Source organism: Anastrepha obliqua, chromosome 1 (assembly GCF_027943255.1).
Source record: "Anastrepha obliqua isolate idAnaObli1 chromosome 1, idAnaObli1_1.0, whole genome shotgun sequence".
Taxonomy (NCBI): domain Eukaryota; kingdom Metazoa; phylum Arthropoda; class Insecta; order Diptera; family Tephritidae; genus Anastrepha; species Anastrepha obliqua.
In genome coordinates, this window is record NC_072892.1 from 90,231,042 (window position 1) to 90,303,130 (window position 72,089).

The window sequence follows — 72,089 nt, forward strand, 5'->3', positions numbered from 1 at the left end:
TATAAAAGGCACCCCTCGTATGTATGTATGAGTACGTTTGCTTTGTTTAGCTCTCTTTCTAATGAGCACAGCATTGTATACATTTGGATTCTCAATAATTGTTTTATTTTGTTCTCTTTACTAATAAATATGTATTCATGAACATAGCCCCAACGGGTGCTGCGAATTTTTTTCAAAATTTTGTTGTGATGGCAATAATCGGTATGAATTGGCAATTGACTTGAAATTTGTCAATTTACTTAAAATAACGGTAACAGTGCAAATTAGAAAGAGTTTTGGACAGACGCAAAATATAATTTATTTTAAGAAAAAAGTGCATGAAATTAAACCAATTCTGTAATCTTACGTTTCGACTGTGGTTAAGTATAAATCGCCTGACATCTACTTTTTCGACTGTGTTCTTTGTTGTTACAGGTGTGGATTTAGTCGATTTTGCGACACGATCTGCTGCTTCGTTGCCCATGATACCAATGTGTCCAGGTATCCATAGAAATTTAATCTTTTCATCGTTTTCGATGAGCATATCTCTAATTGAATTGACTGTAATCGAGGGATGGGTGGGAATTTGGACTGCTTTCAGACATATTGTCGGTACATATGCGACTTTGGAAGCGGTCTGGTAGTATTTGCATTTTTAGGACGTGACCAATTCTTCCGACAACTGCGTAACTGGGGGATGTGTCTTTAGATTTGGAGCTATGTATATACCATAACGCCCATTTTTCCGCTTCATAGCTAGCTTTACGTTCCAGGAATAACTGATGAAAGGCAGCAGCAGAGACATTGGATTTATTGAGTCTTGAAAGACTAAGGTCACATGATGTTTTTTTAATAATCCATGGTGGGTGGGATAAAATTCGGCTTCCCTGGGGTCAGAGTAGATTTAAGTTATTTACGGTGTTAAGGGGGGAGGAGCCTGGTTTATAAGGTCAAAAAAATCAATTTTTTTTTTCGTTTCAAGCGATTCCCAATATATTTCAGAATATTCACACAAAGTTACAGAGCCTAATTCTCAATATTTCCGTAGATACAAAGCCAAAGGTAGGCGAGCGTTAGGTAGTTACGCTGTGACCAGACAGCTATAGTACATACTTTATCTTCTTTTCTCGACTTTTCATTTTTATGATTTCTTTGAATTGGCATACATGAATGAAAAAAAACTAATGAACCTTTTGAAATGAATCATAGCTTGTTCTCTTCAGTATTAAATTCTCTTCTATTTGAACTAACAAAATAGATAAAAAAAAAATTTTCAAAATTTTTATACCAAGTTGAAGTGAATTTTTTTTTTATGGAAAGGCATTTTTTTCTTTAAAACCTCCAAAAAGTTGAAATTTTGGAATTTCTCTCAGTTTTCTTAGTTCATCTAGAATAAAAAATCATGATAATTAGAAATCCATTTGAATTTCTTGCTTTAGATAATAATTACGAGCTGTATCTTGTACGCCAGTTGGAAACTCCAGCGTTGCAGCGCTCTACTAATTTCTATGTTAAACATTTTTTTCAACTTATTTTAACCAGTACAAAAATTTTGTATACTTTTTAAATGTTCATTAAAAGATAGAAAAAACTTTGCAGTGCTAAATTAATTTTCTCCTTAAAAAAAAAAATCGCAAAGAGATGAAATTTTTAGACCTCATAAACCAGGCTCCCGCCTTAAGAACAAGGTGCAAGGTTGATAAAATCCTTTGGCTGGTTTTTGTGAGCCGTATGTGTTTAATATCGTTGTCAATAACTGAGTCTGATGAAAATGTTGTTTTAGGTACTAAGCGAGCGTGATGTAGTGTTGGTAGACCCGCTTCTGCCAAAATGTTTTTAACGGGCTTAATTCTGTTGGCACGTATGTCTACTCTGGCGGCTTGACGGTAAACCGGACTAAATGCTGTTATACTTAACTGTGAGGATTTCCCATAGAAATAAAGTCCATAATCAATTTTACTTAAAATTAACGTCTTAGTTAGATATATTAAAGCAAAATTATAGAAATAGAAATTAATAGCGGTCGCCCCTCTTAATAGAAAATAATAAAAAAAATATCTGCCTTTTGGAGTCGGCTTAAAAACTATAGGCCCCTTCAATTGTGGAACATTTCAGGACGCACACCACAAATAGGAGGAGGAGCTTGGCCAAACACTAAACAAAAGCGTATGCGCCAATTAATTATTCTTATTCGATTTGACTTCCAATTTGAGGCATAGAACATCAATATAACTAAATTTGAGTTCTTTCAGATCAGCTGAGATTGCCGATACTAGATCAATACCACAAAAGCATCCGCGAGGCATTGATGGAAGGTCACTTGCCTTGCAGCAGCTATTCTTAAGATCGTTCAATCAGAACCAGCAATACGACCCGCGCTCGGATGGTATCTTCCCAGTGCAACAAACGGGGGTACTCAAGGAATTACTTTATGTTTTTGTATATCGCAAAGGCTAGCAAAGTGACAAGGGTTGTCTTCATATCAAAATTAAAAATACAGAGGCTCAAATATATAATATTTTAGAGCCATGCCGGCATACACTTTTTTGTTCAGAATACAGAATTTTGTTCAGTGGAATACTTATGTCGCCACAAGAAAAAAGGAAAAATTTAGTTCGTCCTAATGTATATCGTATGTGTTTTATAAACATGAACTAATTGTGACGTAAATATGACTAACACTATGAAACAAATTTCATTGAAAAAAATAATAAATAAAAATAAATACGTAAATTATATTTTTTGTATACTTTTTCTACGAAAATAAACCACTGTGCTAAATCTGAATATTGCATATATGCGCATTAAATGCAGATTTTCCCGAATACGCAAATATAGATGCACCGAGGTGTGTCTGGCATAATGGATTTTTTAGTTATGTGACATCACTTGTAGACACATATGCCATATACTCGTACACAAATATTTCAGAACTAATAAAACATACCTCACACACCGAGTTCGGTTGCAGTTATGTTATCCAAGTGATTGATTAAAGATTGTCTAAATTTAAAGGAGTTTAAATTTGCAGAGTGTTTTTTCTACCGACTACAAAGACTTTAAGGTTACAGTAGTACCAAAGTCACATGGGTGAACGTTTTTGAAAGTACCAGGTGGCGTAAAATAATCACCTTATCGAAAGATCTATAATTTTTGCAATCTGTAAATCGTCGTCTGTCAATCATATTTGACACTTGTGAACTAGACATCTGTAGAGGGTCTGGCACTCGAAATGTAACCAATTAATAACATTATAAATTTAGTTTGGAAAATTGCTTTTATTCAACTCAAAGTAAAAAATCTGTGAAAATAATACAAAAATTAAGAAACAATTTACTTTTGCTCGATATGACCACCTTTTGTCTTGACTATGGTCTTGAGATGGTCCTGAAACGAATAGCAAGCTGCCCGAATGTGACTTGCAGGTATTTTGACCCACTCGCGGACAATGTTAGTTCGGACATTGCTCTCCAAAATGGCTTAAAGAGAATTATTCATCGGTTTCGCGTTTGGAGAATTTGAGAGCCATTGTGTGGACGTTATGAAGTTCGGAATGTTGTTTTTTAGACATTCTTGGTTCACTCGAGCGTTGTGAGACGGTGCCGAGTTCTGTTGAAACGTCCTCCAGAATACTTTCCCGATAATATTTTGCATTTACTTTGACGCCAGGCTCGATCAAAACGATTGGAGAGCGTCAGTCTGCGGTTACTGCGGCGCAAACTATTACTTCTCGTATGTACTGTCGGTCAAATACACTCTATTGTTTTGAGAGTTTACGAATTGCTCAATTTGAAACATTTCTTGTCAGAAAACACAATGTTCGGAAATTGACCGCTTTCGGCCAAGCAAAGCAACTCCTTCGCTTTCTCAAGTTTGACTTGTTGCTGCTTTGATGTGAGATCATGCGCCTTTTGGATATTGTAAAGCTTGACTTTGAGATCATTTTTCAGTATGCGGCGGATGTTACGGATGCTACGGTCAGGTATTTTCAGTTCTTTCGCCATTTGATTGGCACTCATTGCGGATTTCGCTCAAGTTGCTTCTTCACGTTTTGAACCAATTCACGTGACGTTGCAGTCTTTTGATGACAACCTGCGTGACGTTTCGGGATGCTACCAGTATCATTGTAACGAGTAATGGTACGATAAACAAAAATTTTATTACTTTAAGGTGCTCGAGCTCACGAACAATCGCTGGTTGTGATTTTTCAGCTAAATATAATGCGATCACACTATTACGTTTGAAATCCATTACTGATTTTCTTTTTTCGCGTTGACGCTCGGCAAAATGCTTCCGTGCGCAATACTCTGGACTGTCATTTAGCCAACTGACAGACAGCTGATACAGCACGAGCGGTCTGAAGTTGGTTACACTTCGAGTTCCGGACTCGGACGGTATACAAAGAGACAAGCAATGGAGCGCGTAAAGCTCAAAATAAGGATTATCATCTCTCAAATCCATATTTTTATTTAGTAAAAAAAAAGTAGAATGCGAAAAAATTTTTTGCAAGCTTTTGAAATTACAAATAATTAATTTTCAAGGCTAATTTGATTGCCTCGCTTATAGATAAAACAACAAATCTTTAGGAACTTGCAGAACAAGTCCGAGTTCAGGCAACGTTAGCTCTTAAAATAGAGGGGTTTCAAATAAGAGGTGTTATTTTGATATTCAAAGAAAAATGCTATTTTTTAATATAACGGATCCGATGTTTATTTCATTATAAAGAGGAAGCTATGCCGTTAATAGTGCAAAATAACATCAGGCAAATGCCACCACGACCAAGCTTATAGGACAATATCCTTTTCATCAAATTTTCCATAACCGAATTGCAAAGTGGCTGCCCTATGTCCTCGATAGCCTCACGAATTCCATCTTCGAGGTCTTGAATCGACCCTGCGCTGTTGGCGTAGACCTTCTCTTTCACGTGACCCCAAAGAAAACAGTCTCAAGGAGTTAAATTAGAAGATCTGCCCAATTGTGATCACCTCTTAGAGAGATAACACGGTCCGGAAACTTTTCCCGTAAAAGATCAACGGTTTCGTTTTTTGTGTGGCACGCAGCGCCGCCTTGTTGAAGATAAACATTATCCAGATCAATACCATCAAATTCCGGCCATAAAAAATCGTTAATCATCTCTCCATAACTATAGATAACACCTGTTATAGGAAAATCCTTTAGTAAACAAAGAGTTCAAAATTTAATACTGTTTTAGATAAGAGTAGATACTTGTAAGCCTATTCCCTCATGAAATTAACCACAAAAAGTATTTTTAAAGTATTTGTACTCAAATAAGCTATGAATGGTTTTGCTACACGCGATTCATATCAATATGGGCACAAATGCACTACTTTCCGCCATCGAATTTAAGCAGTCAATTGCAAAGATCTCTGTGATATCTTGCGTCATTAAGCATATTTAGTAAGGTGAGGAGAGAAATTTCGCCATTTATAGAAAAAATCAAAGGCATGTCGAACAGATTTAAGCAACAGACTTCGGATGAATATGTCACGTTTTATTATCATTATTTTATAGCACAGTAAACCTTAATTTTTCCCAGCGCTTCTCACAAATTTTTCTATATACATCGTATCCCTAAAAGCTAACAACATTAATTTCGCAATTTAACTAAAGACCACAACACATTTTGCAACAATACCACCCAACAAAGAAAACAAATTGCCACACTTTTCGGTGAAATAGTTTGAATATTAAACACCTACTAGCCTGCACACACAACCAAGTAGATAGCCACTATACATACTTCGACCTACGGTACGTACAGTCAGTGATTTCACGCAATGAACCCCAAAAATGGCCAGCACCAGTAGAGGCAGTTTAAAACAATAGACAATAGGCGGCTTTGTATACGAGTAGTATGCGCGACTAGAGATTGTTAAGAGGCGCACTGTTGACTGAAACAACAAAGTGCTGCCACAGCAAAGTTGAGGAGTGTGATGTAGGCGCGCCGTAGCAAATACACTCATAAAACACTTGTCTGACAGGCCGGCACGCGGTCTAGTTAACTAGTCGGCGTTTGTGGGTTTCGGTATGAGGGGAGAAGTAACGAGAAGAAGCCACCGCAAACGACCCAATCTATCGATGATGAAATTGACGGCTGTACAGCCTGGAAGAAGAGACGCAAACTGGCCTGCCCTAGCTGCTCTTTCACATTCATTGCTGCTTTACTCTACTCTACTCAACAACGCGCACACGCTCACTTGCGCACTTTTGTCTTTTCATTTGTTGCCATCATGTAATCGTTATGTGCGAAATTACGAAATAATGCAACGGAAATGGGTCCGCAGTGTTATCCTTTTTATGCTTGACTTACCTTCATTGCAATGGCCAAACGCCTCTTTGAACAAAAGTTGAAACCCACCCACCATACATACACATTTTGCAAATTGTTCCTGTTCAGTGCACAGAGTTGAATATGTGTACGTTTATGTATGTATTTATATGAAGCCTCATTCCTTCTTTGTCGCGTCAAATTGACTTTGAATAGCAGACAAACTCTTTGTGCATCACCAATACATACAGTCACTCAATGCTGCGCTCACTTATATATTGTTATTGTTGCATTTATTTTGTACACTTCTCCGATTCCCAACTTTGTTGCTGGTGTTATTTTAAATAAATGAAGGAGATAAACTAGACACGACATTGGTACTGACACCCTTGTCAAGTGTCTTAACATTGGCGTTTGGTGGCCGTAGAATGCGACCTGCGAAATACATTTAGATGCATGCGAAACGATAAAATGCTCGCATTGAAATAACGTTTATTTGTCTGGCAGACGGTGGTGATGAAGTGAGTAAAAAAGGTGCATAACTCATCCTTTAATCGGTGAAATACCTGATATATCTTGCAAATTTGTTGCCAACAGAGTTCAAAGTGGCTTTCTAAGGGTGTATAAACATAGTTAGAAAAGCAGTACACTATTTTAAATAACTCAATGAACCTGATTGTTATCTTCTGATCAGTATGGAAGCTTCAATCACTTGTATGCTATCCTTTTAACGTTCCGCTCTCAAATTAAATTCAAATCAATTCACAATCACTGAAATGTCGGAAAATTCCTCAAAATGCAAAATTACAAAAAACAAAAAAAAAACTGATCTGTTCTATAAATTAGCACACTGTCTATAATGAACACAAAACTCGACTTCGGATATGGTCTCTGACTTTTAGAAAAGCTGGCAGATTGCCGAGTCTTTGAGTACTTTTATAAGATCTCTGTTTTTCGGTCATCGAGTGTCGCGCAAAGATAATGCGATACCCTACAGATTATTTAATCTGTTTTAATAGCTCGTTTAGCCTCCATCAATTTGGGAATACAAAAATGCATGTTAATGTTATTTCCAACTTTCTCGCGAACATTTCCACTAAGAAGGCGAACTTTTCAAAGAGCGTGGACAATTTTGTTTCTTAACTTCGCCACCAAGCAAAAATTTCGAGTAAGAAAACTGATGAAATTGATGAGGTAGATAATATTCGTATCTAAACCTGCTAAATAAGCCGCCGTAGGTAGGTTCGAATCTTGGTGAAACAGCAAAATTCAGTTTTTTTCTAATAGCGCTCGCCCCTCGGCAGGCAATGGCAAACCTCCGAGTGCCCTGAAAAAGCTCCTCATAAAAAATCTGCCGTTCGTAGTCGGCTTGAAACTGTAGGTCCCTCCATTTGAGGAACAACATCAAGAGGCACGCCACAAATAGGAGGAGGAGCTCGGCCAAACACCCAAAAAGGGTGTACGCGTCAATTATATATATATATACATATATAAGTCGGCTATAATCGTAGGCGTAACAAAAAGGTGTAGGATAGCTGAAAAGAAGATGAAGAGATAACCCGAGCTTCCAAAAGCTCTAGAACTTCATAAGCAACACGTAGTCAAAGAAACCTCAATTCTTTCATTTCACGCCTAAGCCCCCCTCATTGGCTACCTTGCTAGTTCGTCAGTCTAGAACTTTTCTAGTATACCTCTGCGACCAGATACACATACAAGCTTAATTTCAAAGTATTCGAAAGCGGTTGGAAGGGAAGTCTGGCTTTCCTCGACTAGTTTCGAGTGCACCATCAACGATCACAGGGTCGTAATTGTTGCTTTGTCTAAATCCGCTTAGAACACACTGTAGTTATCCGGTAGCTTGAACCTCAACGCACTCCACCGTCCAACTTTGAGCCATCCGTGAATAGGTTAATCAAATTCCGCCTCCAAATGTACCTTACTTGGATAAGCGAAGGTGGGCATTCATCAGTCTTTATGGGTATGAACTCAAATTACCTAAGGATCCTCCTTGTATAATATCCGTAGCCTGCTTGGATCTAGCGAGGGTGGACATACACCAAGATTGTAACCTTGGGCGCAATCAGATTGAAGGGCTCTACTCCTATATTCTTATTTTACGTTAGGACAGATAGAAGTCGCACGGTGCAAGATCCAGCTCTGCGTCAGGATAGTCTGATATTGAGCAATCTCTTAAACTGAGCAGCGCCTCAGTACCCTGTTTTGAGAACCCGTAACTTTTTCTTACACGATTCGGGTCTGTTTCCCGGCATTCTTTCACTGAGAATAAAACCATAATTATTGCTTTCAATTTGCATTTGCTGATGAAGCTTTTTTAGTTATCGGTGAAGTCGCCATCTCACAATGGGTAGATTGGAGCTTTTTCTCAAAGGAAACAGCTTTCGAAAGAAACAGTTGGGGTATGCTGGCGTCATGAACAACGTCAGTATCGTTATTTCAGGTATCTCGTGTTTAATTTCAGCTCTGAAACTTCTTTTGAATTGTCGGAACTAAATCTATCCAAAATATTTTTCACTGTAGAATATTTTTCGGATCATGCTTCATGTGATACTTCAGTGAAACCTCTATTAAAGAGTATCTTCTTGAGCAATTAGAGAATTTCTTTTGGATCTTTTGAAAGCGGCAATTTGTTAAAAAATTGTTTGATCGTGTGAACGAAAAATCAAGAGTACAACCGAACTTCGGTTTCGGCCTGGTTTAGCCACAAAAATTCTGGTTGGTTTTAGTTCGCGTTTCGCAAAATAAGGCGAATTTTGGCCAAATATTTATTAATATGCATTACTCTTAATGAACATCTGCTACTAAGGCACTGTATGTATTTTAGTATACTCCGAAAAGTTAATGGAATCCGACTATGAAACTTTCAGGAATTACTGAGCACAGCTGTTAATGAAAAATACGAAACAAATCTAAGGATCAAGTTTTTCACAAACGATAAATTACAAAAAAAAAAAACAAATTGAATAATTTCCAAAAAAAAAAAATTTTTTTAAATAAATGTATTTTATCATAAAAATTTAAAAAAATTCAAATTAAAAAAAAAAAAAAATTTAAATAATATCAAAAAAAAATTTTTTTTTAAATAAATGTATTTTATCCTAAAACAAATTATAAAAATGATATTTGACTTAAAAAAATTTCGTTCCAAAATTTTCAAAATTGAATAAATCTCAAAATTAAAAATTTCTTTCACAATTATTTTAGTTTACTTTTTATACTTAAGCCTATAAATAAACGAATTTTCCAAAAAATTTAAGACCATGTCTAAAATTAAGATCACTTAACATGGAATCGCTTAGCTCTATACATACATATGTATATGACCGCTTACTGTGAAGAAATTTCGCAAGATATGTTTACATGAAATATCGCTTAACGAATATCTTGACTTCATTGCTTTTGTTGCTGGCTCAGTACGAAGTACCCCCGTCGAAAAAAACACACGCTCTTTGTGAATATAAATGTTGACATTTAGGTTTTTTAACTCAATTTTAAGTTATTTTCAATAGAAATTCAGTTATTTCTAAGCTTTCGTGTACATAAACGACTTACATGAAAGCTTAGAAGGAGGTTTAAACATAGAATGGAAAAATATTAGACTTCTAATATATGCGGATGATATCATTTTGTCAGCGGATCACCCAGGCAAACTACCAGAGATCATTAATAGCCTTGAAAGTTACTGCAACCTATGGAATTTTGAAGTAAACTGCTCAAAGTCACAAATAATGGTGTTCAGAAAAAGGTGGGAAACTTAGTAAGAAGGAGAAACACAGACGGTGTCTCGATATACTTACTTAGGAGTGGAAATAACACCTCAGATGAATCAAAAAAAAAAAAACATGTTGAAAACAGAACAGCTGCAGCAAAAATGGTATTAATGTTTCGTGGACTTGGAAGGAAGGAAGAAATTTCAATTAAAGGGAAATTTCAATTAAAGGGAAATGGCAGCTTTTTCTTGTAGTTTGTCGCTCAATACAGTCATACACGCAGCTGTGGGGTTTTGGGTGGTTTGAAGAAGTTGATATACTGCAAAAGTACTTTGTAAAACAAATTCTGAAGCTACCATCACATATGCCTACATACATATTTTTTTTTGGAAACCGGCATGCAAGAAAATAATTTGTTCACTTTAGAACTTTTCCTTAAGTATAGTATATGCTTTGTGTACTCACAGAATCGGTTGCCACATTATCTGTCCAAAATTGTTATAAAAAAGGAAGATAAGAGATTTAAAGAACTTGTTTGGTAAAAACAGTGTCATCTGGCGAATAGATAACACACAATGAGATAGCAGGATAGAATGGAAAATGGCTTTTAACAAACCACAACCAGGCAAGGATGAATGTGTACATACAAAAAGTCTTAAGTTCTAGTAGGATATAAAAGGAATTAGATTGGTCAAAATGTCTAGTTTATGTAAATAAAAAAAAAAATAAAAAAAAATATGAATATAAGATAACTAGAAGTGACATGGTAATTTTAAGTAACAGCACATTTGACACAGAAAATAAAACTTGCCCAATGTGTAATTTAGGCGAGCTTGAAAACATAGCATATTTCCTGGCGCGCTGTCCAATTTTAAGAGAATATAGAAAAGTCTTTTTCCCAAAATTTACCTTAAATGAATCACAACTGATAGAGATTCTTAATAGGGAAAATGATCATTGCGATAAACTTTTGCGTTTTATTAAATATTATATGTCCTTATATACAGAGGTTACTTAATAAAAGAGTTTTAAAAAACCGTAAACCGAATAATTGTTTTCCAAATTAATCAAAGTTCTAAACTTTGTGCGAAATAAATTTTTCATCAATGTTTCTAATTTTATAACCAGAAGTTGTAGAAAACTTCTGGGTATGCAGTTTTACAACCAATTCAATTTTAATATAATTAAATAGCTCCAAAATTGTGTTGCAAAATTAAAAATTTATATACTTAAGTTATTTTTGGGGACTCAGTCAAAATGCAAAATATTTGCCACTCCCATACCATCGATAATCATGGAATTCAGTGCCTTTTTAAGAGTTACTCACTTTGTTTTCGGTCTGACCCAGCGTTTCGCAAGAGTTGATTACTGGTGAATAATTCAACTAAAATACTAACCATATTTTTCATTCAAACTCGACCCACAGTTCTTATTAATGATTTACAAATTAAATTTTATCTCAAATCTCAGCGAAAACCTTACTAACACTTTTACAAGTGCAACTCGTCTTGGCATGAAATATTCTCAAACCTATTTGTCTTTTATGCGTTTTAAGCTTATCATTTTTATCTATTGTAACGTCGGCATTTCCGCTTATAGTCGAACGCGATTCATTCTATCCTTTATTTTCACGCCCACACGCATAGACATACACAAATAAGTGTAAACTCGTTTTTCACTATGACCGCAAGCATTTTTTTTACTGATGAGTCGGAGCGAGTAGGAGGGAGTGCGTCTGCTAACGCTACCTAGTCGACCATGCAGAATGTGTTTCATTAAAGAATGACTTAATAGAAAATATGAATCACGTTTAATTTATGTAGGACAAGATAAATCAAAAATATTAGGTTAGGTTATATAGTAGATTTACCCGGAAGAGTGTTCAATTGGACGATAAATTATTTTTCGTCCCTTATGATACCTTTGTGAGTGTAAACGGGACGCAGGAAAAGAGAATAGATAGGAGGGGAAGTAGGTGAAAGACTGAACCCTGACTATTTACAGTCGTGTAAACCTTTTCGTACTATCGACGGAATTTACCATTACTTTATAGGAGGCCATAAAATTGCTAGCCAAAAATTTTCGTTACTAAAATTAGGGCTGTGTCAAGCTGTGACTTTGAAAAATTAACTGAATGAACTATTTTATGCAGAAAATTTCCGAGTCAATACTTTTGTATATCCTAGGTTTTTTGCTTTTTTTCGGTTTATGTATATACATACATACATATGCACTTTCCTTATCCACTATTAACTCGTACCACTACGATTTCTTCTTATAATTATAAATCCACCACTACTTTGTTTTGTTTTTTTATATAATTCATACGGCAACAAAAACCATTCTAAAAATTTTAAAATTTTGTACAAAACTTTTAATAATTTCTCCAAATTTTTCAAAATCTCGAACTTCTCAACAAGAATTTTTAAAATTTTCTTGGAGTGCATTTTCATAGCCCAAAATAGGCGACGAAATGCAAGTATGAAATGATCTCAAAATACCTTTGATTTTTGGCAATTTTGTTTGATGTATGGCTTTTTCTTCCATATACAAATATGTACAAGAAATTCGAGCATTTGTCAAGAGAGCAGATTTAAAATTTCACTGGTATAAGTTATTAAAAACAACTGAATGTGAAAATAAAGAGCGCAAAAATGGTAAAATTTTTTTTTTTTTAGAGAAATTTCAATACTCAAGGCGTTACCCCACGAGATTTCAAAACAGCCATTCCGTGCTTACAGAAATTTGTAATAGAGACCGAAAACTGAAATATACCGAATCGAGTGTGTCTCCTTAGTTGTATTCGAAAATGATTGGACTTTTTATCAGGATAAAAAGAAAGAAAGTGTATAATTGCCTATACAATGCGGCGCAAAATTAACCACCATATCGGAAGGTTTCTAATTTTGTGAATACATTTTTCTTTATTTAGTAAAAAAGTAATTCAAAAGTAATCCGAAACTGAACGATTAAATTTTTACACCTCACCAAAACAAGTTGCAGTTCTCCACAGATATATAAGTTTTTGATTTTTTTAATATTTTAATTCATTATTCCCGCCAATTTTTTCGGAAAACTACTTATATATTTAAGTGAGCTGGGCCGATTTGAAAACACCTTCAAAAAAAGGTTTTTTTCTATAAAAGGTGGTGCAAATTGGCCACCATATCTGAAGATTTCTAATTTTGTCAATATTTTTTTTTATTTAGAAAAAGAGTTATTCAAAACCTTCAAAATTGAATGATTAATTTTTACACCACACCAAAAAAGTGGCAGGTCTTCACCGGATTTATAAGTTCATTATATTTTAAGACTGTAGCCAATTTTTGTCGGAAAATTATTTATATTTAAGTGAGATGGGCCGATTACAAAATACCTCAGATTATGCTTTTGAAGTGAAACATCTTAGGCGTCGATGGACGAGCGAGAATGGAGAGTAAAATTTCAAGGCCATACAACATTTTGGGAATTTTCGTTCCGCGAAAGAGAAAAAAGATATAATGTAGAGGAAAAGGAGAGAGAGAGCTATACCTTCTATATATCTTAGATACACTTTAGGCTATTCACGTTTCCCTTTTGTGCGGTCCTTCGCTTTTCTCCCACTCCTACGCTAAGGTTCTAGTTTAAGTCGTACGACGTTACTCGTATTGTAGGAGCAAAAGAGAACTATGTCTATGCACGTTATAGTGTTAGACGCTATATGTGCGCACGGCTCTAACGCCACGCTAATACATCGGAGCGAGAGAGAGCAACGTATAGTTAGAATACGACAGATCGTATTGTGCGTGCTGTGGTAGTACGCGTTGGCAAGAGACGCTATATATATTTTGTAAATTTTGTCTTTTTGTATTCTCTGCAAATGTTGTGAATTTATTTAGATAAATATTCTTTCTCTCTCTCTCTCTCTCTTATTCTTCCTCGAGTCTCTCCCTCTTTCTTAGTCTGCCTTGAAAATTTCACTTCTGTTATGTATACTACGCTACACGCCCTTTTTTTTTAAAGAACCACCTTAAATGTTAGAAGAGTTTAAGCTTAAAAGGTCTGCATAAAAATGTTAAAAAATTTTATCAACGAAATCAAAATAATAAGATTCTGTGAAGTACTTTCACTTTGGTTGAGTTCACGTAAATCTTAATATTTTCCCGAATTTTTTTGGCATAAATCTTAGAATAAATATGGTATATGTATGTATATTAAATTTTATAATTCCGATGGAAAAACAGTACCGAAATTTTCACCCGATTGCACATTATTTTGGAAAATCGGCATAACAAACTATGTGATTCTTAAATTTTAGATATATGAAGTGTTCACAGTTCTATGTAAAATATTATACAACGGAGAGATTTATGGAAAACTTTAACCCTCTATCTCCTAAATATACGTGTCTTTTTGTCTCTTTGCGGGAAAAGGCCAAAAGTACTCATAACAAAAAGGTATAAGCGGATCAAATACAGCACAAATGTATTTACCGAAAAAATCTGCAATAAGTCTCTTAACACATCAAAGCTCAAACTTTAACTTAAAGGTCAGACACAAGTCAAACCGGAATCTTACAAGTTCTCTCGGTTTCTGTGGATTTTCATTCAGAACAGAACTTGCCTCCCACCAGAATGCCATTTGGCACGCTGATTTCGAAAATGGTAATTAGAAGCGAGCGCGGAGCGTTTTGAAATTTTAAAATGCTCCACCCTTAAGAATCACCCCATCCTAAAATACCTTTTAAAGGGACAGCGTGTGCTGGGTTTCGTTCCTGTATAAAAGAAAATTGAAGATTGCATGTTTTTGCCACTACTTCTGAGTAAGCAACCAAGTCCGCGTGGGTAGTTGAAAATGGTGAGAGAGTTTGTACAATACAAATGAAATAAATTAAAATATATATGTGTGTATGTTTGTGCATGTGTACATATGTATGAATGTTAGCAAATGAAGGTGACTAGAAAATTAATGACAATTTGGAATTTTACTAATCTATAATTACAATCACATCTTGACAGTTGGTGCGCAGACTATAGTAGTCTCCTGTGACCAACACTGGCCGCTAACGCCCACGTTCGTTTCATTACATCAATTCAGCCAAGGTAAAACAATCACAGTGGTGATATTCAAATACAGACCAGCTATGGGCACACAAATATATGTATATAGGTACTAAGGATGTCTATCCCGTTGCCCCGAGATCCCGCTATTTTTTAAGTCGTGAAAATCTCTGGATTACATATATGCTGTGATTTTTAATTTCGCACGAAATACATACATATATGAAATGTAGACTGAAATGAAGAGGAAATTGTAGCGACTTTTGTGGACGCATCAACGATAAGTTAAATCTGCTTTCGGTTCGTTTGGTTTGTTTAAGGGGTGACCCCGCGTCGGAGTGCTACATAGACCGCAAATTGGGTCCGTTGTGTTGCCCTAGAGCTCATTATATTATACTCTTATGATTTCCCAACCTAACCGAAATTTTTATTATAGATTTTGGTCAAAGATAATAATTCGTTTGGAGAGTTTTATTAGAGATTCGATTTTCAGGTCCGAGAGTACTGAAAGATTGTCAATTGTTGGAGAGCCTAGAAGAGCGAGTCGGCTTCTGGCTAGGCTGGGATAACTGCACAGCAAATGCCTGCTGGATACTTCCTCATCTTCGTCCTCGCAGTATCTGCACAGGTCGTTTTGAGGAACCCCGAGCCGACGTGCATGAGTGCCCAAAAGGCTGTGGCCGGTGATAAGAGATATTATATGCCTTAGTTTGTGTTTCGAAAGACTTATAAGGGTTTTTGTCTGTTTCAGATTGTAAGATGGCCAGATTTGTCTGGTCGTAACGCAAGTAGTTTCCACTCGCCACCTCCGATCAGAAATGCTGTGAAATTCTCGATCAATGATCATTTTACATGTTGAGAGTGGAATGTGGATTGTGGGTAAGTTACTAACATTTGATTGCGCAGCTCCAGCTCTTGCGAGCTCATTAGCTTTGTAGTTACCTTCGAATCCACTGTGACCCGGTATCCAGACAACTTGGACAGAATTCTGAACACTTATTTCATTAAAAGATAAGATACAGGTTCGAACCACTTCTGAGTGGGTATAAGAGGAGCTGAGTGCTCGAACGGCCGCTTGACTGTCAGTGAAAAAGCGGATATCCTCTAGTGATATTCTCTTTTCTAAGAGAGTTTTCGCAGCATACCAGATAGCGCATACTTCCGCTTGGAATACACTACAGTAGTCGGGTAATCTAAATGATAGATTACATCAATTGGAAAAGATTCCAAATCCCACTTTACCGTCTTGTTTTGAACCATCTGTATATATAATATAATCAGAGGACCATCGATTTTGGTAAGATTTGCCTTCCATTCTTCCCTAGTTGGGAGTGAACAGGAGAATAGCAAGGGTGGTGATGGAAGACTTACATGATAGTCTATGTCGGAAGAGATAACAGTGTTCCTGTTCAGTATGGCCGAATGGCCAAGATACTTATTCCATTTCGACATAGCATTCATGCGTGTCGCTGCTTTCGCTGCAATCGCTTTGTCAGCCAGATCCATAGGGAACAAGTGAAGCAACGTATTTAAAGCCTTAGTAGGTGTTGTACTTAAGCATCCTGTTATCAGGAGGCAGGCTGTTCTATGGATCAATTGTGGCTACTCTACACCGTTTTTCGAGTGCTGTCCACCATAAAACCACACTGTAGAAGAGTATCGGTTTGATGATCGAGGTATATATCCAATAAATGATCCGAGGTAAAAAACCCCTGGTTTTGCTTATAGCTTTCTTACAAGTATAAAGAGCTATGAAAGCTTTTTTACATCTGTTTTCAATGTTCAATTTCAACTCAACTTCCTATATAGAATTAATCCTAGATATTTAGCTGAATCTGATAGGAGGAATGATTCCCCTTTTAAGGTTATTGTTTGCAGTGGAGGAGATTGTTGTTTCCTATTGAAGAGAACAAGATCTGTCTTTGCTGGATTCGCATTTAGTCCGCATTCGGTGCACCATTTTGATAGAATATTGATTGAGCATTGCATGAGCTCAGTGAGGGTATTCAGGTGTTTGCCTGACACGCAGAGAGCAATATCATCTGCATAGGCTACAACCTTGTAACCTGCTTTTTCGAGATTTCGAAGCAAACTGTTTCCAGCGGGACTCCAGAGAAGGGGTGAAAGTACTCCGCCTTGAGGAGTGCCTTTGACGGCGTACAGTCTCATGCGGCTTAGCCCAAGCTCTGAAGTGATTATTCTATTTTTGAGCATTTGTTCGATCATCTTTCGGATGGAGTAATTAATACCCAATTTTGCAATTTCAGATAAAATAGCTTTGGGTTCAATATTATTAAAAGCACCATAAATGCGACAAGAGAGTACTCCTTATTGTGAAGGAAAGTTTCCACTGTTTGCACCAGTGAATGAAGTGCCGTTTCAGTCGATTTTCTTTTAGTGTAGGCGTGTTGTGCCTCAGAGATAAACTTAGTATCAAGTTGGGTTTTGAATTGCTCATCTAAGACTTTTTCAAAAGCCTTCAAGCAAAAAGAGGTTAGGCTAATGGGCCTCAAATCGTTTGGTTTGCAGGGTGAAGGTTTTCCCGTTTGGGAATGAATACTACCTTCGATTTCTTCCAAATTGTCGGAAGGTAAGAGAGATTTAAACACTTGTTAAAGATCATTGTTAACCAAGGCAGCAATTTCTAGTCCTTCTTGAAGTTCTGCTGGAATGATGTTGTCAGGACCTGGTGATTTAAATTTTTTAAAACTTAGTATTGCTGTAGGTATGCTATTAGAGCTGATTAGATCTGATATATTCCCATAATTACTCTGAAGAGTGCTGGGAAGTGCAGGTAAGTTGGCAACACAGCCTGGAAAGTGAGATTCTAGAAGTATTCGAAGAATGTGGTCAGTTGAAGTAGTTCAAGTTCCATCTTGAGTTATGTTAAAACTGCGTAGTCTGCTTACTTTTGAGGTGTTCTCTAATTCTTGAGTGTATGCTCGCCAGGATGTGCGTTTTGCAATACTGACAGCTTTCTTAAAGTCTTTGAGATATTGTCGATATTCTTCCCATTCGTCTGTTATTTTAGATTGGTTAAAGAGTTTCCGAGTTCAATGGCGAAGTTCGGAGATTTCTGGAGTCCACCAAAAAGGTTTATGCTTACCTCCTGTTTTTGTCAGGGGACAAGATTGTCGTGCTGCGCTTTGACACGTCTTCGTTATCATGTTGACAACGTTTTCGATATCGTTTTTATTTACCATTTCAAACTGTCTGATGTGAGGAAGTCTGTTGGCAAGATGTTCTTTATATTTGGTCCAATTCATACTTTTTTGTTATTGGTGGTCGGAAAAAGAGTGCTGTTTATCAACGCTCCAATCCTGCACCAGTTGTGTACATGATTCGCTAGCAAGAGTACCTCTCTTCTAGACGAATTAAGAAACGTAGGGAGCTCACCTCTATTAGATATATCAAGCGTATTCGCTAAAATATAATCGAAGAGTTGTTCTCCTCGTGTGTTGTTGTTTGTACTACCCCAAACAATATGATGTGCATTAGCGTCTGCTCCAATAATGATGCGTTTCTGGTTCAGATGCGCCGTATTGACGAGCCTTCTCACTGCTTCAGGAGGAGGCGCCTCCGTCGCGTCGTAAGGCATGTAAGCCGACACAATCCAAACCGGCCCGTGGACAGCTTCAGCCTCTATGGCAGTGGTGTCAGCATTGCTAAGGGGAAGAGGAAAAGCATTAATATGTTTTCGAATGAGAATACAAGAGCGCGATCTGATGTTAGCCTCACCTTGAAACAAGGTGTAGTGCCAATCTTTCAGGCCGCATATGATATCCAAGGTTCTTGCATGAGATTGATGTCTTCTATGAGGCCAGAGAGACGAAGAATGAGGGCTGCTGAGGCAGCCTTAGAGTATATTTAATATCTTTTTATTTATTTTTATAATATTATACAATATGAAGCTCCTCTTCCCAAGCAATATTGATAACATTTTTTTTGAGTCAAGTTGTTGTAAAATAATAAATATCTTAATAACGGTACTATTCGTGGAATCCCGGGATTGTAATAACGGGATACCGAAAATTTCGAGTTTGTAAGATTCGAAAAAATGAACATCTTTGATATGTACTTATGTAAGTATGAATACATGCTTACGTGGGCAATATTTTTGTTGCTCATTGAGGTGAGGACATCCATTGAGTTATGATTGTGGTTAAAATGCACTTTGTCTTTTGTAAATATTTATATTTATGTGTCTATGTCTGTAATACTGATTATGACGACAGAGTTGGAAGCGTCATAACACTTTCGAGTAGGACACCAGTACTTACCATTCGCTAAAGAGTTGTGGTAATGCGGTCACGCTCCTGCTGCTGCACGGAATACTGTTGGCGTGTTGGTTATGATTGGTATGGTTGCGGTTACTGTGCGGCTACCAGTTCTAATGGCAATACATGCACTCACATTTAAGAGAGACAAGTGCGTCATTGAATGCTATCATATTTTGCACACATAAGTGCCTTCCTCATATTCATTGGAGTATGTGCATATGTACCTATTAGCGGGCTGTGTTTACTCATTCACTTGTACGTGGCCCATAGCATATTTAGTTTAATAAATGTGGTTAGTTGCGCCCTTGGTACATCTCCTATTTTGCTATGAATTATTTTGTAAATATAAGTAATGTATGCCATGTCATCTTAGATGAGAATGTGTCAGTATTTATTTACCTACTAATGGGCAAACGTTTATCAATTGTAAACATGTTTTAAGTGTAAGGAAAATAATCCGAAATAATCCTTCTTCGAAATGATGTGGTGATGGAAATATTTCATTTCCGGAATCAGCAAGTAAATAATATTGATGCGCTATGATTCATTGTACAAAACAAACCCAACTCGCATTGCTGTGCCACTAAAGCAAAGCTATCTTGTGTATTAAGTGGATAATTTATGCTGACAAAATATTTGGCTGCCTCACTCATTTGCTTTAAAAACGTCATAATTCAAAAAATTAAAAATATAAGAAAAATAGTGTTTGATGACAGAGGGCGTTCCTGAGGGAAGTTGGTGTTAACATCGTGTGCTGCCATTTCTCAAATGACGGCAAAACAAATTTCAGACTGATTGGATTTGGTAAGAAGTTTCGAGTAAGACGTGTTTCGTGATTTTCGCTAAGATGGAAAAAAGCAGTAACGTTCGGTAATTCGCTTTTTGTTTTCGGATGGGAAAAATGCAAGGAGATAAAAGCAAAGTTGGATGCTGTCTATTGGGACGCTCTACCATCTATGAGCACAGTTAAACGTGGGCGAACATCCGTTTTTGATGAGGAGCGACCAGGGCGCCTGGCGTACGTGGTTACCGAGGAAATCATTCAAAAAGTCCACGACACGATACTCGCTGATCGACGAACATGAAGTGCGCGAAGTAACAGAGGCCATAGGTGTGTCGACCGGAGTGGCAATTAATATTTTACATGATAAGTTGGTGATGAAAAAAATTGTCGGCCCGATGCACAGTGCGGCCGATTCCCGAAAAGCTGGCCAAAACTCAAAAAATTAAGTAATTGATTCAAAATTTCTTACTCGGGGGTTGTCGGGGTCGCTGATTACGAATTTGATCTTAAAATTTTGAAAATCCACCCTCTTCCACCCCTATTGGCCACCCCCTCACGTGAAATAGCGTATATTCAAGAACGTAATCAAGATGCAGCTAAAAATTTTGTGTCGAGGTATTGATATCTACTAAAGATTTCTCGTATTTTACTAACCTTCCGAAGATGATTCCATTTGGTTTTGTTCAATTTACTCCATTACAAAATCTTTCAAATGTGTACAACTTTCACTATTCATCGACAGTAATACGATGCTCAAACGAAGGCCACGTTGCGACTGAAAATACAGAGGATACTTAGGGTACAGGACGTTGCTATGAACGGTTTTCACTACTCAAGGCATTACTGTAGCCAACCCAAAGACAAAAAAACTCTATCTAGAAACTTTTTTTTTCGACTTTTGGCCAGCTTTTTCGGAATCGGCCGCACTGTGCGATGGGTGCCGCAATTGCTCACGGTGGACAACAAGCGGATGCCGCTGTCAACTTTGAAGCAGTGTTTGGAGCAATTTACGCGAGATGCGAAGGAGTTTTTGCGTCGAGTTGTCACCGTTGACGAAACCTGGATTCATCATTACACACCAGAAACTAAGCAACAATCAAAACAATGGATTTCTCCTGATGAATCTGCTCCAAAGAATGAAAAGACAGTTCCTTCGGCCGAAAAGGCCATGGCAACGATTTTTTGGGATTTGAACGGTGTCATACTCATGGATTTTTTAGAAAAAGGAAGAACGATCTCTCAATGTTCCAACACGTTAACGCATTAGCACATTCATCCGCAGTTGTCGCCGCCTAACTGCATGAATTGCGTTATGAATTCCTGTGGCTCCCCTCGTATTCACCCGATCTGGTGCCATGCGACTTTTTCTTGTTCCCTAACATGGGCAAATGGCGCGTAGGAAATTTATTTAAACGAGGAAGTCATCGAAAAGACAGAGGCGTATTTTGGAGAGTTCGACAAATCCTATTTTTTGGAGGGGTTGAAGAAATGGCTGGAGCGTTGGGAGAAGTGTATCTTTCTAAAAGGGGGCTATGTGGAAAAATAAAAAAATAAAAATTTTGAGAAAATAGTGTCTTCATTTCTAACACGGGTACTTATTGAATCCCTCTCGTATAATATGATTGAGATTTGACTTTTTCATAGAGTTTTAGTGAATAGTGACCATTAACTTTATTTGTTGATTAGACAGTTAGTTGGGCGAAGCATATTTGTTTGGGTTATAGAAATTTAGGAATCCAAAAAATGTATCACTTTCGATATATTATTAAAATTCGATAATGATCAATTGCAATAACTACCGAAATTAAACAAAAGAACTGACGTTTAGATACAAGACAACGGTATTTTTAACTAATACTTAATACTCATATACTTTTGGTTTTGTGATTTCTGCCGAATAATCGTCATTTGCGGGAAGTGTTGATTTTCCTCTTTCATTCATTCCTTTCTTTCATTCAAAGACGGTGATTTTAATGTTGACGACCGTCCGCGTGAAGGAAGGCCAAAAACCTTCGAAGACGCTGAATTGGAGGCATTGCTCAATGGGCATCTATGGCAAATGCAAGAAGAGCTTGCTTCAGTATTAGGAGTTACCCGCCAATCCATTTCCAAGCGATTGCATGCTTTGGGAATGATTCAGAAACAGGGGACTTGGGTTCCTTAAGAGTTAAAACCAACGTCGTACGATGAACGTCGGTTTTTCGCCTGTGACCACTTGCTCCATCGGCAAAAAAGGAAGGATTTTCTTCATCGCATTGTGACGGGTGATGAAAAACGGATTCATTACAGCAATCCAAAGAAATGAAAGTCATGGGGACTGCCCGGTTATGCTTCTACGTCGTCGCTTGGGCCGAATATTCACGCTGCGAGGGTTATGCTATGTATTTGGTGGGGCCAAGTTGGTGTTATTTATTATGAACTGTTAAAACCAAGCGAAACCATCACTGGGGATCAGTATCGACTTCAATTGATGCAATTGAGCCGAGTACTGTGCGAGAAGCGACCGCAATAAGCGGAGAGGCATGAAAAAGTGATACTTTAATTGATTCACTTGTAACAATTTTTTCAGAATAAAGCTGTATTTTCATCAAAAAAAAAAAAAACAGCAAGAACTTAGCTGCGCACCTAATATGATATCTGATAATATTTTACTGTTATTTGAAAATATTAAATATTAAATTTAAATATTAGTATTAGAAAAAATTAAAAATTTGTTTTGAAAAAAACAATTATTTCTTAATCGGTCAAATGAACGGTTGCGGTGAGAATGGGTTAGTGTTAAGTTTACTACCATACAGACTATCACAGTTGGCATAGTTGGTAACAGATATGTTTTAGCTAAATGCAGTCATATTTTCATTAGAGTAAAGTGCCCAGAATGAACGGAGCATACCATAGACTTTGCCTGTTGCACTGCCAATGTGGCTATTCCACAATAGAGTTCTACTGAAAATGATTCCTACATTTTTGGCTGTGTCAACAAATTTTCTAAAATAATTGTTCAGTTTCACTCCATTGCAGTCGTCAAGTTTGAACGTCTTTTTGTAGCGATGCACTGTAATTTGTTTGGATTTAAGAGCAACCCATTGTCCACTTGCTGACATGATGCCGTGAAGGATATCATCTGCGTATGCATGAATGTCACAATATTTTAAAACACTAGAGAGTCAAGAATCCAGCCTTGGGGAACAACTTTATTACGGGTAAATAGTTAGATACATTATCATCGGCACAAACGGTAATGCTGTCGATCAGAAGTTAAACAAGCTCGTGATTGACAGTGTCGAAAGCTTTAGAATGATCCAGAAGTGTTAATAAAGTTACGCGATCATTGTCAATATTCAGTCTAATGTCATCCGATACGCTAATTGGCGCCGGTAACAGCTTCGGTTGGATCTAAAACTAGATTGGCAAATTAAATTTCTTGTATGTTACGTTGGTTTTTAAATTTGAGGCAAATATGACCATTTAGACCGATTAGATACATACTTATAATTCGACTCCAGCGCTATGCCGGGAATCCAAAAAATCTTATACTATAAATATTTAGGGGCATACACTTATTGGTAAGATATAAACACACATGACTGCATCCCCATTTTATATATGTAAATGAAATTATGGATAAGGCTTATAGCTTATTTCGACCGGATTAAGGTATATCAATCTTTTCCATTCAATGGAGTTAACTCAATCAACAGCTTTTAGTTTGTGTTTGAGATTTGCAGGTGTGCAATGATTACCAGAGCTGTCTGTATTTACGGGAATACTTACCTCGTTTAATAGAGAAAATAATATCTATGCTAGTGTGAAGTAACCTTTTGTACGAAAGTTTGACCCCACACAATTTAATCAATGTTGCGCCTCAGTTGTTTGTTTATTTACAGCTGTGGTTGCGCCTAAAAGTATTATATTTTGTAAACAATTTTTACATTTGTAATAGCAGAGAATGTTAATGCATTAACATTCTCTGGTAATAGGGCTACCACTGTTAAAATAATATGTTAAGGCATCAAGATATGTTAACTCTGTGTTAAAAGCGTACTGATTTAGTTTGAAGGTGAAGCGATTCGAAAAAATGATCGACACTGAGAAATAAATGTTGTTGCCGTCTTTAAGTATAATTTATTTAAATTTATACACCAAAGGCATTTTACGGGCATTTTTAGCTAATTCAAACATACCTAAAACATTTTCCACAGCTCTGATTAAAACATTTTAAATTTTGAACAAAATTTGTTGAGTTTTTTATAAATTCTGTACAAAGTTTGCGGTTTTTAAAAAAAATTTCGGTAGAAAAGATTTCAGTTTCCATGTTGACTAGATAATTACTAGAACTAAGAAAACTCGACCAACGATTTACAGCTCTGTTCCAACATTAACACGCATGTGGGATGTCTATTTACATTTTTCTCTATTATTATCGCAGCTCCAATACGAACGCAACATTAAGAGAGAGTTTGCGTACATTGATACAGCAAAAATTTAATGAAATTTAGATGCAACGCCAAAACGGGAGTTAAGGGGTATTCCTAAGCGAGGATCTCAAAAATGTGTAAAAATAGCCTATTAACATAAAATTCTGCTAACGCTTTCAGTATAATTTCTATATGTCTACGGAACTACATATCGCTCATTTAATGCAAGACTGTCATAATCCAAAAACAGAAGGTTAGATAAGTTTGCAGAAACTACCACCTTCTCTTGTATGCTATGTAAAAAGTTCATTAACACGCATGTGGGATGTCTATTTACATTTTTCTCTATTATTATCGCAGCTCCAATACGAACGCAACATTAAGAGAGAGTTTGCGTACATTGATACAGCAAAAATTTAATGAAATTTAGATGCAACGCCAAAACGGGAGTTAAGGGGTATTCCTAAGCGAGGATCTCAAAAATGTGTAAAAATAGCCTATTAACATAAAATTCTGCTAACGCTTTCAGTATAATTTCTATATGTCTACGGAACTACATATCGCTCATTTAATGCAAGACTGTCATAATCCAAAAACAGAAGGTTAGATAAGTTTGCAGAAACTACCACCTTCTCTTGTATGCTATGTAAAAAGTTCATGGCGGTATTCATATTCACAATAGTCCAGTACCTTAGATGAAAATGTATATTGCGTGGTTGAGCCCAATCTATGCGAGCTGCGTAGCCAGGGGCTATATACCGAGATCATTGAGGGCCGTGAAGGTTGTCTTTATACCCAAGGCAGGCAAGTGCTCGCATGTCTCCCCTAAGGACTTCAGGCCAATCAGTCTCTCATCTTTTTTGCTAAAAACCCTTGAGAGACTGATTGACCTGCACATAAGAAGCGAAATTCCTCGGGGTCGGTTGTCGCATACCCAACATGTTTATTGCAAGGGCAGATCGGTGGAATCTGCCCTGCACACTATTGTGAAAGAGAAGGAGCTTTCTCAGAAGGAGCTTGCGGTGGGCGCCTTCCTCGAGATCGAGGGGGCTTTTAACAACGTCCTCCCGGAGGCAATCACCAGGTCACTGGGTAAACTGGGGGTCGAAACCGACCTGAACAGATTTATCTATAAAATGCTTAGCAACAGAACTGTCGCAGCGGAATGGGGCGGCATCTCCATCCACCGGCATGTGAGTAGGGGCACTCCGCAAGGTGGTGTTCTCTCGCCTTTCCTCTGGGTTGTTGTCGTAAATGACTTGCTGGAGGAGCTGGCGAAAGGGGCTGCAGGGTGGTTGCCTACGCGGATGACGTCGCATTAATCGTTAGAGGAAAATTTGTGGATATTCTGTACAGCCTGATGCAGGGATATCTTAACGTTGTTGTTAAATGGGCAACGGATTGCGGCTTGTCGGTGAATCCTCCTAAGACGGAGTTCGTCCTATTTACGAGGAAACATAAAATACCCAGAGCTCAACTTCCCTCACTAGGGGGGGCTCCTCTGATGCTTTCTGACAAGGTAAAGTACCTAGGTATTATCCTTGACAGCAAGCTTACATGGAAATCCAATATTGAGGAAAGAGTGCGGAAGGCAACAATCGCCTTGTATGGATGCAAGGGCGCAATTGGTAAAAGATGGGGCCTTTCGCCTAGAGTTTTTTTCTGGCTATATAGCACTATTGTAAAGCCTATCTTGTTATATGGAGTCATAGTCTGGTGGAACTCACTAGAGAAGACAACATTGGTGAAGAAGCTGGAGAGAGTTCCAAGGTCGGCACTCATTGGAATCAGTGGGGCGCTTCGAACGACTCCTACTCTGGCGCTTAACGCATTGTTAAATGTGGTACCCGTAGACATCGCAGGCAGAATTGCCGCTACGCGTACCGCAATCAGACTGAGGGGCTGCAGCTATAAGCTCAACCTCACTTATGGGCACTCAAGCATACTCAGAAACTTCGAGTTTATCTCTCTGTCAACGGATCAGTGTATACCCTCGTTTAGTCCAACTGGAACCTTCTCCACTTATATTCCGTCAAGGGAAGAGTGGACGGAGGGCTACACTTGGGGCAGGGCCTGGTGAACTTGTTCACGGATGGACCGAAGTTGGAAGGAAAGGTTGGCGGAGGAGTCTTTTGCGAGGAGCTCCCCATCCGACTCAAATTCAGGTTACCGGACCACTGCAGTGTGTTCCAGGCAGAGGTAGCCGCAATCAAGGAGGCAGCTGATTGGCTGCTCAAATGCGTACTAACGGTCAAGAAAGCAAATATTTACTCCGACAGCCAAGCGGAAATAAGGGCTCTCGGGTCTATGACGGTGCATTCGGAATTGGTCCAGGAATGCTTGACCTCGCTTTCGACTGCATCCCAATTCTTTGACATCAGCTTCATCTGGGTTCCTGGTCACAGCGACATTGCTGGAAACTGTGAGGCGGATGAGCTGGCCAGACAAGGGACATGTGAGGTGGTTTCCCCGCGAAGGGAGAGAATTGGGATCCCCCTGACTACCTGCGGTCTGCTCCTGGAAAGATAGGCATCGCACCAACTCAGCGAGCCCTGGGCAAGTACACAAACGTGTAAGGTCGCGAAATCCTTCTGGCCACGTGTGGACCGGAGGCGCTCGGGCGAGCTTCTGAGGCTGACAAAATATCAGCTCTCTAATCTCATGGGTTCTCTCACAGGACACAATGCGCGAAGAATGCATGCTGTGAGACTTGGAATCACCTCGAGTCCTTTTTGCGCTGGATGTATGGGGGATGAGGTGGAATCATCTCAGCACCTTCTCCTTAACTGCCCTGCTCTGGCGGGGCTAAGATGTAGGCTCCTACTTCTTGCCACGCCTGCTGATATAGCTGGCGCTGACATCAAAAATCTGATAAATTTCATCAGCATCATAAAGCGGTCGACGCATACATAGCCATCGTTCGTAATCCTCACGCTCCTAACCATCCCAGCACCACCTCTGCCCGCCCTTTCCCTGCATCCCATCGGTCTTTCTCTCTCGCCTCACCTCTTCATAATGGTATCACAAAGGACGAATCTTTCTTCGTTCAAGTGTGCCCATTCCCTGGGGAACCATACCAACCTAACCTAACCTTAAGAAAACTAAATGCTAATATTTCTAATTTGGCCACAACCAGTAGTAGATTTGTAATAATAATAAGAACATAAATTTGTTTCCCCTGTACCAATACAACGTTTTTTTTGCGGTTGAGTATAATAACTATAATATAAATGATACTCGCCATCTATTTTATTCCAAAATTTATTAGTTAACTTTATCAGTTATTTTGTGTTCAGCTTACGGAAGTACATTTTTCAAGCTTTTCAACATACAGGGCACATAAAGTACCTATTCATATAATTCTTACTAATAACTCGTGCATTACCTTTATGTCGTTTTATTGCCCAACACTACGACAGAAATGTTATTTATTATTTACCTTGCACATTCGTAATTTATTAATTTTTTTGGCAAATTGATTTCATTGAATTGTAGCTACGAACATCAACTGAATGGCAGCCACGCGCCACAAACACACATCCACTCAAACCCAGCAGCTACTGTTTTTCTGCCATTGTTGTTTTCGTTCGCTTGCTCTTACTATGCTACCTTTCATGCTCTTTCCATTCCGGTAGTTACAAGCGCAGGTATGTACATACATGTCGCATTGATGGGAAATGAGACTAAGCGCCGGCGTCACCTTATTATTTTTCGCTTCGTCTTGACCGTTTTTATCTAAGCACTACACATCATTGAATTATTGTTTTCCTTTGGCAATCGCATAGTGGCCATAGCGTATAAGTTATTTTGTTTTGTTTTATTATTGACTACGCTGTCGCATTATTTTGACAAATGGCACTTTCATTTATCACGTTTTTGGGCTGGTACTTGGCGAATGCCAGGAAATTCATACTTACAGAGGTGTTTTCATTTCGAATGGAGTGCCGCCTAAATGCTATCTACTTACTTTACATCACTCGGAAGTGTGGCAGGTGTATTAATGATGTCTACTTTACGTGCAATGCCCTATAAGTTGGTTCTACGATCCTTCAACTACAAGCACGTTGACACATTGAAGGGGCAGGAGTACAGCTAAAGTATGATGGACTGTTTTTAAATTGAAAATTATTAAATGCGTTGTGGCAATGTTGCGATTTTCTACTTATTTGCTTGGCATGAAAATTGGCAAATGTAGATTATTAATTTCCATTGCGCACTTTTGTGGGTTAAAAGGTACAGAGGCGCTTGGAGATTTTTTGCGCTTGAAGATTGTGCCAATCAGAGAGTTTGTGACGCCACATTGGTACTGTTGTGCAGTGTTCTCAGCCCTTTTTTCTTCGCAAGAAATTTATTTGTTTATACCTAAAATGCGAAAGTTTGGTGTTTGTTTCTTTTTAATTTAAAGCTATCAAAACTGTAAGTTTAAAAACATTTATTTATATATAATTGGCGCGTACACCCTGTATGGGTATTTGGCCGAGCTCCTCCTCCTATTTGTGGTGTGCGTCTTGATGTTGTTCCACAAAATGAAGGGACCGACTCCGAACGGCAGATATTTGTTATGAGGAGCTTTTTCATGACAGCAATACACTCGGAGGTTTGCCGTTGCCTGCCGACGGGCGACCGCTATTAAAACAACTTTTTCTTAATTTTGGTGTTTCACCGCGATTCGAAACTACGTTCTCTCTGATTGCGAATGGTGGTCACGCACCAACCCATTCGGCTACGGTGGCCGAATATTTGTATATATTATATTAAAAAAAAAGAAACTGAACAGGGCCATTCTTGCATTTAAAGCTTATGCTGAGAAAATTTCAGTGGTATTGAAAATTTGTTGATTCTTATAAAATTTGATGTTTTGTGGTTTGGTTCTTTTGACGTTATGCAAGAATATTGGATATTTCAAAGAAATTCGCTAACATAAGTCTTAAATCAATTCTTGTTATTTTTAAAACTCTGCTTTTTTTTAATAGACTCTGTTGCACATAACCATAATAAATTTATTCAATCAATTTAAATATTATTCCAAATCAGTGATGGTAAATGGTTTTTTGAAAAATCCCTACACAGCCCGAAAAAATTCCCTACTTTTCCCTAAGCTTACAACAAATTTTCCCTACGAAATTCCCTACATTTTTTTCTCCTGTGTTTACACTATAATGAGGCAATTGCAACGTGAAAATTGAATTGCTTGCTTAAGATTTTTTAAAAATTCCGTAGAGAGCTTCTGCAGTGCAATCAGTTCTTATTGGAATTTGATCCAACAGCTTAACCACAAGCCATAGATGACTAGATGTGAAACTCTTTTTCTCGTGAGAGCGCTGAAAAATGTGCATTTTTTATAACATTTTCCAATATTGCCACACCGGTAGAAACATGAATTGGATATTTTTGAACCAAAGGTCAGGAATTTTTAATTTCCACACCACCATTGAGGTTAGTATTTAGTGTGCGGTTGCCCAATAGCCTTATATCACTCGTAAACATCTACATATACTAAAAATAAGCACAATCCGTATGAAATATGTACATAAATAAGCAAAAAATTTAAAAATTTACATGTAAATGAAATTATTTAAAACTGAAATACAAAAGTAATTTCATAATAATAAAGTAATGAACGCGAAAAACATAAGTTATAATTAAAAACATGACTTATTGCGATTTTTTAATATAACACAGAAATTGGGTAACAAAAAAAATTCTCAAACAACGAACAGAATAAGTTAAAGCAGGGTACCTTTAATTTTTGTAAAATATCTCAAACACAAATTCAGTTCCCTTACCTACGCTTTTCAACCATAGAATATTTACGTAATATATATACAAAATTCATAAACCAACACACAGTTTTCAATAAAATTACATTATGTACATAAGACTAATTAAAAGCAGAAGTCGAAAAGGATATAACGACCTTTGGATTCTACAAACTCACTTAAATTCAAATTATTACATTTAAATTGAATTAATTTTAAGACAAATTATTATAAACATATTAACACGCCATTTCTCCATTAAGCAAAAACGAACTGTTTTCGTCTGTTATTTTTGGCGCATTTCTTCTGGCAGTCTCCCATTTCGCCTATCAGCTGTTCAAAATCCCATAATGTGTGAGTGCTGCCAAGTGTTGAAACGTCCTCATGGGCGCGCTCTCTCTCGAAATGAATAAGATTCACATCTAGTTCTCTATGCCACAAGCCGCTCGCTTTCCTCGTCGAAAAATCTCACCATAAGACACATATGCTTATTGAGTCCGATGTCTCTCATCGATCATTATGGAAAATTTGTTTACTTTTAATTCTTTTAACTAAATTGTCTTTTTCTGTGAAAAGCACCAGAAAACGTGGGACAATTAACAATTTTCGCGCAAAGAAAAAATCGTGCTAGCGTTAACGAAGAAAAACACAGGCAATGTTGCCGTATTAACGCTTTTAAATGTATTCTGCCATAAGTAAAAGAAGTCTGGCATGAAATCTTACCGCAGATTTTTATTTTAAATGCACTTTTTAAATTTTACCCCGCTATTTTAAAATTTTTTTTGTCCTTCTTGAAAATTCCCTACATTTACAGAATTTAAAAAAATCTGTCCTTCTTTTCCCTACACCCACATTTTTCGACAAAAATCCCTACATGTAGGGAATTTTCCCTACATTTACCATCACTGTTCCAAATATGTATCATATATATGTTCTTTGCATCTTGTGCCTTACATATGCACAGTATATACAGGGTCCGGCACTCGAAATGTAACAAATTAAAAAAAGCCATAGGGCCATACATTTCATTTGGAAAATTACTTTTATTTAATTCAAAGTAAAAAATGCGTGAAAATAGTACAAAATTAAGAATCAATTTACTTGTGCTTGATAAGCGAAACGAATCGCAAGCTGCCCGAATGTGTCTTGCTGGTATTTTGATCTACTCCCGCACAATGGTTTCTTCCAGCGCCTCGAGACTGGTGAATCTTTTAGTTCGAACCTTGCTCTCCAAAATGGCCCAAAGAGAATAATCCATTGAATTCGCGTCGGGTGAATTTGAGAGACATTGTGTGGACTTTATGAAGTTCGAAACGTTGGGTTTTAGTCATTCTGGGTTCACTCGAGCTTCGTGAGACGGTGCCGAGTCCTGTTGAAACGTCCAGAATACTTTCCCGATAATATTTCACATTTACCTTAACACCAGGCTCTATGAAATCGTTTGGAGAGCACCTATCTGCGGTTAAAGCGGCCAAAATTATTACATGTGGCGGGTGCAGCCTACTGCCCAATCGATGACTCAAATTCTCAGTCAAATAAACTCTATAGTTTTGGGAGTTCACGAATTGTTTTGAAACATTTTCTCGTCAAAAAACACAATGTTCGGAAATTGACCGCTTTCGGCCAAGCGAAGCAACTCCTTCGCTCTCTCAAGTTACCTCTCTCGCACCTCTTGGATCTTGTAAGGCTTGACTTTGATATCATTTTTTACTATGCGGTGGTTGCTACGGTCAGATATTTTCAGTTCTTTCGCCATTTGATGGGGGATTTCGTTCAAGTCTCTTCGTCGCTTTTTGAACCATTTCACAGGTCATTTCAATGTTTTGATGACCACCTCCATGACGTTTCGCGATGCTTCCAGTATAATTGTAACGCGTAATGGTGCGATAAACAAAAATTTTATTTACTTTAAGGTGCTCGAGCTCTCGAACAATCGCTGGTTGTGGTTTTTCTGCCAAATATAATGCAAGACTATTACATTTGAAATTCATTACTGATTTTCTTTTTTCGCGTTTACTCTCGACAAAATGCTTCCGCGCTTGTAAACAGTGCTCTGGACGGTCATTTAGCCAACTAACAGACAGCTGATGCCCGTGCCCTGTATGTTAAAAAAATTATAGCATATCTAACGCCTACTGAACATTAATGTACTCGTACTTTTGTCATACTATACGAGCAACATTGTAGATTTATGTGCCGGCTATACAAGCATATTGAGTTTTTGACTAATCGCCCCGATTTTCCGCATTTTAGTTTTTATGTGACCGTTCATTAAATTCCTTTTAGTGTTGTTTAAATTTGAAAGCCTCTATTATGATCAAGAATGGAAAGATACACGTAACAACGATATATTTATTTGAAATATTTTTGTTCTTTTGTATTTTTAATGGATTGCGTAACGTGCTCTCACTTCAATTTACGGCATAAACTCGCTTTTGTTGTAGAGATTAGTCAATGGTCAAGCTTTCGCATTTGGTCAAGTGAGTCAATCAAGTCCATTAATGAAAATCCATTACTTCTGCAGAAATTTATTGGTTTATGCGTATTTCATGCCAAAGGTGCACATATTTTCTTAAATCATATTTACTACATTTTTCTAGTTAATCGAAAATATAAGTATGTATGTAACATTTATTATGTTAAGCCATGCTGGGTGGGCATTTTCGCTCAAAATGTGAACACAAAGGGAGTAGCGGACTTGATTTGGTAAAGATTTGGGCTCTCTGAATGAATATGGAGGAGTATCTTAAATCAAGAGCAAGCTGACCAATCAGCAAGCGGACCTCATAATATTTTACTTTTCTAGTTACCGTAACAATTTAATTGAATTATTTCCAATAGCTTCGCATGAATGCCTTGCTAATTTTAAAGTGAAAACTTATGATATTTACTGTAAAAGTATACCAATTACTCGTACAAAATCCAGAAAAATTCCTTGGTGTACCAAAAAACCAAAGAAGCTAAATTGTGAAATAGTTTTTTAAAAGATTCATATTATCTAATAACCTTCCTGATGGAGGAAAACACTTGCGCTTTTGTAAGGAAGTTTAATTCGTTGAATGAAATTCTTCATTGAAACTATGATCGTAATTTTGAGAATGATGTCAAATCAAACCCTAAAGCGTTTTGGCGCTATGTTAAACCTAAAAAATCTATAAATTAAGGGTATTTCAAAAGATGTGACTAGATGCTGTTTTAAATAAAACATTTAAAAATATAGATTCTTTCTTATTCACAACGCGGATCTTCTATGCGTCTATAGTTAAAATCCGTCAAACAGGCGATTCATGAATTGTTGAGTCGGTCGAGATATGGATGCAGAAGGTTGTTCAAAAATACGTTGCGCTCAGCAATATTCTCAACAGAACGTCCAGTTTTTAGTCTTTCAGTCCTTTTTCTACCCTCGATAGAACCAGTTTTTTGAATTATTTTCAGCCTTTCAATTGCCGACCCATTCGGACGATTGTTTCCACCAAAAAAATTACGAATTTTGCGATATGTTGTTCTTAAAGATTGACAATTTTCATAACAAGTTTCAATAATTTTAACGCGTTGTTCTATCGTGTGAGATTGTACATCTGTCTACCAGAAAAATATCAAAGATAACAAAATAAAATGGTATCTCCTAAGAATTACTTGCTACTGACATCTTGGCGTCACTTGTGAAAGACCAAAGACTCAAGCTTCCTGCACCCCGGATATTCGCCGCATCCTTCTTCTTTTCTCTACGCGTACCTTTTTAATTCTAATTTTAAGCCGACCTGGGAGTCAGGCGATGTTTTGTAACAAAGAGTTGATTCCTCTTTCAATTTTGGGTCACTGTATTTGACTCTGCAAGATGTGATAGGTGGCATCTGGCATATCAAAAACTCGTTGCAATGGATGTACACGGGTTTTCATTTCATTTTTTTAAAGTGCTCAGGTTTAGCTTATCCACCCTTATTCATTTTTAATAAATCTCTCAGACGAGCAGAGTTTAGAGACGTATATCCTGAATACGAAAGTGGCAACAAAAATAGCGTTGTCAATTGTTGGTTTACATATTTCCGAACTGTCCACCCTCTCAAAATTATTTGAATATTTTATAAAAGACCAGCTTTATTTTAAGTTAAAGCATTTGCTAGCACCGTTTTATGACTGACGGTCGATAGCCACCAATCTTGCCGTTTTTTTTTTCAAATTTTGTGTGCTAGCTTCTAGTGGTTGATTCTGTATACACCAACCACTCGAAATCATTGGGCAAAGTCAGCCTCTCTATTTTAATTTCTAAGTTACATAGCTTGAGGTTTCATTCCTAAAATGGCTAAAATCGTATCTCTCTCTTCCCGTAATTGTACTGTTGTTGTTATATTGTTGTTAATTGTGTGTTGCTGTTGGATCTCAATAACATGGCTGGATTGTGTCGCAAAAATCATCTTCATTTGAATATTGATAAATGTTTTCAAGTGTCTTTTTCTAAATCTCGTTCTTTAATCTCATCCTTTTATTGTATTGGCAAGTCATGTCTAATTACTCTTAAAGAAATCTCTGTTCGTGGACTTTTATTGACTCGATGTTTTTGTTTTTAAGCTACATAATTGCCAAGTCTTATTCCATATCAGTTTTTACTCGAATATTTGGCTCAGACTTTACTGATCCTGATATGCTAATGGTACTATACACTTTCCTCGTTTGGTTGCGACCTGCCCTTGGTTGGAACACGCTGTCTTGATATGATTAAAATTGCCAGATTAAAAGTCTTGAACGCATTCAAAGGATACTTGTTCGTTTTAACCTCACATCTTTGAAGTTTGAGGACTCATTTCCCTCTTATAATGCTAGGTTAGATTAGGTTATACTGGCTGGCCGAAGCCACGCACAGACCATTTTGGTTCATAGCGATACCAGATCAAAGTCATTTTTTTTAGCGAAAATATGCATCACTCAAGATGCGCGTACTGTAGGGCTCGATTCTAGCCTTTCAAAGCTGAGAGCACCCAGATAGAATAGTTTAGTTTTCGAGAGAGCAGGACAATATCATAGAAGATGTTCCAGGGCTTCTCTTGTACCCGGCTCATTACATTTCCTGCAAACGTCGTTAATGGTTAAATTTAGCTTGTAAGCGTGTGCTACAACTAGGTACCAGTAGTACTGTGTTAGTATACCAACTAAAGTTCTACACTTCCTTCTATCGAACCGATTTCGTATACTTGTCATCATATGCGCGTTTACTTATGATCCTGGCAACTTTGCGCTTGGTTAAGCTAAGCCATTTGCTTTTGTCTTTTTCAGTAGGTGTTATTTTTGGATTATGCACAGGGGTATACATAAGTACCTGCTTTATTTGATCCCCTGCAAGTCGCGCGCTTTCTTTAGCTATTTCATCCACTGTCTCATTTCCCCATATGCCTTTATGCCTAGGAACCCAATAAACACAAAGCCTGCGGTTACGAGCGAGTTTTTTAATTGCTTCCTGGCGTTCATGGACATTTTTGGATGATAGAAAGTATGATTTTATCGCTTTTATAGCCACTTGGCTATCCAAGTAGAAGGTTATTGCGCAGTAAATTGTGGCGTTTGTACATACAAGCTCTGCTGCTTTCTTTACAGCAAATATCTCAGCTTGAAACACAGTACAAAAGTTACATTCCTCACAATATATGCAGCGCCAACCCCCTTTTCCATTTTTGATCCATCCCATCAGTAAATACATTGATGGTGTTACTCCTCGGAACCAAGCCATCCACTGTCTTCGATAACGGTCTTTAGTGGTTTTCAAAAATTCGTAACTGGAACCATATAGCCTGAATTGATCGTTGTATTCCCAGTAATAGAACTATGTGCGAAGGTTCTCGACAATCTGGTTCAGCATCCATTTTTGTGATCATATCGTCTAGTAGTTTCATCTCTACAACCTTCTAGTTGTCGAGTCGTCGTCTGCCCTAGAGCATTGCTGTGATCGCCAAGTGCTGCGATCAAGTGTCGTTTAGCCACCACCTCTTGCCGCTTTGGACGTGGACGCTTCCGGTTCTTTGGTATTGCTAGCTTTCGTCTTTGGTTTTATGTTGTCGGTAGCATCATCTTTTTGCTTTGGTTTCTTACCAGAAGGACCTTCGTAATCCATTCCTCGATACGGTTTGCAAACTTCGTATCCGAGGCCTCGCACCATTTTTTGTCGTTGAAGTACGCACGACCTTCCTCGACCTTGTCTTTAGCCCAGACCAACCTATCCTTCTCCTCCTTAGAAAGATCGGTTCGGTTTTCCAGACGAGCGCAGAGTTTGATCGCCGCCTTGTATTGTGCTTTACATCTAAGTCCCTCCTTGTTCGGCTTAGCTCTAGACATCTTCTCCATTATTGAGCTGGCTATGGTAGTTTCGCCGTCGGAATCCAACCACCTTCCCCCGCAAACGAAGGATTTCAGCTGGCTCGTGACGTAACTTTGGCTCAATTACAATACTTTCTGGACATTGTAGCAGGTTAAACTCCTATCTATCCAGAATCGATTCCGACATGCTCAACATATGCCCGGCATGTGAGTGTACTCCACACTATAGTTAAATGGTAGCTCACATGCCCCCTTATCGATCGGTGACTACAGCGTAGTGGCAGAGCTTGGCGAACTGCTTTTTGAGTTAGATTAAATTGGGGAAAAGTTGTCAAATGGAAATCATTAGTTCGATATCTTTTCGAACCTATTCATGGTTACGTATTTAAAATGGTCTTAGTCTGAGCAAACATTTTTTGACAGCAGTGAAAATTTGCGAATTTCACGTATTCAAAAATATATATCATAAAATGCTAAAGAATGTTTTACAAACCGTATCGTCACTCGCGAATTCGCGTTAAAGATGAAAAATCACACGTAGGAAAGAGGAAAGAAATAGTTAGGTGGTGTTACTTTTGTCAAATTTTTATTTTGCGACATATTTCCAGATGCGAGGACATAAAAGCGTACTGCATTTCCCCTCCTATTTTTAGATTCACATTTTTATTCATTTTGCTGTTGGCGGAGGTGAATTCAAAGCATTGCAATTTATCTCGAACTGTCATGAATTTGTTACTCCAACCTAGTTTTAGCATCTTTGTTCACACGACTTTGTGTGGGCGCACATGCATGCATATTAATATTTGTAGATATGAAGGTAGTGCAATGCCTCGTTGGGAAAACCAATGGTTATGGTTTATAAATAATAATAAATGCACATATTAGTATATTATTCATATAAAATTAGTATACTATAGGGTTTTTTACGGCCGCCGAGGCCGATTGGGTTGGTGCGTGACTACCGTTCGGAATTCAGCGAGGGAACGTCGGTTCGAATCTCGGTGTAAGATCAAAAATTAACAAAAAGTTTTTTCTCCGAGTGTATTTCAGTCATGAAAAGGCTCCTCATAAAAATATCTGCCGTTCGGAGTCCGCTTGAGACTGTAGGTCCCTCCATTTGTGAAACAACATCAAGATGCACACCACAAATAGGAGGAGGAGCTCGGCCAAACACCCAAAAAGGGTGTACGCGCCAATTATATATATACATATATATAGGGTTTTCTAACAGGGAAGACCGACGCTAGATGCAGTGGCAGACATTTTTTTTGACATGGTCCGTCAAAGCTGGCGTTTATTATTTGACCACTAATACCAAGTCAGCGCGATATATACATGATCAAGCAGAAAGTGAAAATGATAAAACTTTATTATGGATAATGTGAGGGTATGGCTTTTTCCCGTGGAGGAGATGTGAATCGGCCCGGAAGAGTGCGATTTAGCACCACCAATTTTCTAAAATAGCAGACCTATCTTAATAAGCCCCAATGCTTTGATGCCTTCAAATTCTACCTAACTCTGGTCGTTGCTTAAATTCAATCGTATCTAGGCAGCACAGTGATTGATAACTAATCTCTCGAATCCGTTGCGCGGGGCAAAGCCGCAACGGATATTTGAATGATGCGTCGCACAGCTTTGCTTTCCATTTTGCTTATTGGGACCCTATATAACAAGACAGATCTACTAAAAGTGCGTTAGAAATAACAGAAAATTTACCAATTATGTTTGATATTAAGATTAGGCGTGTAAGCAAATAAACGTAGAAGTTTGAAACTATCGCTCGCATTACCAATTCTATCCATGTTTTTGACTAAGTTTACAGTGCCAACTGTCGTGTTTAGTTCGTGTTCTTCACTAGATTCTACCGTCGTATCTTCCATTATTTACTCTCTACTGAAAAGTCATTAACTGATATTACTTAAAGGAAATCCTGCCCGATAATATAAACTACTCTTTCGCCATGATTTTCTTCGGTGCAAGTGGCTCAGTTGAACCAGATGGGAAATAATTTAGTAAATCAAGTTTTTAGTATTTTTTTAGTATCGACGACAGTTGAATTCCAAAATGAGCGTAGTCAGGCTCGATTTGTAATGAATGATCCGGGATCCAGCTCATATGGCGCGCTTTGTTAAACTCGGACAAAATCGCTTAAGTGGTTATCGCGCCAATAAAGAAGAAGAAGACAGTATTATCGTGCAACAACCAAAACTATCCTGAAATTTGCCGGGATATTTTCTGAAAGCGTATCTATTCAACAATAAAACACTCATAGGATTTACAAGAGTTAGCTCGAATTTTTTTACAGCCTACCAAAGTTTTCATATCCTGGCCTCAGTTGCTTTCAAAAACTGTTTAAGATATATGTATGAGCAGACATATAGACTGAAATTTCACGGGAAATACTTTCGTGGAACATTGAAACCAATTGGCTCTCATAAGAAAGGGTCGTTTTGACGCATACTCTCAAAAAACAAATTTGAAAAATCTTTAGAGGATTAAAATGGTATTGAAAATTATTCCTCAGAAAATTTTAGTAAGGGTCTTTTCAGGTGAGATATTCCATGTCACCAACGTAAAAATTCCTAGAAAAGCTAGACTAATACTACTTTCAATACCTATAATGTAGTATAGTGCCTAAGACACCAATTGATTTAAGAAGGAATGAATGTAGATTTCCAAATATACTTCATTCACATGACACCTACTGTCACCTTTACTTACATACATCCGGCAAACGACTGTCACTTCAGCAGCATTGCCCATATATACATATATGAGAAATGTTGATGCGGCAACAACAACAACAGCAACCAGGTATACTTGTAATTTGGCTGACGTTTCCTATATTTTCAAAACTCCTGTTCATTCCTTCAAAATAATTTTGTGTTCCCTTTGTGTTCTTATTCTTTTCAATGCCAAATTTACTCTGTATGAACGCGGCCTACTGAAACTTGTCTAATATCATGAAAGAGATTTAGTAGTATTGAAAATAGTGGGTTATATAACTTTTTCGTCAAAGGAGCTAAGCAGAGGGAAAACGAGCACAGATGTGACGAATAGAAGAGGCCTATAACAACCCACACTCGTTAGCGGTTAGTCGCCAAGTGCACAGAGCCCAGAGATAGCGAGCAAAGAAGTGGCGAATCGAACGTGCCTGAAGTAACAATCGTGATAGAAGATGAAGAATTTGACTTGGGTGAGCAGAGTAGTAAAGTAGGAAGTAGTAGGAAAGAAACTGTATGCATTGCTCAGTTAATAAAATATGAATTATTTTTGCTTAACATTTTTTTTGTCATTAAAAAAAAACATATATTTTAATTTATTTAGTTTTTAAGGCACTAAATGAAATAAAAATCATTCCCTAAAGTTCTGCCGAATTTTTCGGCAAGTTCTGCACAACTCAGTTTGAGATCGTTTTGAGCATTTTCGTTCCGCGAGAGAGAATAAAGATACAACGGAGAGAGAGATATATTTTATGTATATCTTAGATACATTTTAGGCTATTTTTCCTGAGTTTTTCCTTGTGGTTGCAAATTTTTAGTGAGAAATAACATTGTCTACTTTTTGGCGCTCGTTTGTTGGTGCAAACTTGTAGGAAGTATATTTTTGGTGCCTACTTTTTGGCGTTATATTTCCTTGGTGCCTACTGTTTGGGGTGTTTTTTGGTGCCAATTTTTTGGCGTGTTTTTTGTGGTGCCTACTTTTTGCCTTGCGGTAATTTGTGCCGTTGCTATAGTCCTGGAATCGCTGCGCTTGTGCGGGTGATAAACGCTCGGAGTAGTGCGCGTTGTTGCAACGGTTTGTGTCCGGCATTTACCTACACCGGTCGACCCTTCTCCGTTTTTTGTAAATTTTGTCTATTTGTATTCCCTGAAAATGCTGTGAATTTATTCAGACATATATTCTTTCTCTCTCTCTCTCTCTCTCTCTTATTCTCTCTCGAATCTCTCCCTCTTTCTTTGTCTACCTTGAAAGTTTCACTTCTGTTATGTGTACACACTTATTTTTAAATTATTTCCTCTAAATGTTAACAGTTACGTGGGATACACTCTTGGAATCTAGCCTCCGTGCTCTGTGCCACGCGCTTGAGTAGTGATGTCGGGCTGCCATTAACCTCACGAGCGATATTTTCTTTTAGAGCTGAGATTCTTGCTGAATTTGTTTCATTGATTTTAGTTTTGAGGTACCCCACAGAAAATAGTCCATGGGGTAAGATCGGATGACCTAGGTGGTCAGGAAATGACACCGAAACGGCTTATCAGCTTGTTAGTGATGAAACTACGCAGTATCGCCATGGTCTCTCTGGCCGTGTACGATACGACATATTGCTGAAACCCTGGGTATTGAAGCCAGAATGTTCTCTAATTATTGGCCAAAAAATGATCGTCGCCGATAAGAAGCACCATTCCCAGAAATTACTTGCTCTCGACGATTTTCAAAAAAAACAAAATAGTCCCTTTGGGACTATGAAGTGATTGTTGGTGTTTTAATAGTTGGTTCTGTCCTTTAGATGACCAATAACAGCAGTTGAAAGTGAAAATGGCGAAGAGCTTAAGCGATTTGAGTTTTTTTTTTGAAGGGGTGAAGTCTAAGATCCTTCTCCAATTTTTCATATACCTTCTACTCAAATATGAACGAGACGGTATCAATAAAACGGTCCGCGGATGACATATGGCAAAAATACATTTTTTATTTTTTGGTAGGACTGTTATAAGCTTACATGGCAAATTTCAGCGTGATATGCCACATAGTTTGTTTTCTGTGCTACTGTAAACAAGTCAAGCTCGAGTGTGTTCTTCGAATTCTCTTTTATGACTTCAATTGTCTCAAAATGTTTTCCACGGAGCGGCAACTTGAGCTTGGGAAACAGGAAAAAGTCACATGGAGCCATATCAGGCGAATACGATGCTTGCGGAACGGTATTAACCTTATTTTTGCTCAAATAATCGCGAACGAGACGTGATGTGTGAGCTGGTGCATTATCGTGATGCAATAACCATGACTTGTTGTCCCACAATTCCTTCCTTTTAAGACGAATGTTCTCGCGCAAACGCTTTAAAACGTCTAAATAATATTCAGCGTTAACCGATTTTGCGATTTGTGCGATTTTCAAGCACAATTTCCTATACTTTTCCGATGTTTTCGTCGTTTACTGATGTTGCTGGACGACGTTCATGAGGCAAGTTTTCAACCGATGTACGGCCCTCTTTGAACGATTTGTTTGTTTTGTTGGAATAACAAAATTTCAAACAAATTCTTTGAATTTCCATCGTTAAATTCGAAGAACACACTCGAGCTTGACTTGTTTACAGTAGCACAGAAAACAAACTATGTGACATATCACGCTGAAATTTGCCATGCAAGCTTATAACAGTCCTACCAAAAAACAAAAAATTTATTTTTGCCATATGTCATCCGCGGACCGATTTATTGATACCGTCTCGTTCATATTTGAGCAGAAGATATATGATAATAATAGTTCGTGGAAGTCCCAGCTTGCGCACGGACACGCGGTTTATCGTGCAAACGTGTAGCGATGAGTTGAATATTTTAATTTGTGAGACTGGACCCTGCCAGTGGGCTGTTTGCCACTGAACTTGTTGCCCGGAACGAGCAGTTGCACACGAAGCATTGGCCTTGAACTGCGCTTCGATTGCGAACGAAAGTTGTTCAACCGTCCACTGAAATCGTGACTAAATAACGTGCACGAATAATGAAGGCAACGCGATCCCTTTCTCGCTCATACGCGGTTGGGGAGAAACTTTAAATTTAAAACCTAACTCTGCCACCGAACACCCTGTATAAGGCACCTCTTTTTGTAAACTTCGGCTGATATAGTCGACGTGTTTTTCTACTTTTATGCATGATACCGACTCATTCACCTTTCTCTTGTATGTATTTGGACGGAAATTTCAACAATTATGTTTTCACAGTGTTTCCAACGGAGTCTTAACGCGAACTTTCACCTTCTTCTTTTCTTGTTTTCTAGGTTTTTTGTTTCTGATTTTTGCCAAATTTCGCACAAATATGGTTTTATTATTTATTTATTTGAAAGCTTAGCAACTCATTAATAATTATTACAAGGTATTTCCAAACTTAATAAATATATTTTTGACTATAACAGTGGACAGCTGCCCATAAGAAATTCTTTTCAGTGCAGTGGGTGTGCACAATCTTCTTATGCACGTCCAGTTCTATTCGTGGTAACGAGAAAACTGAAATAATATTGTAAGCAAACTATCAATGAAAAACTAAATATTCTTAGTTTGAAACCAACGAATTGTGATTAAAAGCTACTTCTCTAGAAATTTGAATTTGGATGTTTGGATGAGGTTGATGATTCGTGATAACGCAGGCAACCACATTTCAGTTTGGAAAATTACGTCTATTCAATTCAAAGTAAAAAATGTGCAAAAATAATACAAAATTAAGAATGAACTTACTTTTGCCCCAAAATAGCCCAAAGAGAATAATCCATCGGATTCGCGTCTGGTGAATTTGAGAGCCATTGTGTGGACGTTATGAAGTTTGAAACGTTGTTTTTTAGCTATTACTGGTTCACTCGAGCTTTGTGAGACGGTGCTGAGTCCTGCCGAAATATCCATAGGCTGCCACCGAAATGCTTGTCTGCATTTACCTTAACGCCAGGCTCAATGAAAACGATTGGAGAGCGCCCATCTGCGGTTACAGGGGCCCAAACAACTACCTGTGGCGGATGATGCTTCCTGGTGGCCAATCGATGACTCAAATTCTCGTATGAACGGTCGGTCAAATAAACCTCATCGTTTTGAGAGTTTACGAATTGCTCAATTTGAAAATTTTTCTCGTCAGTGTTCTCGACAATGTTCGGAAATTGACCGCTTTCGGTTAAGCGAAGCAACTCCTTCGCTCTCTCAAGTCTGACTTGTTACTGCTTTGGTGTGAGATTATGCGCCTTTTACATTTTGTAAGGCCTGATTTTGAGATCATTTTTCAGTATGCGGCGAATGCTACTGTAGAGAATAAAATGATTTCTGTTGCTTGGATTATTGTAGTGGGTCACTATGACACTAGACATATGTGTTGAAATATAAATGGTAAACTATAATGGATTTCATTGCCAAAGAACATGGTTTTGAGAGGCATGCCTTTTAATGTATATCATTGAATGATAGAAAATATAGTAAGGGCATGCACTGATCTTGATTTGGTTAATTGGCAAAATTCTACAAGACTAAATTGATGAAGTCATCTGAGCACAAATACCAGATGCCGTTTCATACAAGTCGAGCTACAATAACCTGAATAACCTTATTTTTGTACCAGGAATTTGACTCAGTACATCCAATATTCCCACAGGGAAATCGCAGGCAATGCATGTGAAGATGTGTAGACTTCTATACATATGCAACACATATTACGCGCATACACTCATGCATTTTCTTTCATTTTTATTGCCTTTCGTTCCATTTTGCTGTTGGTTGCATTTTTATATTTCTTGTTGTTCTTGCAGTATTTTTACTTTCATTTGTCGCGCGTTGGTTATTAGTGTTGCAACATGTTACCCTGTCACCCGAACCTGTCTTTTAGTTGCTGTTGTTTTTGTGATGTTGTCCTGACGTGCTCGCGGTGATGTTGCTACCACTGTTTTACACAGTCGACATTTTCCCGATGCCGATTTCGAATACGCTTTTCCATTGTTGTTTTTGAGTTTGTTGAATTGCACTGGCATTTTTATTGCGCGCCTCATCGAAGTATGGTAACTAACGATGATTGAACGCTTTCGGTTGACTGCTGCCACATTCGTTAGACCTAGAAGGCGCAAACAAATATAATCACACACACACGCACATACATGCGATGGTATTAGTATGCACTCATATATGCACACATATTGAAAACCAACGTCGCGTATCACTGCTTACTGGCACAGCTACAAAACCAATGACAACCTCGCGGCTCTGAGGCTTACCAGTAGACACGTATGCATACATATATGGATGTATGGATGTATGTGTCTACGCACAGTATTGGACAAATTTTAAGCATTTGTTTAGGAAATTTTGTCATAAAGTAAATTTTTTATGAATTTAATTTTAAGAAATTATGTTTTGTTTTTAACATAAAAACTGAGAATTAAAAAAATGCTTGTGTAAATTCACAAAAATAAGCAGAAAATACCTAAATAATAATTGCATGTTAGAAGCAATTTTATAAGAAAGAAGAAGAATACTTTAGAATTTCATGCTTTCCAGCTTTCGAAGAACTCAATTTAATTTATTAAAAGCCAATTTAAAAATAATATGATGAGTGCAAGCGATCAGTTGAATGAGGGATATTCAATCAACAAACCAATTAATTTCAACTGATTTAAATTCTTTTATGATATGCCGCCTTTCTATATTTCCTTCCGGTCATGCGTGGATCGCATTCACTCGAGGGAAGTTCTAAGGCTAACAAGGCTTCAACTATCGACTGTGGTGCGTGGTTTGGGTATCAATAGGTATCCATGATGTGAGACTTAATATTACTTCAAATCTTTTTTGCAGCGGCTGTTTAGCAGATGAGGTGGAATCATCTCAGCGTCTACTCCTAAAGTGACTTTATATATACATATATAAGTGGCGCGTACACCCTTTTTGGGTATTTGGCCGAGCTCCTCCTCCTATTTGTGGTGTGCGCCTTGATGTTGTTCCACAAATGGAGGGACCTACAGTTTCAAGCCGACCCCGAACGGCAGATAATTTTATGAGGAGCTTTTTCATGGCAGCAATACACTCGGAGATTTGCCATTACCTGCCGAGGGGCGACCGCTATTAGAAAAATGTTTTTCTTAATTTTGGTGTTTTCACCGAGATTCGAACCGACGTTCCCTCTGTGAATTCCGAATAGTAGTCACGCACCAACCCATTCGGCTACGGCGGCCAAGTGACTTTAGCGAGACTAAAATTCAGGCGTCATTGCCCTTATTGTTAAGACATGTCTGAACTAAGGACCACTGCCTATTAAAAGTGGCGAAAATATCAGGCCCTTGGTCGATTTTAATTAAGCTTCGCATACAGGGGTTTTTGGGATCGCTGGCTACGACTTTGAAGTAAGTTAATCATCCGATTTTAATTAAGCTGCGTGTAGGGGGTGTAGAAGGAGGTCTTAGTTCGGCTCAAATATTTATTCATTTAATTAAAGAATAAAAAAAGCAAGAAAAGAATTATTTAAGAAGAATATGCAAAAAGAAGATTTTGAAATTTTTAAAATGATCTTAAAACCTGCTCTAAACAAGTAAAAACCTATTTTATTTTATAAGGTAGGAAAATAATGTCTGGGTAAAGGGTTATTAATTTCTTTGCAGCCTTTAGCTAAAAGTATAAATAAAAAATAAAATAAAAAATATAACTCTAAATTGTCGCAAATGTCGAAATTTTGTATAATACAATTTTTATTTTACTAAATTGGTACTTAAATTGTGTCCAATACTGTACATATGTTTGCATGAGTGTGTGCTTGTGTGCTTGACGCGCATATTTGCAGCATTTAAAGGATTAAAGCTCATAAGCTTCTGTGACATCAGCGTTGACAGATGAATTTTCTCATACGCATATTCACGACAAATATTGCTACAAACGACGCTGAATGCATGCGCATACGTACAGGTATATGTAAGTGGTTGCAGGTGTAGTTGTGGGTGCTTACAGCCAGTGTATCAAGCACAAAGCTGAAGATATGTAAAAGAAAAAATGTACATACATCTCCATAACGCAAGTGTACATATTTGCTAAGTGGCGCTAAAACTCGGTGCAGCTTCGCAAAGAAAATTAATGTGAACTCACTTGACATCACAAAGGTATGTATGTGTGCGTGTGTGCGTAATAGGAGTCAACGTGCTCATTCATTCTGATGCGCAATCTCGTTCCAACTTTGAGGTGTGAAGTACTCATCGAAATTATGGTTGTATGCGAAATCAATCAATATGGATTTGTGCTCATTTTAGTCGCGTATAGTCGCACATTTGGATTATCACTTCCAACTATTTGAAATGCTTGAATGTGGGCCACAATGCTAAATGAATACTCAAACGATATTTATTTCACTTTAAAATTTTATACTACTACTACTTTTTTAGCAAAAGAAAATAATAGGGGCTTCTAAAGGTTTTGATAAAATGAGTTAGCCAATCTACTTTTATCATTCTTTGATATAAAGACATTTGGAAACAGTTTATTTATGTAGAGCAATAGGTTATTATTCAAAATTCAGTTTATTCATATGCAATTGAGTGTTTCTATAGAAAATGTACCAGCTAGAAGACGCAGTACGAAATATTCGGCATGTGTACTAAGAATATTTTACATTACACTCAAGAATATTTTACATCTACGAGGGGTGCCTTTTATATTTCGGGATTTGGCAACCCTGGTGTTGCAATCTGGCAACTGACAGCTGTATCGCAAAGTTTGACATTTTTTGGCTTTTACGTACTCAGAACGTTTTGAAATACCAGCGCTATTTGTGTTGTTTACAGTAACTTAAAAGATTCATCTCGATCCGAAAATGGAATTAAATCGTGAACATTTTCGTGCGATTATTTTTTACAACTTTCGACGTGGATTAACTCAGCAACATTGCATGGATGAACTTAAATCATTTTTTGGCGATGAAGCTCCATCAAGGACCAGTGTTTATCGATGGTATGGTGAATTCAATCGTGGTCGTAGTTCACTCCAAGACGAATTTCGTGAAGGTCGTCCAAAATCAGTTGTTGTTCCGAAAACCATTGATGCTGTGCGCGAACTGATATTGCAAGATCGTCATGTGACCTATCGTGAGATTGAGACAATCTTAGGCATTAGTGGTACCAGCATACATTCAATATTGCATAAACATTTGACTGTCAAAAAAATTTGTTCGCTTTGGATGCCACACAATTTGTCAATCGCTCAAAAAAAGGCTCGTGTCGATTGGTTGAAGGAAATGCTCAAAAAATACGATCGCGGGGCTTCGAAACACGTCTATGACATCGTTACAGGCGATGGATCGTGGATTTACGCGTATGAGCCCGAAAGTAGACAGCAGTCGACTGTATGGGTGTTTTAAGATGAGCCAAATCCAACAAAAGTTGTTCGCGCACGAAGCACTTCCAAGCAAATGGTCGCCTGTTTTTTCGGAAAAACTGGACATTCTTCACCAGGACAATGCGAGCTCTCACACATCGGCTCAAACAACTGCATTTTTGAGCACCCAATTAGTGGGTCATCCGCCGTATAGTCCTGACTTGGCACTGAATGACTTCTTTTTATTCCCGTACGTAAAAAACAAACTGAGAGGTCAACGTTTTTCGACACCTGAAGAAGCGGTTGCTGCATTCAGAATGCATGTTTTGGAGGTACCTCATTCAGAGTGGCAAAAGTGCTTCGACAATTGGTTCAAACGCATGAAAAAGTGTATAGATCTTCATGGAGAATATTTTGAAAAACAATAAAGTTATTTTCGATGATTAAAATTTGTTTTTGTTCTCTAATCCGAAATATAAAAGGCAGCCTTCGTAAAATAGGTTTAGATCAATCAATAAAAAATCATTTTGGTGGCCGCCGCAGGCGAATGAATTTATGCGTTCAAAACTTATTGTAGGAACACCTTTCGACACCTGAAGAAGCGGTTGCGGCATTCAGAATGCATGTTTTGGAGGTACCTCATTCAGAGTGGCAAAAGTGCTTCGACAATTGGTTCAAACGCATGAAAAAGTGTATAGATCTTCATGGAGAATATTTTGAAAAACAATAAAGTGATTTTCGATGATTAAAATTTGTTTTTGTTCTCTAATCCGAAATATAAAAGGCAGCCCTCGTAAAATAGGTTTAGATCAATCAACTAAAAATCATTTTGGTGGCCGCCGCAGGCGAATGAATTTATGCGTTCAAAACTTATTGTAGGAACGAAGCACCAAATTTCTGTCATGAAAAGGCTTCTCATAATGAACCATCCACCAACTTTCGAAGGCGGCATAAACCCCCTTTGCCGAAATAATACCAAGACGCACATAAAAAATAGAAGAAAGGGCCGGCCAGTCATCTAACGTTGCTGTTCGTCTTGCTTCTAATAAGTTTCTTGATAGAAGGACGTGTATGAAAAAGTAAAAAAAAAAACAAAATCCTAATGCAGGAGTGTTATTAAGTGCTTGCAGACTTTTTCGAAAATTGTCAAATAACGGATCAAAAATATTCATTAAAACGTAATTTCTGTTGTTAAAACTGGTTTACTCTAGGAAAAAGTCCTTCACAACTTCGAATTGTTGGTTGTCAACATTGACATATTGCCCAAGATGCGAAGACTCCTTGTGTGTTGACAGCAGGTACTTTGTTTTACCCTGCTTCACCGAAATATCCACATTGTTCGCCTCTCTCTTTAAACTGAAATATGCCGAGCATGCACACGGTTGATTTCGCCGATAATGTCGATGTCGTCGGCATATACTAGTAGTGTTCTTATGAAAGATAGTCCCAATGCGGCTCAGCTCGGTAGCGTATTGTGAAGATCTGGTCTATGGTGGACTTACCAGGCCTAAACCCACACTGATAAGGTCCAATCACTTTGTTAACGATGGGCTTCATTCTTTCACACAATACGCTCGACAGGACGATGTTAAGCAGGCTTATTTCGCGGTAATTTGTGCAGATTGCAGGATCACCTTTTTAATGTATTGAACACAGCACACTCAGGTTCCATTCGCTTGGCATGCTTTATATTCGTAAGCTAGTTTTAAATTTCATATTACCATATTTTATACTTATACTCATCTTGATCATCTAATTTCTGAGATATGCAGTATATGAATTTGTATGATAGCTGCCATGCCCTATCATCCAACAACGCCCATTTTTCTTCATAAATATGGTGTTGATTTCATATATCTCCGTACCAAGTTCCAGCACTCCACCAAAGATACGTCCAGAGATATGTAGTTGAAGACCTCAATTTTTATGGGAGGTGCCACGCCCTTTTGTCTGATCGATATACAAGTTATTTTATTTTTTAAGTTGGGCTAAACGACAAACTCACTTTCGAATTTATAATATTAGTAAGTATCTCAAATTTTTAATTTACTTGAATGCCAAGGCCAGAACAAATCAGTCGCTGTTCTTTTACATAAGCAAAAGTAAGTATATGAAGCGAGCAAAACTTATTACATGGATACGAGTTAATCCGCTTAATCACAGAGCCTCATATTTAAGGAGTAACAATACTCATGTGTCTGCTAGTTACGTAAAGTTCCAGCTACAGTTCTGGCTATGCAGTTTGTATATCTCTTATTTGCATCTCAAATTCCTCCATATCATTAAATAATCATTTACGCATTTGGAAAATCGATTGCAATGTGCTAAGTTAAAATTAATTTAAGTGCATACTTACACATTAAGGCAGGTGAATTTTTTTCGCTATCGTTTCTAGCATTTTTGGTTTCTACATTGAGTTATAAGAGAAAAAATCTATTGGAGCATAGCTCGAAAGAAAATTAGATTACCCATCAAAAAAAAAAAAGTTGTAAAAGAAGCCATCTTTAATTAATACAAAGTTAATGTAGGACTAATCTTTGCTAAAGTAAATATAAATAAATAAAAAATTTTATTATATATTGTATTATTTATTAAAAAAAAGAGCTAGATATGAAATTGTTAAAATGCTCCAATACATTTTAAAATTCTAATATAAGTTGTACATGAATAAGTTATACAATTTTCGAGTAAAAATTAAATCTAATAACATAAACTATGCCTAAGAATTGTAAAAGGAAAAAATTCTATAGTTTTCTATGTAGTTTTGCACGAGTGGAAATACTATGCTGTCATTAGGTAATAAGATCTCGATAGAAGATAACATGATCGGATGTTTATTTCATTATAAAGAGGAAGGTATGCCGTTAATATTGGAAAATAACATCAGAAAAATGACCACCACGACCATGCTTACACGACAATATCCTTTTCATGAAATTTTCCATAACCGAATTGCAAAGTGGCTGCCCTATGTCCTCGATAGCGTCACGAATTCCATCTGTGAGGCCATGAATTGACCCTGAGCTGTTGGCGTAGACCTTCTCTTTCACGTGGCCTAAAAGAAAAGAGTCACAAGGTGTTAAATCACAAGATCTCGGTGGCCAATTGTGATCACCTCTTCGTGAAATAACACGACCCGGAAACTTTTCCCGTAAAAGATCATCGGTTTCGTTGCTTATGTGGCACGAAACGCCGTCTTGTTGAAAATAAACGTTGTCCAGATCAATATCATCCAATTCTGGCCATAAAAAATCGTTAATCTCTCGATAGCCCAGTCCTATTCAAAATAGCACCTATTGTTGGAAAGCCCTTTACATGGGGAAATTTTAGTACGAAAATTGTTTTTTATATACAAGTAAATAATACATGATATTATGTGAAGTAAGGGGTGATTTTTTAAGAGCTATAGGAAAGTTTTTCAAAAAAACACACGTAAAATTCAGAAAAATTTTATTTAAATCGATAGTACAGTCCATATAATTTAATGTTTGAAGATTATTTCATGTAAATGTTGACCGCGACTGCGCTTCAAATGGTCCATGCGCTTAGTCCAATTTTGGCATACTCTTTCCAATGTTTCGGCCGGTATCTCACATATAAATGTTTTAATGTTGTCTTCCAATGCGTTAATTGAAGCAGGCTTGTCTGAATAGACATGAGCTTTAACATAGCCCCACAAAAAATAATCTAAAGCCGTTATATCGCACGATCTGGGTGGCCAATTGACAGGCCCCGTACGTGAAATAAAATGTTCGCCGAACTCGCCCCTCAACAAGTCTATTGTTACGCGTGCTGTGTGGCATGTGTCACCGTCTTGCTGAAACCACATGCCATGCAACTCAAGCTCTTGCATTTTGGGCAAAAAAAAGTTGGATATCATTTCACGGTAGCGCTCACCATTCACAGTAACGTTATGATTCGCAGCATCTTTGAACAAGTATGGTCCAATGATACCTTCAGCCCATAAACCGCACTAAACTGTGACCTTTTTTGAATACAGTAGTAGCTCTTGCAAATATTCTGATCCCATTGATCCAAAAATGAGCTTCGTCGCTGAACACAATTTTTTGATAAAAAAGTGGATCTTCGGCCAACTTTCCAAGAGCCCAATCACCAAAAATTCTGCGTTGCGGTAGGTCGTTCGGCTTCAATTCTTGCACCAGCTGTATTTTGAAAGGCTTCACACGTAAATCCTTTCGCAAAATTTTCCACGTTGTTGAGTAACAGAGGCCAAATTGCTGCGAACGGCGACGAATCGATAATTGATGGTCATCATGAACACTGGCCGATACTCGTACAGCTGCGATATTTTCTTCAGTTCGCACTCTACGTAAGCGTGTTGGTGATTTAGTGTCCAATAATGTAAATTTGGTTCTAAATTTAGTCACAATAGCTCGAATAGCCGCTTTAGTGGGTCGATTAAACTGACCATAAAATGGAAGAAGCGCGCGATAAACTTTCTTAACAAAACTCGCATTTTTATAATAAAATTCAATGATATGCAAGCGTTGTTCGTTTGTAAGACGATTCATGGTTAAATTATAGACCAAACTGAAGATGTTTGACAGTGAAACAAAACACAAAACGTGCGTGAACTGTGTAAACCAACTGTTTAAAAAGATAATAGCTAAAATTCACCTGTTATGTGCCATTGGAAGCTACAACGTTACTCCATCTTCCAGGCAGCTTACGGATTGCTCTGATGAAAACTTCGAGTTCTTTTTACTTAAGTCATTTATTGAGCCAGTTTGCGAGGCTCTCGTGATAAGTGAAACGATCTCCAATAAGGGCTGACTGCATTGATCGGAACAGGTCATAATCCAGACGCAGAAGGTGCAATGTCTGGGGAATACGGCGGGTGAGGCGTGATTTCCCAATTCAGCCTCTCCAAATATTTCTGGGCCGATTTACCAACGTGTGGCCTGGCGTTATCATGCAGCAAAATCAGTTTGTCATGTCTACCGTCCCATTCCAGCCGCGTCTCTTCGACACTCGATTCAAATGCATTAGCTGCAGTAGGTAACGATCGCCAATGATGGTTTAAGATGGCTTGAGGAGTTCATACTAAGTGACACCCTTCTGATCACACCAGATGCACAACATAACCTTTGAAGCATGCATATTTTTTTCGCTATCAATTGACCTGTTTACCCTGGCAGACTCTAACATTTTCGACGCATAGGGTTATCATTCACCAAACGTCTCTCGATATCCCTCTCCTTCAATCGATGTGGCACCCAGTTACCTGCCTTCTTACCGACGGTTGATCTGTCAATATCAAACTCTTTAGACATATCATCAAGGGTTCGAAATGCGTCTTCATCCAATAATTGTTGTAGTTGAGTATCTTTTTCGAGTTTTTTCAGCGCCCCTTCGCGATTTTTATCACTCACGACGGAATTGCCACTTTGGAAGCGTCGAAACCACTCTTTCCAAATTGTATTTGATGGATCGTGATTACCGTAAATATTGATCAATATACGACACGTTTCAGCTGCACTTTTCTTTAGAAGGTAATAATGAAGCACGACTTACCGCAAATGCTGTTTTTTCGGGACGAACATAGACATTTTAGACGTTTAGATAAAAAAGGATCTTTACGCTTCAAAGGAAAGTCAACTAGTGCGATCGAGACCTCACATATACAGCTTCAAATCACCAGTATATAACTAGAGCGACAAAGCGGCCGCCGTAGCCGAATGGGTTGGTGCGTGACTATGATTCGGAATTCACAGAGAGAACGTGGGTTCGGATCTCGGTGAAACACCGAAATTAAGAAAAACATTTTTCTAATAGCGGTCGTCCCTCGGCAGGCAATGGCAAACCTCCGAGTGTATTTCTGCCATGAAAAAGCTCCTAAAAAAATATCTGCCGTTTGAAGTCGGCTTGAAACTGTAGGTCCCTCTATTTGTGAAATAACATCAACACCCAAAAAGGGTATACATGCCAATTATATACAGGGTTGGCCATATTAAACTGACCCATTGAGTAACCCTATAACTTTTTACTGTAATTTGAAATCTAAGGTTTACGTCAACAAGCCAAAGACACTAGGCGCACTTAAGGCCAATATCCGACGGGAAATAGCCGCCATATCGGCCGAGACGCTGGAAAACGCCGAAAAACGGGCACATTACGCTATACGAGCTAAGGGCGACCACTTGCGCGATATCATATTCAAAAAGTGATGTAAACGAATCTCCTTGAACTAAATTAAATGTTTTTCACAATGAAACACAAAAAAATGTTTCTTTTTCCATATTTTTTTAATAATCACATGGGTCAGTTTAAGATGGCCAACCTTGTACATATCCAAATACGTGCTAAGGGCGACCACTTGCACGATATCATATTCAAAAAGTGATGTAAACGAATCTCCTTGAACTAAATTAAATGTTTTTCACAATGAAACACAAAAAAATGTTTCTTTTTCCATATTTTTTTAATAATCACATGGGTCAGTTTAATATGGCCAACCCTGTATATTTATATAATAGACAAAGTGAGTGTTTGCAATTTTTTCATATCAAAGTCCAAAATTGATTTTCAACATTTTGACTTATTGACTAGAAACTAATTAATTTATTAACTTAAACGTTGTGGGAGCACTTCTTTTCCTATAATTTTATGTAAATATGCTAGGAAGATGTGGAAAAAGTTATTCCATCCAAATTGACCCGCCTTAATTTGCATATATATTTTTTCCAATAAAATCGCCACACTATCTTACACAGCGTAACACGAAGGGAAGCAAAATGAAGAATTTAAAACGTCTCTTTTATAAATAAATGAAAATGTTGCATGCACAAATTTTCGGCCATACAAACAGACAGTTGAAGATGTACTTGCAAATGTATGATTACGCAACAAAATTTTACTTACGTTTGGCGGTGTGTGTATGTGGTCGCACGAAGGCCATCACAGCGCGTATCCTCCTTCACCCATGCGCCAGCACACATACATACATATAATTGCAATCAAGTGTATGTTTGGCCACAGATACTCCGCACAAAGCTCAGAACTAATTCATACATCGTTAGTCAAAGTCCACAATGACAGTTGAAGTGAAAGCCAAGTGTACGTCCAGTTGCGCCATTTCACCTCGTACACACTCTGCTTCAGCTACTTGAAAATGGACCTAGTAATGCAGCAGTCGTACAGGCAACTGAACAGCTGTGGCAGCAATGCAACAGCAACTATAATAGCATTAAAAGCAGTTGGATCCAAATTTGGTTGCACTAACAGTAGCAACGTAGCAGCGGTAAAAGCGTAGTTAGGGTGGTAACAGCGAAATATTTCAAATTCCGCAGGGATTTGCTATTGCACAGACTAACGGTTCTTGCGCTTGTGCATACGTATATATATATATATATGTATATGTATACTAAAAATACATTTCAGTGCCTGTATTTCGTTATTTTCTCACATGTCTTTGCGCTGCTGTTGTTGGTGGTGGTTTCTATTGTTGTTATTGTTGCTGCTGCCACTTTCGGTTAACGTCAGCGCAAACGATGTTCGACATGATAAAAAATGAAATTTCGTTGGAATCACTCCACTTTAACCTCTATCGTTTGTTCTATTTTTTCGCCACTTTTCGATCTCTTTTGCTTTTTCTTCACTTTTCACTATTTCCACTTGCAGTGAGTTGCAATGAAATTGAAATGCAGGGAATTGGTAAAACGTTATTTTCACTTTATTTTGTTGGAATTCGTTGGTTTGCATGTGAGTTTGGTTGTGTGTTCGATTGGAAGTTTTCTGATGTGTGTATCTGAAATCTCTTGACATACTCTAAAAACGTAGCTTGTTCAAGTTAAGGCTGCGCGTGAGAGTAAAACCATCGTTCACAAGTCAGTCGTCGTTAGTTACGTATACGCAGCGTGGGACGGGAGCAGTATATCCTAATATAATATATAAGACTTCACTCAACAAAGTGGCGTTAATCGGATGGCTATAGGTACCATAAGCAAATTTCACTCAGTATTCAATCAGTTAATAATTTAATACCGTTCTGGTGCGAAAATTCTGCAAAACCGTTCCGCCCAATAGGCATTTTGAGGCTAAGATGGTACTTTTTTTTGATTTTTACGATCCCGGGATATTCGGGATATTCAGTATTTTGCAATAACTAAACTCTAAAGAAATGTCATCAAAATCCTCACATTTTAGATATACCTTCTTATATAAAGTAATGTCGAAAAAAAATATTCATTTATGTTCAAATAAAAAATCAAGTAAGTTAGTTCAACTTTTTACAGTAAACATGCATTTATTGCATTTTATATTAAAAAGGAAGCAGAATCAAAATCAAATACTTACAAACAAATCCATATCCACTAAAGAAAAAGGGATTTTTCGGCTGAGGAAGAAATTATGAACTACAATTTACGTTTGTAGACGAAAATAAGGAAATTTTTAGGATGTAAAAATATTGAAATTCCGAGAATTAACATTCCTAGTTCATGCCAAAAAAGGACGCAATGGAATCACTTCACTTTAGGTGTAGAGCTCACCCAACTTCTCCAGATATTCTAATATAAAAGAACTTTACACTAAAACGCTTCAAGTTTTTCAGCCTATTATAGGCACGCTGATCAACTTTAGTGATAAATATTATATTACAAGTGCGAGCGATGATATGAAATTCAATTTCAAAGTCGTTAAGCAAAAGCAGAACTAATTCTTTAAGTATAGTAGTTATGATACCATGTGGGTCAGGCGATTAGATGCTGTCAAATCATAGCACATCTCTTTGCATTTTAATACATTGCAATTCCAAAATTAGATGCACTTAGAAACAGTGAATATAGCTTTTTCATTTGCTCGTTTTTTAATGTTTTCGCTACCGTAGCATTTGCACGTTTTCATTTTCTGTACGCCGGCAACCATTCACCATAAACACCATGCATAATTTCAGCGGCCTGGCTTGCATTTTCCCCTTTATAAAAAAAACTGTAAAATGTACCGAATTTTCTCTTTGTTGACTTCCATTGTAAACACCCTGTAACTCACGACTGTATGGAACAAACAAAAAAAAGGAAAAGGCTTTTGATTGCAGAAGCATGAAATGTCAGCTTAACAACGAGTATTGTTTGATCCATACTTTACGAGATATCGATCACTATAGCCATTTACCGCGAAATTAATGTATATATTTTCCCCCAAACTATGATAATATATTGTTATACTAGACACTGGCAATCAAAAAACACCTCTATAATGCGAACGAAGACTACAGTGATTTGTTAAGAGAAATGAGAGGTACGGTATTCATAAAAGAAGGCTTTACACTAAGCAGCTGGTAGTCACTGGCATTGTTGGCGTATGAGTGTCTTTCTATAGCAGTGTCTGTCTGCCAGTCTTTAATAGACACTCGTCATTTTTATAAGAATATATGTAATTTAATCCGGCAATAAACTGATGTCAAAACAGAGCGAAAATATTTTGTGTACTCCCGCAATGCCAACAATTGGATTTTCTTTCCTTCACCCCACGGTTAACCACGACACCAATAAAATGCATTACCAACTTCTCTGTTCATTCGATTTAATTCAAATCACACAACAATTTATCACATTGCAAATTGTAAATCTGCAAACCAATTTATATGTGAAAATACATTTAAGCGCGCGTTGCAAATCCGCATATCAAAAATATAGTCAACAATTCAAGTGAGCGTTTGAATTAATCGTTGTATTGTGCTTGAAAACTTTTGTAAGCACGAATACATATGGAGGTACAGATGCACATATATACGGGTATATATGCACATTTGATGTTTATTCATAAAATATATGCAACAGTTCTGCCAATTTGTTGGAAAATATGGAGTAATTTATCCCCTTTTTGGGGTTCATCTAACAAATTATTCCAATAGTTGCTTGTTAGGGTGATAGAAACTGGTTCAATAATCGCACATTTAACAGTCAATGGCATACCGTTTCCACTTTTGTTGTTATCTTCTATCGGAATATTGCTATTGTCGATTGAGTGAATGATCAATGATGTCTTTTGATTTACATCACAATTACGTATGCATGAATGTGTGCACGTCTGCACAAGTGTGTATATGTTATTACAAGTGCATACATACATTTTCATGCTCTGCAAGAAAGGCGAGAGTGAGAAAGCACAAGTTTGAGTACCGTAGTGTGCATGTTGTGTGTATGAATGCATTTGGGGAGCTAATATAAATCAATTATTTATTCACATTCATGCATACATTTACATTAATATGGGGAGAGCATCAATGCGATCATGTGGAAACAACTGTTCAGGCACTGCATGCAGTCCCACGCGGGGGAAATTTGAACTGGTTTAGTGCTTGCTATGTGCCTGTTAAGACCGCACATTTTTAAATATTTAAAAAAAAAAAAAACAGTGAAATGTTTTTGATTTTTTCATTTAAATAGAGAGTATGCACATAGAGATTATTTATGTATGTATTATGGAAAATGAGTGTCATGTACAAAAACGAACTTGGGGTCTAGTTGAACTTTATTACAAAAGGTTCACGGTGCCACCTCTCTGTGGTTCAGTGAGGTGTTAATAACTTGCAAACTTTCCAAGGATCAACTTGAGAATGCTACGGAGCCAACTGCAAAGCTACCTACATAGGCTTATTATTTTGTTAAAGGACTTTGCGGTTATTCGATTAGTCCCCAAGATACCAACGTATGCGAAGGCTATGCACAAATGTACATATTTCTATCGAAAAGGAAAAATAAGCCTGGTTAGGTGAGGTTAGTTTATATGGTGCCTATGACGATAAATCAAATTCGTCATTTGTCATATCATTGCAAGGGGAAAGGAAGAACAGACAGGAAAGATGAGGTAAAAGGGGTTGATGGATAAGATAATACCAAAGGGCTGCCATTTATGGTTATGTAAACCGTTTTGTTCTATTGATGAAGTTAAGTGATTACGTGGATGATACCTAAACCTGAACGACAGAGCGACGTTGCCAAAACCTGCATTTGGAAATGTTAAAATTTTGTATTCAATTTTCTGCGACTTCAACTTTCAAAGGCAACAGGAAAAAACAAAAAAATGAAGCTGGACTCTCGATTTGCTGCCAAGATAGTAACATTGCAATAGCAGTACGAAGAATAATGCAATTCGACTATTGCTGTGCTGATCTTCGCAGCATAAAAGCTAAGCAACAACAGGAAGAAAATTATGAATTTCGACGGTTTAATGACTGATTAATGAGCAGTTCTCAACGGCTGCCATATACATAAGTACCCTATGATCAAAAAGTACCGGGAATATTTAATTTAAACGAACCCTCCACGTGGGAACCGGCCCATATTTTTTTTGGTAGGACTGTAAGATACACATCTGTCACTATTTTTCCGATTTGAAGCGTTTGAGAGATGCTGTACGTCGCAAACGGCCGGTAATGTGGGCAAACAATTCTTAGATTTTGCATGATGATAACGCGCCATCGCACCGAGCCCAAATTGTGCTGGATTATTTGATCAAACACCAACTAATTCCCATCGTGCAAGCACCGTATTCACCTGATATGGCCCCATGCGACATCTTTTTGTTTCCCAAGTTGAAGTTACCACTTCGTGGAAGGAGATTTCAGTCGATAGAGAAGATCAAAGAGAATGCGAAGAAGGAAGGATGGCCTTCAGCATCCCTTCGTCGGCCTACCAGGGGGCACGGAGCACTGGGTTAAACGTTGGCACATGTGTGTTGCTTCAGACGGGTCATATTTTGAGGGAGATAAAAATTAATGAAATTGAAACCTGAAATTGAACTCTGTTTTGTTTTATTTAAACATTCCCGGTACTTTCTGATCATAGAGTATATGTATGCACGTTCGAGAAACAACAACAGTTATATTATTATTATTATTATTTATTAGATACATCAAAATGCTTATATCTAAATATAGAGGAGTACTAGCTGCCAGGGCTTACGACTCTTACTTTAAGTATATAATACCTGTGTTGATTTAGTTCTAATTATGGAGTTTAAATAATCTTTATTGACTTACATTGTTTCAGAAAGTTATATATTTTATGAATGTTTTCAGAAGAAGGTTTTTCAAGAAGTTCGGAGGGTTTAATGTCGCCATATATTTTGATCCTGTGGCTTCGGAGATTGGGGCATTCATCTAGTAAGTGGTCGACAGTGGAAAGTGATCCACACCAAGGACATGTGTTTTTGGCTTTCCCTGTGAGGAGGTGTTCGTGTGTCAAGAGGATGTGCCCAATGTGTAACCGTATAAAGGTAATGGTTTGGCTCCGAGTGTTATTATTTGGAAAGTGGGGCTTTTGTCCTGATGGGTTAACTTTGCTGTATCAGGATGAAAATTCTTTCCAATTCTTATCTTTCTCACTTTGAATATATGCTGCAACGGTCCTAATCAAATCGTGTTTTCCAAATGTTGCAAATGTAAGGCAGGGTTGGAGATGGATTTGTTTGGCGGCCGCATCTGCTGCCTCGTTACCTGGGATCCCAGCATGACCCGGGACCCATAATAAGTTGATATTTTTATTATGAGTATTTAGTGCTGCTTTAATATTTTGAATTAGACTACTGGAGGTGTTTACGCTTTGGAGTCCACTCAAGCATGATAAACTGTCTGTGCATATTACGAATTTCCCCTTCAGTTTTGTCGCATATTCAATAGCAATTTTGATTGCCAGTGCTTCAGCTGTGAAGACTGAGGTTCCACCGAAAAGCCAGCCACCTGATATGATTAATCCTGTGTTGGAAACTACGGCGAATGTGGCAACATTATTGGGTTTGGATCCATCTGTGTAGATGAAGCTCCAGTTGTCTTGAGTATACTTTTCAAATTGTTCGCGAAATAGAGCTCTGTAAACTTCAGGACTAGTTGCGGCCTTTTTATACTGATGTAGGCAAACGTTTATGGCTGATTTATTAAAGATCCACCAAGGATGACGTGATGGTTTGTTACAAGTTTTCGGAGGCAGAATATCTAATTTTTTGGAGAATGCTGCGCAGCGCCTTAGGGCGGATATTTGTTTATACAGCCGCTTGTGGGTTAAAATGTTTTAAAAACAATTAAATAGTACATAATTTGTTGTATTCATTAGGCGGGGGACCAATTTCAGCGTGGTTTCCTTTACCCTTTCTTCTAAGGAGGAGTATCCGGCTTCAGCTAGTATGGCTCTGGTTGGTGAAGTTGGAAACGCATTAAGACTGCGGCGCACTGCTGAGTGGTGTGGTGAATATATCTTTTGGATATTGCTTTTGGCACACCATCCGTAGATTGGTAAGCCATAATCAATTTTTGACATAATTAGTGCTTTTGTGACATTTGTTAGAACGTTAGTGTGAATTTGACATTTCTTTGATGCTAATAGTTTAACAATACTTAGTCTGGCAGCTAGGTCTTTTCTTAAACCTAAGCAATGTGTCTTAAAGCCAAGCTTATGATAAAAAATAATTCCTAGAATTTTTAAACTATTGAGTTGTTCTATATGTGTATTTTTGAATGCTAAGTTAAGAGGAGGGCAGTTATGTTTTTTACAGATGTGCAGCGTTTTGCATTTAGTGATTGATAGTGATGCACCTGAAGTCTTACCCCATATGTCTATGTCTATAAGGATTTTGGAAAATATATCTTTTGTGCGAGATAAGTCGGGAATTCTCGTGAAGACAAATAGATCATCCGCATAGATTCCGTAGTCGATTTTTTTGTATTTTTCGCAAATTTTGCTTACTTGGTCAAATGCAATGGTGAACAGTACCGCGGATAGCGGTGAGCCCTGTGGAATTCCATTGTGTAAAGAGCAAAGTTGGGATAAAAGGTTGAGGACTCTAACACAAAAATTTCGTTTGGTCAAAAAGGCTTTGATTATGCCAAAGATTTTAGGACCAAGGTTCCATTGTTGCAGTTGCTCCAGGACTGTGTGAACTCCTACGCGATCGAAGGCTTTTTCAAACTCCGAAAAGAACACCAGAAAATTCGAGGACTGAGGGTTTGTTAGGCTTAGAAGTCCCCTTGAGCACCTCCGATTTTCTCGCATTGGAAGAGTGGTACATACACTCAGCCTAGCTTAGCCCAGCATCAACTTGAATTTTTAAAATAATTGGGTCTGGGTGAGGCACTATAAGAGTAGAAGTGCAATAGATCTTAAAGTGTATATCTCTATTTCAAACCTATCTATCTAGCGAAATAAAGAAGAATTTTATTTCTCATATGTCTTTGGGAGCCTTAGAAATTTTACTACGAATAACTTTTTAGAATATAATATTAGCACGGCTAAAGTTATCTCAGACACTCAATATTAAGGTTATATTTATACAATAATTATCTATCTATTTAAATCCGAAGTATTTTTTTAGTAAAATATAAGCGGGAAAAAAGAAAGAATAATTAGGTCGTTGACCCAGTTTGTTGCCAATTTTTAGTATGCGTTTTCATGCTGACATTCAAATGGACATGCAGGCTACGAGTGGCAGAAATACCGTCCAAGACCGGCAATAGCCTCCTATGTCTCATACCCATACCGGGACTAAGCCAATGGTAAGGACGCACAAACTCACTACTGGTTTAATGCTAAGAATGGTGAACATCATCAAAACCTTCCTCAAAAGAAGTCGAATAACTGATAAACGATTTTTGGAACACGGTAGCAATATGTGATACACAAAAATTATGTGCCTATGTTTCCCTTAATGGTTTTAATGGTAAATAAAATAACTTTTATTGCCTGATAATATCTACCAGCATACGGTTTTAATTGTATACCACAAGCAAATGTTTCTCTAAATGGCTTTATGTGTGTACTTATACATTTAAATATAATTATTTATTAATGGACTTGATGCCGTTAGCGTAACACGATATTACTCGTACCTTTGCTTAAAGCAGAAAAGGCGCTTATCTGTATTAGGAGATCAGTTAATGCCTTAAAAGGCGATGCTTCTTAACGTGCATGCATATTCTATACTTATAAAATTTGTTAATACAGTTAACTTTAATAATAATAATAATATTGTATTGTGTGATGCATACATACGTCGAAAAGATAAATATAATTAGGTATTAAGAAATTTTATTTTATTTTTTACTCTATTTCTCCCTCTATAATTAATTGTAAGTTAATGAAAAAAATTAAAATGAGATAAAAAAATGTTTGTTATGAAAAATTATTTATACCTTTATTTTTATTATTTTTATATATTGTACATATTTTGCTCTATTCCTGAATAATATCTAGTAGCCGCAAATGAAAGCACAAAACTAATACAGCGCGCTTGTATTTTTGTATACTGCAGTTGTTTAGTTCACGAGTGTGAAATAGGATTGACGTACGACGCTATTTGCAAAAATTATAAATCTTCTTAATTTTGCGCCACCTTGTATATTGCACTAATTTTAAACTCAATCGGTCTACGAATCCCAATGAGAATCTCAATGCGCCTCTTTCAGAGATTACAACATAGTCTCAGGAATTAATAAAATAAAAAATATATAATAAAATAAGAAGAAAAAAAGACAAAAAGAGTTTTTCCAAACAAAACAAAAAAAAAAATTTATAAAGTATATTTTATCGCAAAAAATTAAAAAAAAAATATTAAAATGTTTAAAAGATTCGAAGATATTTTAATTAATTTTAACAACCAGACATTAGCAACGATGGTATAGAAGAGTATATGATGTGAAAATGGCAATCACAAAAATTAAGAATAGAAAATCTCCCGGACCGGATAATATACATAATGAGATGATAAAGTACGATGGAGTTAGCTTGGCAGTTGAAATTACACATCAACGAAATATTGGAAACGAAAATGATACCTTGGCGGCCGCCGTAGCCGAATGGGTTGGTGCGTGACTACCATTCGGAATTCACAGAGAGAACGTAGGTTCGAATCTCGGTGAAACACCAAAATTAAGAAAAACATTTTTCTAATAGCGATCGTCCCTCGGCAGGCAATGGCAAACCTCCGAGTGTATTTCTGCCATGAAAAAGCTCCTCACAAAAAATATCTGCCGTTCGGAGTCGGCTTGAAACTGTAGGTCCCTCCATTTGTGGAACAACATCAAGACGCTCACCACAAATAGGAGGAGGAGCTCGGCTAAACACCTAACAGAAGTGTACGCGCCAATTATTTATTTTTTTTTATTATTATTTTCTTTTAAATGTGACAAAATTATCGCTAATGAGAGAAATAAGATAGGATTTAATGTCGAACAACAGGGATTCCGCCATAATCGATCAACAACTGATGCCATGTTTATTATAAGACAATTAGCTGAAAAAGCAATCGAATACAATAAGCCCCTACATAAGTGCTTTATAGATTGCGTAAGCATTTGACAAAATGCGGGTACCATATATCCTTAACCAATTAAGAAAATGAAACATTGATAACAGAATAATACAACTTATTAAGGATATCAACAAAAACAATAGTACCTTCATAGGTATAAATAATGAAAATCAACAAAAATACCTATATTTACAGGCATCAGGCAGGGTGACAGTTTAAGCCCAGTTCTATTTAATATCATTATGGATGACATCATCTCCATTGTAAGACCAGCGCCGGTAAATGGGCGCAAATGAAATCAAGATTGTCTGTTATGCAGATGACGCTGTAATTTTAGCAGATACGGAAGATAATGTGCAAAACGAGTGCATATTTTCGCACAATCGGCAGCTAAGTTTAAAATGAAAATCTCCGACACCAAGACAAAAGCCATGACCGTGTCGAAACAAAGGTGTAAACGTTCGGATACGAGTGAAACATAGAGCAAGTCATGAGTTTCAGTACTTGGGATCGACAATAACATCGCATAGGTATTTGGCGGAGGAGGTCAAAGCGCAAGCAACAAAAGTAGCACGAATTTCCGGGTACTTGAGAGATATTGTGTGAAGAAATAAGAACATGAGTGTTAGGAGTAAAACACGTATATACAAAACATGTGACCGCACTATCATGACATTTACAGTCGAAACCTGTGCAGACACGACCACAACACAGCGTATCCTTACCACCACAGAAATGCAAACGCTCGGAGAGGTTTGTGGGCACACAATACCTGATGACTTGTGATGTTCAAGACATCTGCAAATGGAGTCGAAGATGTTGAAAATAGTGGCAAAAACATGTAAAGAGAATGGGACCTGGCCGTAAAGACCACCTGGAAGACCACCGGAACGAATGGCATGAGTGCTGGACGTCTGAATCGCAAAATGATTGAATTGTGATATGTATTAAATTGTTTACTATAAAATTGCTTGTATTATTATAAGAACTGTATACTGTAATGAATAATTTCCTAACATTAATAGAAATTTCGTTGATATAATCTTAAATAAAATGAAAGAAGAAGATAATTAAAAATTATCTTTTAAATTTAATTTTTTCTTACGACTAAACTCAGGCTCTATGTTTTAGCAAAATGTACGGCAATGTACAAACTACTTAGATCACTTGACATAGAATTGTTCTTTACGGAGATCTGTGCGTATTTTTCCCCATTCATAAGCCTTGTGTTATGTTTGCGATTTGCATTAAGACTGCTTATAAAGGGTTTTCCAACAAGAGGTGTTATTTTGATAAAAGATCAATGGTTTCGTTGCTTGTGTGGCACGTAGGGCCGTCTTGTTGAAAATAACCGTTGTCCAGATCAATGCCATCTAATTCCGGCCATAAAAATCGTTAATCATCTCTCGATAGCGCAATCCATTCATCGCAACTGTTGCTCCAGCTTCATTTGCGAAAAAGTAAGGTCCAATGACTCCGCCGAACCAAACAGTCACACGTTGAGGATAAAGAGGCTTTTCAACAATAACTTTTGGATATTCTGAGCCCCAAATCCGTTGCTTGTTGACGAAGTCACCGGGTGCAAATGAGCCTTATCATTCAAGATGATTTTTGAATGGAATTCCGGATCATTTTCATGCATTTTAACGACCCAATCAGCAAAGACACGACGTTGTTGATGATCGACCGGCTTGAGTTCTTGCGTTAACTGGACTTTATAAGCCTTAAGATCCAAATCTTTATGCAAAATACGGTGTAATGACGGCTGTGGAATGCCAAATTCCAAAGAACGACGAGGAATGGACAAACCTGAGTTTTCTTCAACACTATCGGCTACAACAGCAATATTTCGGCTGTTCTTGAGCGACGTGTACGGGTTTTATTCGTCACATCACTAACTTGTCCCAACAGCTCGAATTTTTTCACCAATTTCTGCATTGCGGTCCGACAAGTTGCTTCACGATGACACAAAAATGTTCGAGTTTTACGAATTGTCTCTGCCAAATTTCCACCATTTTTATATCGAATTTTAATAATTTCAATGCGTTGTTTAATCGTGTATTGTTCCATTTTTATCAATGGCGTAGTTTCTACTTGTCAGATATCAAAAAATGATAGTTTTAAAAGTGACACCTACCGAAATAGCGGGCTATTTAAAATAACACCTGTAATTGGAAAACCCTAATTTATTAACTTTCATTTCCATAGTCCTCTAATTTAGTATAAATTCCTATAGGTGGTTTTTATTTGCCATCGGTAATCATCGTTCTACACCATTGCTTGTCCACAACTCACCAGCCAGTTTGCATGCCTCCAATTCGTTTGACCAACTGCTATTGTTATTTTTATTATTTCTATTTTGGAATTCTCTCCACACATTTTTCCTTTGAAAGACTGGCAACGCATTTGTGTCCTATTTATTGCCTTTTAGTGTTCTTTCATTTCCTTTCTTTTGATTTTATTACACAATTTGTCACCATCGAAAATGTGGGAAATTTTCTAACTGTTAATAAATGGTACGTGAGATAAATATGTCGATATTTCGTAACAATTACAGTTGCGTTACGCAAAGTGGTCGCGGTGATATATTTACGTACAAATATACAAATATGCAAGTAGTAACAACAGTTACTTATTTCATTTGACTTTTATTGCCGGCTATTAGAGGTTTAGGTATTTTCTGTTTCGGTAGAAGGGGGTTTACACGAGTATATATTGCATGGATGTTGCACCGGATGTGTGACCAGCAAATGAATTTAAGTGTAGTCACAAGCGTGGCAATTTTAATAATAAAAATTATTACATGCATGTACATATGTTTTATGAGTTTATGTGTATGAAAAGGGGGCCCTAAATGAAATAATTGGTAGGATAGATGTAAATAATTGGATATTTCAGTCGAATAACGCCAGTTGTAACCAGAAAAAGTTGGTGCCGATACTATAACAGATAATAACGTGCAATTTTGGTTTCGTCGGAGCCGAATAGCCATTTTTGATGTTAAAGATGCACCTCGCATAGGCAGACTCGTCATCGAAAATGTCAATAAAATCACCGAAATAATCGAAGTAGTAGTCGTGGCATCACCCAGGATCGACCATAAAACCATTTTTAAACCATTTGCACAAAACTGACATTTGTTTGGGTGCCACACCAATTCACACTAAAAAACATGACAATTCGATCCCCATCTACGAAGCCTTTGCCAAACGTAATGAAATCGACCCATTTCTCAAGCGGATGGTGTCTGTGGATGAGAAATGTGTCACATACGACAATATTGTGCGAAAACAATCGCGGTAAAAAGCATGACAAAGCAGTTGAAACGGTGGCTAAACCAGGACTAACGGCCAGGAAGGTTCTATTGGGTATTTGGTCGGACTTGAAGGAAATCATTTGTTATGAGTTACTTCCGTATGGCCGAACGCTAAATTCAGATCTCTACTGTCAAAAACTGGACCGTTTGAAGCTAGCGATTGACCAGAAATGGCCAGAACTGGCCAACAGAAGAGGTATTGTGCTCTACCAGGACAACGCAAGCCCACACATGTGTGTAATGACTCGCCCAAAACTCCGGCTTGGTTGGGAAGTTTTAATGCATCCACCATTCCGGAGTTGGCACTAAGCGATTACCACCTTTTTCTCTCATTGTAAAACTTCCTGAGTAATAAGAAATTTGTATCAAAAGAAGATTCTGAAAATCGATTACTAGAGTTTTTTTCCAATAAGGACCAAGACTTCTATGAGAGAGGCATTATAAGACTACCTTTAACATGGCATCAAATCGGACAATCCGAAACATTTAGAAAGCGCGCGTTGCACACACATATGTCTAATTTTTTTTTTGCTGGAATGTGTCGCAGAGCTTCCGCGTGATTCGTCAGTAAGCTTGTTTTTGTCATTTAATTATAGCAGTCAACCGTATGTGTGCTCTGCGATTTTCACTACGGAAAAAAATATCGTACAAAGAATTTGTCTTAAATTTTGTGTTTTGAACGGGATTTCGCCAAACCATTGAAAATGTTCCAGAAAGCCTATAGCAAGTGTGTTTTATCAAAAACTCGGGCCTACGAGTGATATAAGGCTTTTGCAGAAGAGAGAATTGAATTTCTTTCAAAAACTTTATCGGAAGAAGGTGGCTGAAGACATGATTGAGCAAGTGAATTCGGACCCAATGGTAATCTATTTATCCAGCGCATCATAACAGGTGATGAGACGTGGGTACATGAGTTTGGCATGCAAGCCATTCAACAGGCGGTTGAATGGCGCTATCCACATGAGCGAAGCCCCAAAAACCATGTCAAAGTTGGTCAAAAGTAAAAGTCATGCTACTCGTTTTCTTTGATTATCATGATGCTGTGCACTCAAAATTCATTCCAAATGGTTCTACAGTAAATAAAGAATACTATTAGAAGCTATGCGACGTTTGAGAGGGAATGTGTGTAGGAAACGGCCCAATTTGTGGAAATAAAACTCATGGATCTTGCACCGTGATAACGCACCGTCCCACAAGGGTCATATTGTGAACACTTTTTTGACCAAAAACTCGACAAATATCATCGAACGACCACCGTATTCACCGGATTTAGCCCCCTGTGTTTTTCTTCTTTTCCTTAAATTGCCACTCCGAGCACGCCGCTTTGAGTCGCGTTTAGTAAAAGATTTGATGACTGGACTAATCGTTAGCATATGTGTATTGTTCGAATGGAGTTTATTTTGAAGGCGATAAAAAAAACTTTTATGATAAAACAATTATTTTGCGATTTATTGAACAATTCCCGGTACTTTTTTAACAAAATGGGAATTAATAGAATTCCGTCGGGTGGTATAGTTCTATTAATTCCCATTTACAGGGAATTTGTTGAAATTGAGCGTATTTATCCTCGCCACATGACTCGATACCAATTCACGGCGCCAAATTTCGTTTTAATTTTTTTATTTTCCTTTGATTTTTTTTAATGTGCTCGAAAAAAAATTTTGTGAAACAAATTTTACGTATCCGCTTATTATTTCAAAATTAAGACAACAGTAAAAAATTTAATTTAATTGAATGTTGAGGTGAAAGATGTGCGGTGTTTTCAATTTTGTGTTAATGGAATGAGCAAATTTTACTGTTAAATATTTTTAGTACAATTGAGATTTGAAAGGGATTTTAGAACACCGACTTTATAGACTCCACATTGAGTTTAGCCCACACAAAAATTGAAAACACCACACATTTTTCACCTCAACTTTAAACCAATTAGATTTTTACTATTTTCTTATTTTTGAAATAATAAGCGGATACGTAAAAATTATTACACACATTTTTTTCGATTACATTTATTTATTTAAAAAAAAATTAAAAAAACATATATATGAAAAAAAATTGGCGTCGACAATTGATGTAAAGTCATGCTTTTGGAAGGGTTAAAGCCGCGGTATGTTTGTTTCTGCGACTGCGTTTTAAAGCAAAGCTGTGTGATGTCTATGCATGCGACCGGGATAAGTTTTAATACATTTTTTGAAAATTAATTCATAGCGGTTTTTTATTACATGTACAAGTGAATGCACATACTATGTATTTACTTAATAAAAGTATATAACACTATCAAATATAAAACATATGTATGTGCATGTTAATAGGAAGTATTTGTATCCACAAATACATACAATAATGGATAAACCAACACTTATTTTATATTGTATTTCCATTTATAAAGGGTTTTCCAATAAGAGGTGTTATTTTTATATTCAAAGAAAAATGATATTTTTTAATATAAATGATCGGATGTTTCTTTCATTATAAAGAGGAAGGTATGCAGTTAAAAGTGGAAAATAACATCAGGCAAATGACCACCACGACCACGCCTACAGGACAATATCCTTTTCATGAAATTTTCCATAACCGAATTGCAAAGTGGTTGCCCTATGTCCTCGATAGCCTCACGAATTCCATCTTTGAGGTCTTGAATCGACCCTGAGCTGTTGGCGTAGACTTTCTCTTTCACGTGGCCCCAAAGAAAAATAGAAAAATGTCACAATAACCTTGAATTATGTATTAACACATGCCCATAGCATATCACATTCCTACAAGAAATCACTAGTGAGCGAATTTCTTCCTAACAAATGCAAAAACAATTCTTTTCTAAAGCCTATACAGGTGTGTATGTATATATACCCACTTTAAGTCCTAGCAGACATACATATACATATACCTACTTGCCTTCTTAACTGCCTACAAAATAATTGTATTCATATGTAACTGCATACACGCATGTTCATACATACATGCACATATGCGCGAGTACAGCGCTCCCTTCTTGTTCCCGTGTACTTTTGTCTACCGCTAGCGGATATTCCAAATATTGTACGTACAAAACAAAATACCTTGATTGATGCAAAAGCAGCAGCAAGAGCAACGCGCTGGCTACTTTGCCACTACGCATTCTAAAATATTCTTGAACACAACAAACCCACAGCGCACTCACTTCATCCCTCAGTATGCGTATGTCGCCTAAAGCCAAAATCTAAGCCTAGGGACTACAAAATCAAAATACATTCGTAGACGCAGTCGCGGCGGCAATGATTCGGAACAGTCTCAATATTTATATCACAACAAAAGTAAATTCATTCATAAGTTTGTGCTCATATTTCTAAGATCAAAGTACGTTCATTCATAAACCGAGCCGCCCATATGCCTTTGAATGCGAGCTAGATTCCTTGAGCAATTTCAGCGAATAACATTTTTCTGTGTGCAAAGCCGCATATGTGTGTATATTCACATACATACATACGTATGCCATCTTTTCACTGACGGGCAAGAAGAGGGTCGCAGCAGAGAATGTTAATGGAACGAGAGCGCAAATGTTAAATGAGCTTTTTCGAGTACTAAATTGAATATTCGTTGTTATGGATTTTAGATTTTTACTTACCACGCTAGTAGTATTTTCCACCACAGTATTATTTTTCACCACTAGTAAAGCATTCGACCTATTTCGTGCTCACAGCAAAGCGAATGAATTTGTGATTGAGAAAGCCGCACAAGCATTTGGCACGAATGCCAAAGTCGACAGGATGATTCGAATGAATTTTGTATTTAATTCAGGTTCAAGTCCTGAAGAGTCATATGTTTTTCCTTGCACAATTTTTTTTTACAATTCAAGCCAGGAAAGTTTAATAAAATTTTTGAGTTTATTTTACTTATAATTGCTTTAAAATAGTGTTTTAGGTTTTTTGTATCCAAGTAACCTCTGGGTAACTTCCGAAAACCCGTTCGGGAGTGAGCCAACGTGAGAAGGCGAAGCATCCCAGGAAAGCTGGTTGTGCGCTGGGTTTGTGGTTCGCAACTTAAAAACCTTTGCCCGGCTGGTTGATGTCCTCGTGAGAGTAAAGGCTGTCATGACTGCCATTCAAGAGATGCGATGGACGGGCCAAGGCAATAAAAATATAGGACACTGCGACGTATACTACAGCTGCCATGTAAACGAGCGCAAATTCGGTGCTACTGTCGTTCACTCCAGTAGACGAGCGCCTCGCAATAAACCGCATCAAAGCCCGATTATTTAACACCTCGCTCATTTGTGCCCACGCCCCGACGGAAGAGAAGGCCGATGCGACCAATTATAATTAAAATAAACTCAAAAATTGTATCGATAAAATATGACTCTTCAGGACTTGAACTTGAATTAAACACGAGCCACAAACATCATTCGAATCATCCTGTCAACTTTAGCATTCGTGCCACAAATTAAATGCTTGTGCGGCTTTCTCAATCACAAATTCATTCGCTTCGCTGTGAGCACGAAATAAGTCCAATCCTTTACTAGCGGTGAAAAATACTACTGTGGTGGAAAATACTACTAGCGTGGTAAGTAAAAATCTAAAATCCCTTACAACGAATATTCAATTTAGTACTCGAAAAAAGCTCATTTAACATTTGCGCTCTCATTCCATTAACATTCTCTGCTGCGACCGTCTTCTTGCCCATCAGTGAAAAGATGGCATACGTATATACGTATATGTATGTGAATATACACACATATGCGGCTATGCGCACAGAAAAATGTGATTCGCTGAAATTGTTCAAGGAATCTAACTCGCATTCAAAGGCACAGCATTGTGGCATAAATTGACCACTGCCGCTGCGGCTGTCGAGCAGTTAGAAGACATATTTACATATGTACATATAATGACAAAAGTTCAAGATTTACCAAATATTGGCAAATATTTCTATAA